This window comes from Quercus suber, unplaced genomic scaffold, assembly GCF_002906115.3.
Source record: "Quercus suber isolate HL8 unplaced genomic scaffold, Cork oak 2.0 scaffold_420, whole genome shotgun sequence".
Taxonomy (NCBI): domain Eukaryota; kingdom Viridiplantae; phylum Streptophyta; class Magnoliopsida; order Fagales; family Fagaceae; genus Quercus; species Quercus suber.
This window is the reverse complement of record NW_027069871.1, coordinates 523,553-595,429: the sequence shown is the minus strand read 5'-3', so window position 1 is coordinate 595,429 and position 71,877 is coordinate 523,553. Positions and strand designations below refer to the sequence as shown.

At 34.7% G+C, this 71,877-nt stretch overlaps 6 protein-coding genes, 1 non-coding gene and 2 pseudogenes across 7 annotated transcripts in view; 5 read left to right on the top strand and 4 right to left on the bottom strand.

The window, feature by feature from the left end:
• Window positions 1-917, top strand: part of LOC112025188 (protein ABCI7, chloroplastic) — a 7,424-nt gene extending 6,507 nt beyond the window's left edge. Inside the window, 1 exon segment of the mRNA XM_065761579.1 lies at window positions 329-917. Coding sequence (XP_065617651.1) covers window positions 329-644 — 316 coding nt within the window. The 3' untranslated portion in view covers window positions 645-917.
• Window positions 918-3,680: 2,763 nt separating this feature from the next.
• Window positions 3,681-6,996, top strand: LOC112005456 (small ribosomal subunit biogenesis GTPase RsgA 1, mitochondrial-like; annotated as a pseudogene).
• A 9,076-nt stretch (window positions 6,997-16,072) lies between these two features.
• On the bottom strand, window positions 16,073-17,164 carry LOC112005470 (signal peptidase complex subunit 1). The gene is made up of 2 exons (XM_065761583.1): window positions 17,005-17,164; window positions 16,073-16,527 (listed from the first exon to the last, which is right to left on the bottom strand). The coding sequence occupies exon 2, from the start codon at window positions 16,525-16,527 to the stop codon at window positions 16,246-16,248; it is 282 nt and encodes a 93-aa protein (XP_065617655.1). The 5' UTR covers window positions 17,005-17,164; the 3' UTR covers window positions 16,073-16,245.
• LOC112005472 (pentatricopeptide repeat-containing protein At5g46580, chloroplastic) lies at window positions 17,098-20,392 on the top strand. Its single transcript, XM_065761578.1, has 2 exons — window positions 17,098-17,330; window positions 18,240-20,392. Exons 1-2 carry the CDS (start codon window positions 17,098-17,100, stop codon window positions 20,170-20,172), a joined length of 2,166 nt encoding a protein of 721 aa, XP_065617650.1. The 3' UTR covers window positions 20,173-20,392.
• Window positions 20,393-20,846: 454 nt separating this feature from the next.
• On the bottom strand, window positions 20,847-30,842 carry LOC112005471 (protein phosphatase 2C 29). Its single transcript, XM_065761588.1, is given in 7 exon segments — window positions 20,847-21,531; window positions 24,864-25,128; window positions 26,154-26,210; window positions 26,212-26,268; window positions 28,650-29,541; window positions 29,583-30,249; window positions 30,252-30,842. Coding segments are annotated over 7 exon segments (2,436 nt in total). The 5' UTR covers window positions 30,625-30,842; the 3' UTR covers window positions 20,847-21,406.
• LOC112005477 (U6atac minor spliceosomal RNA) lies at window positions 23,293-23,423 on the top strand. Its single transcript, XR_002882233.1, has one exon. It is a non-coding gene; the product is annotated as a U6atac minor spliceosomal RNA (small nuclear RNA).
• A 15,155-nt stretch (window positions 30,843-45,997) lies between the features above and the next one.
• Window positions 45,998-54,021, bottom strand: LOC112005466 (uncharacterized). The gene is made up of 7 exons (XM_024037714.2): window positions 53,628-54,021; window positions 48,974-49,106; window positions 47,826-47,917; window positions 47,609-47,687; window positions 47,420-47,529; window positions 46,834-46,898; window positions 45,998-46,234 (listed from the first exon to the last, which is right to left on the bottom strand). Exons 1-7 carry the CDS (start codon window positions 53,790-53,792, stop codon window positions 46,141-46,143), a joined length of 738 nt encoding a protein of 245 aa, XP_023893482.1. The 5' UTR covers window positions 53,793-54,021; the 3' UTR covers window positions 45,998-46,140.
• Window positions 54,022-59,379: 5,358 nt separating this feature from the next.
• Window positions 59,380-63,862, top strand: LOC112005463 (glycine cleavage system H protein, mitochondrial). Its single transcript, XM_024037709.2, has 4 exons — window positions 59,380-59,614; window positions 59,828-59,916; window positions 62,986-63,156; window positions 63,452-63,862. The coding sequence occupies exons 1-4, from the start codon at window positions 59,506-59,508 to the stop codon at window positions 63,578-63,580; spliced, it is 498 nt and encodes a 165-aa protein (XP_023893477.1). The 5' UTR covers window positions 59,380-59,505; the 3' UTR covers window positions 63,581-63,862.
• Window positions 63,863-66,483: 2,621 nt separating this feature from the next.
• LOC136062489 (vinorine synthase-like) lies at window positions 66,484-67,784 on the bottom strand (annotated as a pseudogene).
• Between the last annotated feature and the right edge of the window lie 4,093 nt (window positions 67,785-71,877).

Genomic DNA, 71,877 nt, shown 5'->3' with positions numbered 1-71,877 from the left:
ATTTTTAGTTCATAACAAGTGACTGTTGTCAGGAGCTATTGCCCCTCATTGTCTACTAAAAGTCTAAAACCCTAAAGCTCTATGGGTTATCCTTTTTCTTTTTCTTTTTCTTTTTCTTTTTTCTTTTTTTTAAAATTGAAGTTGACACTAAAATAGCAGCTAATTATGTTACTGACTGGAGTAGCTTTGTGATTCAATTCATGTATGATCTAATGCTTTCATATCCAATTATCGGTTGCTTGCTGATAGATACAGGCTAATATGTGGAGTCAATAAAATTAGAGTTACGCATGCTATATATCAATTTTATTCTTGTTGTATCACGCAGATATGCACAACAAACAGATGCAGGACAATTAACAAGGAGCCTGCTCCTTGAACCTCGTGCAACTGTGAATATCAAACCCAATCTCCAAATAATTGCTGATGATGTCAAATGTTCCCATGGAGCTGCAATAAGTGACTTAGAAGAAAGCCAACTCTTCTACTTCTTGGCACGTGGCATTAACTTAGAGACAGCTAGAAAAGCTCTTCTCTTCTCGTTTGGAGCCGAGGTGGTAGAACGGCTGCCTAACCCTGTCAGAAAGGAAGTTGAGAGTCATATTAGAGAATTGCTGGATCCTACACTTAAAGGATCCTCATAATGAGAGATAATAGATGCTACGGTTATGTGTATCTAAATTTTGTAATGATTATTTGTTGCATTGTTTAAGAGACTAGTAATTGAAATTCTAGAAATTTTTGTCCTTTGATTTGTATGTATACTGCCTAATGCTCCATTTGGTTTCTAAGCAAGAGGAAGAGAGAAGAAAGAAAAAGAGTATTGTTTATTTATTCAGACGCACAGTAGTGTTTATTTATTTTTTAAAAGAAAAGTAATAATAATTTCATTCACTTGGTGGATATTGTAAAATCAATAGCAGAATGGCTGCCACTGTTTCGTTTGGGAACAGTTTATTTAATTTTTTGCTGAAAATTTTTTGTTGAAAATGTGCTAAAATATACTTATACCTTGAAAATTTTTGAAAAAGTGAGAAAATGCGAGAAAAGTAAGGTTTTAAAAAATTGTACATAAAATCTTAAAGCTAAATGCTGAAAATGATGCCAAATAGGTTCAGTATCTAGTTGCTAAAGAATCTGCCTCCTATTCCCAACCAAACTCTGATTGAAATGAAACATTTAGGAAAACTCAATCCCATTTTGGGATTTTGTGGTGTTAGAAGTTGGAACTTGTGATTTTGAACTCTGAAATTTATCGTTTGTTCATATATTAGGAATTTGGTACTTATTAATTTTGCATTTCAAAAGTAACTGGTGTCAAAATTTACTTTATCTTATTCTTTGACATATATTATGACTGGTTTTATTTTTTTTCGTTTTCTTTTAACAGAAGGTATACTCAATCTGATTATATGATTCAATCCACAAGACCCTATTATCAATATTATCTTTCCCAGGAGTCCGGTCATTTGCTTAAAAAAATAATCAAAGAGTCTGTACATTATATATGTCTAAAAAGGTCACAGGACAGAGCACCAAGTATGTTTACCACTTTAAAAACAGAGCAAGTTAAGAAGCCACAGGATTTGTTCTAATACATGCAAAGCAAACGATATGTTCAATGGCAACTGATCTGATCAAATCTCAGTATTAACAGCAAAAATTGAAGCTAAAATTACCAGGCTCATCACATGACATTAGGAACAATTCCTAAACTCTGTCAATCTCATTTGCTGCCTTACTTGCCTTCCACTTTCTCTCACTCCTTGAACGCGAATTCTCAACCTTCTCAATTTCTCCTTCAACCCAAAACACAATGGAAACAAAAATATGAGTCATGTTGGGAACAAAATAAAAATTTACGACATTTCCAAATTAGTATTAAAAAAATTATACTCCATCTCACATTGTGGTGGGCCTATACATGAGGTGATGGGCTATTTTAAGAATATTTTGAAATTTTTGTGAACTTTTGTTATTTCCCTAGTTTTATTCAATAATAATGACTGATTCATAAGTGGGAATTTTAGGCTATATTTGTTTTGGCTTCAAATTACTTCCGGAAATGCTTTTCCGTAAAACTTGAGTGTTTAGTTGAACCAGTAAATTCAGTCAACTAAAATGTTTTTCTCCTTTGACCGTAAAATAACCCAAAACACCCGTAAAATCATTTTCGTTCATATTTTCACTTCAAACCATTTCCACTCTCCTCACTCACTCTCATCACTCATGCTAAGCCCAAGCCGAAGGACGGAGAGAGCTATCGCCGGTGAAGCCTAGATCCAGTCCCCGACCCACGGCCCTGCCGGTCTGATCGCACCGCTCAGCTCCTCCGTTTTGATCAAACCCATATCCGATGAACCAAGCTAAACCCACCCCGATTCCACCACATCCAAGTTTGCGCCACTCAAACCCATCGCTGATCTGATCGCGCCGCTCAGCTCCTCCATTTTGATCAAACTCATCTCCGATGAACCCAGCTAAACCCACCCCGATTTCACCACATCACAGTCCCCGACCCACGGCCCTGTTGGTCTGATCACGCTGCTCAAACCCATCGCCAATCTGATCGCGCCGCCTCAGCTCCTCCGTCGTGCTCAAACCCATCTCCGATGAACCCAACTAAATCCATCTCTGATTGGTCTTGTGACTTCTGATTTTAATTGTGTTAAATGTTTTTATTTTGATTTTTGGTTTTGTTAAGTGTATATTTGAAATTTTTTGTAATAAAATTTGTTTGAATGCTGAGAAAATGTGAGCAACAAGTAGAAAATGTGTTTTCTATAGTATTTTCAAGAATACAAACAAACACCAGAAAATATTTTTCAAAACATTTTTTGAAATGCAACTAAACACTTAAAAATATTTTCATTTCCTGAAAATATTTTCACCTGAAAATTTTTACACTTGGAAAATATTTTACACTGAAACAAACACAGTCTTAAGCCCAATAATAACGAACGAATAACTTTATATTTCTTTACTAGATGTGAATTTTGACAAATTCAATATTAGATTGCATTTTCTTATTTTATCCTCCATACTTGCAAAATTTCAAGAAAATTAAAGATCAATAACTTGTCATTAATACCACCATGTACTTTTGGTGCGATGATCACTCTACTAGTATGAGTGTTTGTGAGATATCGGGGGCAAGCACCGGAGTTCAAGTTTCTAAAAGGGAGTTTCAAACACATATACACTTAAATTAAGTTATAATAAAAAAATTTATCTTGTAAAAAAAAAAAAAAAAAACTTGTAATCAATCAAATATTTAAATTTCAAGTTTTTAGTATTAAATTATGCATAAAAAATTAGTTTATGGATCAAATACTAGATAATATATAAGTTAAATGAAATTTGACATGCATGTTAAGAACATAAGGAACATGCAACCTAAAAGCATCAACAACAGAAAGGGAGAATGCCAAATGTAAGGGTATTTTAGCATTTAGGCCCAAAATGCTCACTCCATTAGAACTTGTAAAATGTAACTATTGCCAAAAAAAAAAAAAAAAAAAAAACACACACACACACACACAAACAAAATTGTGCTACAGTGCGATTCTAAAACAAAACAAAAATTGTTTTTTAATCAATTTGGTTCTTCTCTCTCCTCTCTCATTATTTCATAATTTTCATTATCTTTCTCTCTCTTTCTTTCTGCACTCTCTTCTTCAATGGCATGGAGGCAACAGCATGGAGGCTTAATCAACTTCTGTGGTGGAGGCATGGAGGTAGTGAGTTTGTTCATGGGTTTCTGGCGTTTGGGTTAGATTTGGGTGGCATTTGTGTAGTTTTTGGTTGGCGTTTGGGTGGTTGGATTTCGGTCCGGTGGTTGTGATTTTTTCCGATAGGTTTGATGGTGGGTTTCGATGTTTGCTGGGGTTGTTTGGTAGTTGGTTTTGGTGAAGATGATGATGACAATGAGGAAGAGTTGGTGAGAACAAATGGGTTTGGGATGAATAGAGACAGCGACGGGCAACGACAGAAGTAGGGGATGACGACTTGAAGACTGGGTTAGTGGCTATGTGGTAGTTGTTATGGTGACGAGATTGGCGTGTCTATAGGTTTGGTTGGGGTTTGGGATAAGTTTCTGTGTTGGGTTTTTTTTTTTTTTTTTTTTTAACTGTGTTGGGGTTTTGGGTCTTCACGGTGGTGATGGAGGTGATGAGAGAGAGAGAGAGGGGAAGAAAGACAAAAATTAGAGAGAGATATAAATATATTTTATTGTATAAATATATTATTTTAATGTATTGTATAAGAAAATAAAAGTTGGGATGCTAGGAGTATTGTAAAATGGTATGGTATAATTGATAAAGTAACTTTTTAGGATGGTAAAATATGATAGAATGGAAGAAACCATTGTGGATGCTCTAACAATTAAATTTTTAAAATTTGTAGCCATATTAATACTTTAATTAGGATTCGTAGCCATAAACAGGGGTGTCTAAACAAAACCGGAACCCGACCCACCTGCCCAAACCATCTGATCCGGCCGAGAACTGGTCGACCCGACGCTGGTGACCGGTAGGCGGTTAGTCTCTGCTCCCTGAACCTGAAAACGGCGGGTCGGTTAGCAGGTTTGAGGTTGAGAAACCGATATTTAATGGACCTGACCGTAGGGGCATGATTGAGAACGTGTTTCAGAGGAGCACGGATGGCCAATGTGGACCATTTCTTGGTGCTATTCTCATTGGAGCAGTCGCAGCTCGAGCCTTTTGCGCTCGCTAGGTTTCTTGTTGAGGCTAAGTCCACTGGAATTATGCTCACACTCGCATTGAACAAGTCGAAACTTATGGATGAAGAGGTTAGCTTTTTAAATAGCATAGTCTTAGTTTGTTTTTGTTCATTTCTGGTGTGAAAAATATAACAGTTGCATTGCATTTGAGTTTAGGTTTTAGCTTTGAATCGCGATTTAGAAGAGAAAATTTTATAAGTAATGCTGTCCTTGATGCTTCACTGAGTTTAGGCTTATATTTGCTCTTGGAGGTTTTTAATTATATATATATATATATATATATATATATATATTTTTTTTTAAATGCAAGTAGTTTGGCAAAAGTGCTAAATATAGTTCTTCAGTTGAAAACCTGTGAAATCTTGGTTGTATGATGGCAGCGGGGTGGGGTTGAATCAGGAGTGCCCCATTCCCTTCCCTTCTCCTCTTCGAGATGAGAGTAGGGCAGGTTGAAGTTATTCTGACATCCCTAATGAGAGGGAAAGGGGATGGGTAGTCGTGAGAGTGCTAAAAGTGGGAGACTACAAGTGTTTTGGAGATGATGGTATTAGTATACGTACAATATATGCAAATTTGGGGTGGGATGGGGTAACACAGGGTGGCCCGAGCAAAAGAAGGGGATAATTGGTTTGATCCTGTAGGTTTGATATCTTTCTGCTTCATATCTTCATTTTCTTAATATCTTTTCTTTGTGTTTGCATGTGATCTTGGTATATTTTCCACCTTTGTTAATGTACTTCTTTTAGAATCTGGGCAGCAAGTGGTTTGAGGAACAACGTATTGGGGAAGTTTCAACTCGAAGCGGCAGAGGGAAGCATACTACTTGCCATGTTTCTTTGCTTCCATTATCAGGAGGGGGTTATCTTGCTGATACTCTTGGGTTTAACCAGCCAAGTTTGATGAAAGTAACAAAACAATCCCTTGCACAAGATTTCCCTGAGGTCTGTGCTGTTTGTGAGATACTATGTACCTTATTTGACTCATTTACATTAGTTTCTTCTACTCTTGCGAATCAAATGGTGAACCTAATTTGACATTTGTATGTTTCAACTAATGGCTTCTCTTAACTACTCTCTTCAGATCCGGAAGATGCTCATTGACAATGAGCCCACAAAATGTTCATTCAATAATTGCTTGCATCTCGGTGAACCAGGGTGTGTTGTGAAAGGGGATTGGGAAAGATAGCCATACTATTTTCAACTTCTTGATGAAATCAAAATCAGGGAGGAATTCCAGTTGAGGACATTTGGAACCAAAAGAGAGGGTGATGTAAGGTATGTTCAAATTGTACATGGAGTGAGTTTAACAAGCATTTGTCATGTTGGTACCTGCTCAACTATTAGGTTTGATATCTATGGTGTAAAAAGCTCCTCTGGAGCATTTTGTAATGTTCATTGTGACAGCAAAATACTGGCCAGAGGCTCCACCATTATGATCATTGACATTTTATTTGACCATTAGTTTGTTCATCTCTTTTTTTTTTTTTTTTTTTTTGTCAACCAGTTGTATTGTATGGGACTTCATGTAGCCTTTTGGTTATTGTTTTTTGATAAGTTGCCTTTTGATTAGTTTATTGTACGTAGCATATCTATATGGTGTGAAAAACTCAACCCTAGAAAATTTTCTAGGTAATTAAACCTTTTGAGTTTATTCTTTAATTAGTTTTGTTAAGAATGGCGCATTATGCCTGCAACCTGATAATTATCAAAGTTTTTGTTAGTCCTAAAAAGTGTACAAATTTATTGTATTAATGTGAATTATCTATAATGGATTTTCTACCTATGAGCTATGGCTCAACTGGACTTCCTTCTCCCATAATAATGGGATGGAGGTTGAGATCGTTGGTTCAAGAAACATTGGGATTTGGGTGTGTGCATAACTTGCTACTATTAAAAAAAAAAGCACTAATGGATTTTCTATTATTTCTTTAGCCATCTCTCTGGTAAACTCCCGCCATAGTGTTAATTCGTCTTGTACTTGTATTTCTGCTTGGTTGTTATTGGTATGTTAATACTTTTCACAAAGTTTACTAGTTTCTTTAGTTATTCCAAATGAATCATCTTGTTTGCAGGTTCAAGGTTGGAGAAATGGGTGTTAAGCAAGCGAAACCACATTTGGAGCCTAAGAAGCATAGGCAAACATCTCGTAAGAGCATCAACCAGTCAATACTAAATAGGTTGGATGAGCTTGATGATGACGACAACTTAGATATGGAAAATGATCCGATTCTGAGGGCAACGAAGGAAAATCAGTAGGAAGTTAACTGCCGTACATCTTATACTGTAAATAATAAATTTCTTAACCCTTTTTCTCTTGGTGCTTAAACTGAATTTACCAGTACAGGCTAGTGAAAGACTAATTAGATTTCACTTTCTGATTAACTAGAGGCAAAATCTTTTTTGATGGCAGTTAATCAGATTTGACATGTAGAGCTAATCAACTAATGCAATGTTCACCTTTTCATGCTTGATCTTTAATGCAGATCTTGCATCGGTCCAGTTTGTTGTATATGCATCTTTAAAGCCTTCTATATTTTGATGAACCATTCATGAACAAGTCTTGTTTGCAAAATTCCAGGAGTCCAATGTTATGTTTTCCATGTCTCCATGGATTTTTAACCTTTTGTCTTTTGGGGATAACAATTGCTATAACAGATTGGGGGTTGGCATGGGCAAATGCCACTTTTTAACGTCACATGCAATTATTTAGCTTCTCCCCCTCTTTTTTTTTTTTTTTGGTAGGGTGATTGGGAAATTTATTATTGGCCCAAAATGCAAAAACAGTGCATGGATTTGGGTCAATTGCAAAAACACCCCTAGGGTTTCAATTCTTTCTTAAAACTCTTTAAAGTTTCCGTATCTGCCATATTGACATGAATCAATTGGTGAATCTTCTTTAATGTGGTCATTAAATGGTCATGTGAATTTTCTGTACCAAAAGAGAACAAAAGTTAGAAGAGAACAAAAGTTAGTCACATGTCAATTTGGCAGATATGAAAATCTTACGAAGTTATAAGGAAGAATTGAAATCCTAGAGAGTGTTTTTGCATTTTGCCCTTTCTTATTGTGTAACCATTGCATGTAATATCAATCTTACATGAAAGTATACCTCCCACAAGTGTGGAACCCCTTACCAGGCATGGGAATTTCGCATGTAACCCCTCAGTTGAGGGGGGCAATGTACAGTTATATCAAGATTTTTGGACATACTTGCCTTGGATGTGAACAAGGACTTTAGTATGGATCGATGAATTTCATTCCTGCATGTGGTTCTTTCACAGGAGTCTCCGGAATAAAAGAGAAAACTCTTATCATCTGCGGATTATTAAATTGTAAAATATACTCCCATTGTGTCTATATTGTGATATTAAATTGTAAAATATACTCCCATTGTGTCTATATTGTGAAAGTGTACGTATTCTGTTTGCATTGTGAAAGTTGGTGTAGATAACTAAATTTTTAGTTTGAAATAAATCGAACAAGTAAAATAGTTTGACAAATGCGAATTTGTATTGATGAATATGTGGTACAATTCTCTGTGATTACAAAAGAGTGATTCTTTGATTCGATCTCCTTGCAAGACTTATTGATTGGAATTGTAGTAATGTGATTTTGATTCGAATACAAAATATCCTTTAATTTGGTTGAGGAATGGATTGAAGATCTTTGAAAAGGAATTACAATGAATCTCTAGCTATGAGCTTGTTAGAAATTCTCTAGTCTTCACGTTCTTCGTGTATTCTTCTTCTTTGAAGGTTTGTGTTGGAAGCTCTTCAACGCTTTAGAGGCTTGAACGTAGAGTTTCGTTAATTTATGGTTTGTTAAGGTTTTTGGAGATTTTTAAGCTTGATTCCAGCAAACTTTAGGATCTAGGTAGATAGTTTGGATGATTCTACTTCGAATATTCTTTGATTTTGAGGTTGAAGTTCTTGAAGGCTTTGAGGCTTGATTCCTGCAGAGCTTCTGTACTTCTGAGTGTTTTTTAATCTTCTCTGATGTTGCTTGTGCTCTAGATGTCTTGGTCTGTGTAGAAATGCCTTAAGAAAGCTTTTATTTATAGGAGTTTGGGTGTGAAGTGAGTGACTCGTGACGGAGTCTGATTGGTGACACATGTCACAGCCTAATTAGAGGGGCTTTAAGACTTTTTCTCCAAGATACGTGACATCTTTTGATTGACCGAAATGTTTTGATTTTCAAGGTGACACATGTCAACACCCAATTTGACTGCTTGTGTCATCGCTTACATGTATCGGGCTACTTATGTCATTGCTTATACGCGCTGATGTGATTGGTTTTTGCATGCATTTTATGCCCCTATTTCAATGACACATGACAAATTTTTGTTGGTTTATGAGTAGTGATAGCAAAATCTAATAGCAGTATGTGACACTTTATAATTGACCGTATTTTGTGGACTTGATAAATGATGTGTCAGCTTGTGATAAGTCGAGAAATTTCCCGACCTATCAAATTTATGTTAGTTTCTAAGTAATGATAGCAAAACCTAATAGCATTACATAGCACTTTTTAATTGGCTGTATTTTGTAAACTTGATAATATAATGTGTCAGTTTATAATAGGTCGGAAATTTTCCCTCTCTACAATTAGTTTTCAGGGATGTTAAGCGACATTTGTGAAGCCAATTTTCTGTGCATATAGGACCTCAGGCTGCGATAAAGTCCTCAAATTGCTTTAACAGCTTAGCCAATAAAATCTCGAAAATTGTCCTGTTCATGGCTGGAAATCAAAACCTGTTATCCAAGGCTTGCAGGTGAAGCTCCTGGAATGTTCTGAAGCTGGCTGATGTATCATACTGTCATACATGTTGTTTTAATAATTTTAAACGCTTCGTACATAACAACACTAAGTTTAATCCCTTCAAAAGTTCCTCACCTTAGAAGATACAGTTCTCTTTATTTCAATTTAGTGCCTACCCTTTTAAAGTTGCTAATTCCAGGCCTCATTAATAGCTTAAGATACCAAAAGAAGGGGAGGAGATAAGCCCTCTACAATGATTATGACTTTATGCTCCATACATATTTTAGTGGTGAACAAGTGTAATGGTTATCTGCAGCCTTGGGTCCTGTGGAATCCAAGGAAGATAATGGACTGACTGATTCGAGGTAAGGAGAATGAGAGGAAGATCTGAATATGCTTATGACTGGTTTTCTTATTGATATTCATTACGAGCATCATCATTGGTGGTGGCAAAAATTTAGTAATTCGGCACCACAAAAAATACTTTATTTATTTTACTACCTTACTTCACAAAACATCCAACATCAGACATTCAACACAATAAGATAATATAAACAACACAATAATATAATATAAACAACACAATAATATAAACAACCTTGAAAAATATTGTTTTTTGTTTTTTGGTTTAACCTCAGTCCTCTTGTTCCTCACGGCAAAAATTTAGTAATTCGGCACCACAAAAAATACTTTATTTATTTTACTACCTTACTTCACAAAACACCCAACATCAGGCATTTAACACAATAAGATAATATAAACAACACAATAATATAATATAAACAACACAATAATATAAACAACCTAAAAAAATATTGTTTTTTGTTTTTTGGTTTAACCTCAGTCCTCTTGTTCCTCACTGCATCAAATGAAAGTACTAATAAAAATAGTATAAAATCAATTAGTATAAAATCAATCACAAAGCAATTAAAATAATGAGCAAAACTGTAAAAAATCACCAAGCAGCTATGAACTAGTTAAGGCAAGATGTGATAAACTGTTGAGGGGGGCAATGTACAGTTATATCAAGATTTTTGGACATACTTGCCTTGGATGTGAACAAGGACTTTAGTATGGATCGATGAATTTCATTCCTGCATGTGGTTCTTTCACAGGAGTCTCCGGAATAAAAGAGAAAACTCTTATCATCTGCGGATTATTAAATTGTAAAATATACTCCCATTGTGTCTATATTGTGAAAGTGTACGTATTCTGTTTGCATTGTGAAAGTTGGTGTAGATAACTAAATTTCTAGTTTGAAATAAATCGAACAAGTAAAATAGTTTGACAAATGCGAATTTGTATTGGTGAATATGTGGTACAATTCTCTGTGATTACAAAAGAGTGATCCTTTGATTCGATCTCCTTGCAAGACTTATTGATTGGAATTGTGGTAATGTGATTTTGATTCGAATACAAAATATCCTTTAATTTGGTTGAGGAATGGATTGAAGATCTTTGAAAAGGAATTATAATGAATCTCTAGCTATGAGCTTGTTAGAAATTCTCTAGTCTTCACGTTCTTCGTGTTCTTCGTGTGTTCTTCTTCTTTGAAGGTTTGTGTTGGAAGCTCTTCAACGCTTTAGAGGCTTGAACGTAGAGCTTCGTTGATTTATGGTTTGTTAAGGTTTTTGGAGATTTTTAAGCTTGATTCCAGCAAACTTTAGGATCTAGGCAGATAGTTTGGATGATTCTACTTCGAATATTCTTCGATTTTGAGGTTGAAGTTCTTGAAGGCTTTGAGGCTTGATTCCTGCAGAACTTCTGTACTTCTGAGTGTTTTTTAATCTTCTCTGATGTTGCTTGTGCTCTAGATGTCTTGGTCTGTGTAGAAATGCCTTAAGAAAACTTTTATTTATAGGAGTTTGGGGTGTGAAGTGAGTGACTTGTGGCGGAGTCTGATTGGTGACACATGTCACAGCCTAATTAGAGGGGCTTTAAGACTTTTTCTCCAAGATACGTGACATCTTTTGATTGACCGAAATGTTTTGATTTTCAAGGTGACGCATGTCAACACCCAATTTGATTGCTTGTGTCATCGCTTACATGTATCGGGCTACTTATGTCATTGCTTATACGCGCTGATGTGATTGGTTTTTGCATGCATTTTATGCCCCTATTTCAATGACACTTGACAAATTTTTGTTGGTTTATGAGTAGTGATAGCAAAATCTAATAGCAGTATGTGACACTTTGTAATTGACCGTATTTTGTGGACTTGATAAATGATGTGTCAGCTTGTGATAAGTCGAGAAATTTCCCGACCTATCAAATTTATGTTAGTTTCTAAGTAATGATAGCAATACCTAATAGCATTACATAGCACTTTTTAATTGGCTGTATTTTGTGAACTTGATAATATAATGTGTCAGTTTATAATAGGTCGGGAATTTTCCCTCTCTACAATTAGTTTTCAGGGATGTTAAGCGACATTTGTGAAGCCAATTTTCTGTGCATATAGGACCTCAGGCTGCGATAAAGTCCTCAAATTGCTTTAACAGCTTAGCCAATAAAATCTCAAAAATTGTCCTGTTCATGGCTGGAAATCAAAACCTGTTATCCAAGGCTTGCAGGTGAAGCTCCTGGAATGTTCTGAAGCTGGCTGATGTATCATACATGTTGTTTTAATAATTTTAAACGCTTCGTACATAACAACACTAAGTTTAATCCCTTCAAAAGTTCCTCACCTTAGAAGATACAGTTCTCTTTATTTCAATTTAGTGCCTACCCTTTTAAAGTTGCTAATTCCAGGCCTCATTAATAGCTTGAGATACCAAAAGAAGGGGAGGAGATAAGCCCTCTACAATGATTATGACTTTACGCTCCATACATATTTTAGTGGTGAACAAGTGTAATGGTTATCTGCAGCCTTGGGTCCTGTGGAATCCAAGGAAGATAATGGACTGACTGATTCGAGGTAAGGAGAATGAGAGGAAGATCTGAATAAGCTTATGACTGGTTTTCTTATTGATATTCATTACGAGCATCATCATTGGTGGTGGCAAAAATTTAGTAATTCGGCACCACAAAAAATACTTTATTTATTTTACTACCTTACTTCACAAAACATCCAACATCAGACATTCAACACAATAAGATAATATAAACAACACAATAATATAAGATAAACAACACAATAATATAAACAACCTTAAAAAATATTGTTTTTTGTTTTTTGGTTTAACCTCAGTCCTCTTGTTCCTCACGGCAAAAATTTAGTAATTCGGCACCACAAAAAATACTTTATTTATTTTACTACCTTACTTCACAAAACACCCAACATCAGACATTCAACACAATAAGATAATATAAACAACACAATAATATAATATAAACAACACAATAATATAAACAACCTAAAAAAATATTGTTTTTTGTTTTTTGGTTTAACCTCAGTCCTCTTGTTCCTCACTGCATCAAATGAAAGTACTAATAAAAATAGTATAAAATCAATTAGTATAAAATCAATCACAAAGCAATTAAAATAATGAGCAAAACTGTAAAAAATCACCAAGCAGCTATGAACTAGTTAAGGCAAGATGTGATAAACTCTGCTTGTTGATGTAGCTACCCCAAATGGAGGTTTCCAGTTGTACATTGAGGTAGAAGTGGAAATGAAGGTTCCAGATATTGATTAAACAAATAGAAGAAAAGATCACATATCATAATTCTTTAGTCCAAAGAATGTGCCACAACGTATAGAGCCATTAATGGGGCTTGAAGAAAATAACACTATGAATACTAAAATATATTTAAAACATGGTACCCATTTATGGAAAGCTTCCTTGAAAACCGATTATAGGTCCTACTATCAGATAAGTCATTAGTGATGAAGAAAAGGAAAAGACACAGTGAAATTCCCAAAGATAAGGACACTCACAGACACAGAGTACTCTTCAGCATTTTTTTGTAGTGCTATCCATTACGTGTTCTATGGAGTACATGAGTGAGTGAATTTTCTGTTTGAGTAGAAACCATTGAAACAAAAGAAAGATGGCAATTTTGTCTGTATCAATTCTGCCTATCTTTCTCCAACTCCAATTCATCATCCTCCTTACCCATCTTCGAATCCCAGCTCCATTCATCCAACATCCTCACCGAAGCTCTCTGTTCAATCAGTCATCGCCAACCCAGACACTATCGCTGACTCAATTCATCATCCTCCTCACCCATCTTCTAAGCCCAACTCCGTTCATCCATCATCTCAATATTTTCACTCAAATTCTTTTCTTTTTCTTCTCAAATTTTCTTTCTTCTCAATTTTTTCTTTACTATGTGAGGGTCTCTTCTTTTGCCGTGTGGGTGTGGGTGCGGTGGGTCATCAGCATTGTGGTCGTGGTCATGCCATGGGTGTGGTGGGTCAACGGTTTCGGGTCATGTCGTGGGTGTGGGTTGCCGTGGATTTTATTTTTGTGGTTGTGGTTGATTTTATTGGGTAGTTGTAGGCTGATTTTGGTGGTTGTGGTGGTGGGCTGTGTGAAGGGGTGGTTGGCCAGTGGTGGTGGTTGTGATTGTCGTTTATTATAGTAGATATATTATTTTATTGTAGTGGATATATTATTTTATTGTGTTGTTTATGTTATTTTATTGTATTGAAAGCTAAAATAAAACAACTAATGTTAGATGTTTTGCAAAGTAAGGTAAATGTAAAATAGATAATGTAGATTATGGCTCCACAAATGTGGATACTCTACTATGCCCAGTATTTATACAAGCTAGTCTAGAAGTTAGTGTAACTAATTTGAACGTAACAACTTCTAACCGTAACTAGTAACTAACTCCCAACCAATTGATTGTAACAAAACTCTTGACAATGCAAGTTATGTACAAACAGTTAGAATCAAAACTGACAATACACTCGGTTTCATTACACCAGAGTCATTCCTAAGCAAGGTGAGCAAAAAAGTGAAGAACCAACAAGCTCAGATTTAGAAAAGAAGAGCAAATTAACTTTAGCAAATTACTAGCTGCGTATATATTTTGTAATTCCCTTGGACCTAATGCCCTTACACTAGAATCAAATGCAACTGTTTAAATGTTTTCATAAAATGAGTGAACAGTATTAACATGACAGCACATTCCATGCTTGCTTTTTAACCACTGTGCCCACCCTGGGTAGGTTCCTGCTGCAATTAGATGAGAGGTTTTACTCATGGAACAGAAGGTCGAATCATTTCCATTTTTATAATTGTTGAATGGCTAGGGACAAAATGATCTGTCTTAGTTGTCTGCACGAAAAACATATTCCATCCCATTTACATGCCAAGCAGAGAGGAGTATGATAAGAAAAATGACATTGTCAATCCAGAGGAGTTTATGACAAACCCACCAACAACCACACAGCAAAATGTCTCCAAAGCTAGGTGTTCACATGGCTACTACCAGTGTCATTAATCTACAGATTATCTATCATTCTTCTACACCACATAGGGCAAGAATTTGCCACATGGGCATGGCAACCAGATTTAGAAGCTCAATAGACATCAGATGGTTCTCGACATATAAACTTGTGACATAATTAAACATCTGCAGTTATATGCAAGTTAACACAGCAAAAACCTAACTACTAGACAAGAGATCAAAACATAGCAATAATCCAATTCTTGGTGTCTCATAAAATGAATGCACTTCAAGGTTTCATCCAACAAATTAGCTATACTACTTACAATAAGAGCACCCAAAACTGATAGGCGTTGTCTCTAGGAGCACAACTATCTCTGCAACATTGAACAGCCCATGGGGGGCATACCTAGCACAAAAACATTTTAAGAAAATATTGCACCTTTGAAAAGCAAGAATCCATCATTTACCATACTTATCAATTTGATATGTTCAAATCATCCAATCTTGGCCAACTATATAAGGCAATGAAGAATGAGTAAACACAGCCACCAAGCATCTTTGGGTCATCATTGTTTACTTAAGGCTTCACTGCTTTTCTAAGTACCAAAAGGCACATACAGACATTCCACATCCTCCTATTAGATGCCTCATGATACCATCTTCTTACTAAATGACTCAATATCATTGAAAGCACAGCTTAAAGGGGGGCATTTCCTTTTGGAGAGTCAGACGCCCTATATAACACATGCATTTAGTGGGTCCTAAATCCATAACCTAACCCTTCACTATATTTGGCCATTTGCGTTAGAGCTCACTGGCAAGTTAAGACTCCCTATCAATAATTTACCAAGCTTCAATTTCAACAACAACAGAGCCTTAGTCCCCAATTTTGTGGGGTCGGCTATGCATCCTCAATAGATTAGTTACGTTTAGTCACATATGTTATTGATAACAAACCCCAACATCCAAAGTCCAAATTGAAAAATGAGTAGTCATATAAAATGTTATAACATGAAACCAACACAAATTAATTCAATAACAGCCCGTCATCATATTTCAACTACAATGGTGATCAAATCTTCAACACCAGCTTGAACATACGCATCACCATTCACATAGATATATCATCACTTGAGCAAATTTAAATTTTTCTTAGAAATTTGACTAAGGGGAAGGCAAAATAAAAAAGAGAAATAGTAGTAAATCAGCAAACATAAAAGACTAGCAAAGCTGATCAAAACCAAGAAAAGAAAATTCTTTCTACCCATTGTCTCAAGGTCCAAAATTCAGGGCAATCAAGTACACTGTATTATCCATATCAGGAAGGAAAAATAAACGCACAAAAACATCAATTTTCAACCCCTAGCAAATTTGCTTATACTAAGATAGATCAGTCGAACTGACCTACTTCTTAGCGGGTTTCTTCTTCAAACTCACAGCCTGCTGCTGTTGCGGCTTGGGATGCTTCTCGGCCATGCTGGGGTCCAACCACTTGAGTGGGTGGCGATTGAAAAAAGGCCAATTGGGGACTGTCACCAATGTGGTGAGAAACACACCGCCAGCGTATATTAGCATCATCATCTGGAAAGATCCCAATACATAGCCAGTCCCGAAAGAAACAGCAGCGAATGCCAATAGCAAAATCTGCATCAGCTGCTCCGCTAGCTTTTGCCCTTGCCAATCCATCTAAAACACAATCCACAAACAAGTTCGATTTTTCAATCAGAATTTATCAAACTTATGGAAACTTCAAACTTGACCCTAGATCATCAATCCAATCGATGAAACACCTAAAACTAAATAAAATTTTTAAGATAATGAATTGGAATTTGAAACCCTAGGTACCTGTTTGGTTACAGAGAAAAGGGAGGGAAAATAAAGTTGAAGCCTTTATGTTAAACATGGCTCCACTTTAGTCGATCAATTGTGGAAAACGTCAAATTGAGTTAATTTTTCATTTCAACAGAACCAAACAAAGGATATGTAAAGAAAGATCTAACCTTAAAGTTTATTTTCCCTCGATTTCCAATGAACCAAACAGAAGCTAAATTACTCAGAAATAGTGGGAATTTATGAGTTTGGTATTAGGAACAAGATTAACAAGACAAAGCCCTAATCTTTTTGCAATCCCAAAAAAAGAGAGAGAGAGAGAAAGAGACGTACCTGAGTGAGAATGTGAAGAAGAATACAATTGTGTGAATGAGGAAGAGAATGGAGTATTGTACAGTTTCGGAAACTACGTTTATAGTGTAATATATGGGGACTTGGTATCCTCAGGCTAAGGATGTACCATCAATCAAAAACGAGTTGAAACGCTTTTCTTTCTTTCTAGTCGAGTTTTTAAAACAACAAGCCAACAACAATCAAAGGGTCGGTTTACACGGACTAGAAGTCAAGGGACCCGAAACCGATTTCTTAAACCGAATTTTAAACTTAATTGACCCGCATCCGACCCGTATAGACAATCGGATCCGCCCATTGGCCTTCGGGTGGGTCGGGCCTAACGGGTTGATGGACAGCCCTACTTGGGTTTAAAAAAGAAAAATCTCAAACCCTAACATAGGCTTGGATTGATTCGAAAAACCCACTAAACTCCGATTTATTACCATACCTATGCAATTGGAAGGATGAACCCCACATAAACTGTATTGGGTATAGAACTAATTATAATTTTTATAGAGTTTTTTTGGCATTTCTTTCTCTAGTAGAGACACCTTGATCATTATTTGAATTAAATTAACCATAAATTATTTTTTTTTCAAATCGTGAAAAATTAGATTAACTTTTCAAGGTAGTTAGAGGATAAGTAAAGGCTTAAATGCTTCTTAGCTTTACTTGTATCAAAGTTCTACCTAATGGGATTACATCTAAGACTAAGACAAACGTTGGCATCTTAGTTGAGTTTCTTTGCCCTTCAAGTCTTTGAACAACTATTTTCTATTTTTAAAACTGAAAATAAGAAAATAAATAAATAAATAAGTTTGTGTAAAGAGTTTGAATGTAAGTTTGGATTTTTTTTGCTAAAATTTACTAATTAAAAGTTGACAAAAATGCAATTGTACCTAAAAATAGTGAGGCTTTAAAAATCAATATAGAAAATGAGTAACTAAGTTTAAATGCAAAAAGAAACAAGCTAATCAGAACTCAAATTATACTTAAAAAAAAAAAACAAAAACAAATTAAAAACCAGTACTCAAAAATATTTGTGTATAACAGTTTTTAGAGAACACCAAAATGATGTTTCTACCCACCCTACCAAACCTCCTTAAAAAATACTAGCCTCGAGGCTTCTTCTTCTTTCTTTCTTTTTTTAAGCGGTCCTATTTTGTAGAAAAAAAAAACTGTATTTTTTTTAATTTTATATATATAATTTTTGTTTTGAAAATCTAATTTATAAGTTACCCATCTCTCCTCTATCAACAACCACCCACCACTCACCAAAACCAGCTTTTGTCCAAGCCTAAGTCCACTTGGGTCAAACCCACCAAGCCCAAACGCTCTGTGCTCTCCCTTCAGAGGCACAAACGCTCTTCTTACTCATACAACCCTCAGGTCAGAGAGCTCAAGCTCTTTGCCCACAGGCTCAATGACTGTGACAACTCTGAAGCTGCTTTCTTGTCTGTTCTTCAAGAAATCCCACATCCACCCACTAGAGAAAATGCACTTTTGATACTCAACAGCTTGAGGCCATGGCAGAAAGCTCGCCTGTTCTTGAAATGGATCAAGACCCAGAATTTGTTTCCTTTGGAAACTATATTCTACAATGTCACAATGAAGTCTTTGAAGTATGGGAGGCAGTTTGAGCTCATAGAGGAGCTTGCACGTGAGATGATAAACAATCAGATTGAGCTTGATAATATCACATACTGCACCCTTATTACTTGTGCCAAAAAGTGTAACCATTTTGATAAAGCTGTGGAGTGGTTTGAGAGGATGTATAAAACAAGTTTGATGCCTGATGAGGTGACGTACTCTGCTATTCTAGATGTGTATGCCAGATTGGGCAAGGTTGAGGAAGTGTTGAATCTGTATGAGAGAGCAAGGGGTAGTGGGTGGAAACCTGACCCCATTGCATTCTCTGTGTTAGGGAGGATGTTTGGTGAAGCTGGGGACTATGATGGTATTAGGTATGTCTTGCAAGAGATGAAGTCTCTTGATGTGCAGCCTAATTTGGTTGTGTACAATACATTGTTAGAGGCAATGGGTAAGGCTGGAAAGCCTGGTTTAGCTAGGAGTTTATTCCAGGAAATGGTGGAATCAGGGTTAACCCCGAATGAGAAAACGTTAACTGTACTCGTTAAGATTTATGGCAAGGCTAGGTGGTCTCGAGACGCTTTGGAATTGTGGAAACAAATGAGTTCGAAAGGTTGGCCGATGGATTTGATATTGTATAATACGTTGTTGAATATGTGTGCAGACCTTGCATTGGAGGAAGAGGCTGAGAGGCTGTTTGAGGACATGAAGGGGTCGGAGCGGTGTAGGCCAGATAGTTGGAGCTATACGGCAATGCTTAATATATACGGGAGTGGAGGGAATGTTGACAAAGCAGTGGAGCTGTTTGAAGAAATGTCTGAGTCAGGTGTTAAGCTCAATGTGATGGGATGCACTTGTTTGATTCAGTGCTTAGGAAAGGCTAAGAGAATTGAAGACTTGATTAGAGTTTTTGGTGTTTCGATTAAAAGAGGGGTTAAGCCAGATGACAGGCTTTGTGGATGCTTGCTATCTGTTGTGTCCTTGTGTGAGGAAAGTGAAGATGTTGATAAGGTCCTTGCTTGTTTGCAGCAAGCTAACCCAAAGTTGTTTGCCTTTTTGAAATTGGCAACAGAGGAAAAAACTAGTTTTGAAACTGTCAAGGAAGAGTTTAGGGGCATTCTCAGTGAAACTGCAGTCGAAGCACGGAGACCCTTCTGTAATTGCTTGATTGATATTTGTCGAAACAGAAAGCTTCATGAGAGAGCTCATGAATTGCTTTACTTAGGAACCCTATATGGGTTATACCCAGGTTTACACAACAAGACTGTACATGAGTGGTGCTTGGATGTTCGGTCATTGTCTGTTGGTGCAGCTCATACTGCACTGGAAGAGTGGATGGGGACTCTTTCCAAAATTGTTCAGCACAGAGAGGAATTGCCAGAGATATTTTCGGCTCAAACAGGTTCAGGAACCCACAAATTCTCTCAAGGACTAGCCAATTCCTTTGCTTCTCATGTGAAGAAACTTGAAGCACCGTTTAGACAGAGTGAACAGAAGGTTGGTTGCTTTGTTGCAACTCGAGAAGATGTAGTATCTTGGGTGCAGTCAAGGCTTGCATCCTCTGCTGCTACAGCATAATTGATGAACCAAGTGTAATTACAGAGGCAATAGTTTTCACTTTTCATCATTGCTTTTTTCTTTTTCCTTTTTTGGTCTTTTAAATATCATGGCATAAATATGTTGATAGATGTCATTTGTATTTGTTCCATTAAATTGCAGACTTTATTCTGCTTTAGATTTTTGAAATGTAACATTGATCTTATCTTGATATAAAAAAAAAAAGGACTCTTTAATTGGCTTGGTTGCAGAGAGAATACCCTCAATAATTATTGTTCTTCAAGCTGCAGAGCAAAGTTGATTTGCTTTGGCACTAAGATTATGAAAAATGTATTTTTCTACACGTTTGGATGATAGTTTCCGTACAGGATCATTCCAGCTTTATTTGTAAAGATTAACACATTTTCTTTTTCTAGATTTATATTACCATCCAAGTAAATGGACCAAGATATGCAACTACTTCCTATGGCAGAGCACTTGGCTATTTGGTTTTCTTGGGATTAATTGCACTCATGAACGAAGTTACCTATACAGCTACTTGTTTCCCTTGTTGGTAGACTTGGGATTATTCTTCCTTTCCCGTTGCTCTTTCACAGCTGATTTATGAACATGCTTTCTTTTGGAAAAATTGTGCTCAAAAGTGATTCTGCATTCTATTTCTACGGCTAATTTCATAGGAAGAAGCTACGCAAGGATTTGAAATAAATTTCCAACTCTTTTAACCCGCAGTGGTGAAAATACCACTTCAAAATTACAGATGCTCATTTTGGACAAGGGAATGCTCAAGTTCAGTAAGTAAATTTGTAACCCCACCAATTTACAACCACATTTTCTTAGCTCTGAACAAAAAAGGGATGAGAAGCACAAATGAATGGAAAGGGCCTCCACCTATGCAAAATTTCTATTTTTTTCTTTTTAACCAAAAAAAAAAAGTCTAAAATCTTAAAAACAAGAAGATTTCTTTTCTTTTCCCTACAAGAGCATTTCCCTACAACCCCCATCTACAAATTCCCATTTTCATCCTCAAACCAATTTTTTTGGCATCTAGTTGAAACCTTGATTATCTAAGATTAGCCTTTTTGCCATTATCTGCCAGGGTCCCTCTATAAGCTGTATTCTTATGCTGTGCAACGAAAAATACTAATGAGACCCAAGAAAAATGGGTCATTTACTTCTGATACCGATTGCAAGTAGCTCGAGTTGAAAATTGAAACTGCTACTTCACTTGTATAAAGATCGCTTGTTTATGAAGGTTTCAGAGGTACTTTCCTGATGACTTCCAAATTCTTCCTTCAAGTGATACAACCATAACAGTAACATCATCGTGATACTTTCTGCGATCTCCTTGCGGGATGTCCAGTAATTCATGGAAGTCCATTCCTGCAAACAATACCACATCAAATTTGACATTTGCAAGCCCACAAAATAGAAGTAGACTAGGAATGGATTAAGTTGAAATTGATGGGACCAAATAAACACAAACTGAATGAAGTAACTATCCTAGTTTGAGCTGACGATTTATTTCATAAGAGATATTCCTCTCTCCATTTAAAGAATCCAACAGACTACCAAGATAGCTGCAGATGCTACTGTTTCCCCTCCATTCAAGAATAAAGTAAGTGGAGTCAAGCCCCAAGCTGGTAGAGGAGAAGAAAAATGAGACAGATAAAGATGTTTAGCTCTTATCTTATTTGGTAGCTACTATTTATGTGGGGAAAAAATAATTGGGTCCTGATATGGGTACATTTCCTAATCCATTTGTCTTAAAGAACCTCCAACATAAAACAGCACAAGAGAGACCAGTAACCACTAAAAGCATGTTTCCTAACTTACCAAAAAGAAAGTATATGTTTCCTTCAAAAGAGTTTCTTTTTCTTTTGCAAAAAAGTGAAGAGGGAAGGGGGGGGGGGGGGGGTTGAACTNTTTGTTTTGAAAATCTAATTTATAAGTTAATAAATTAATTTGAAATTTAATAGAAGAGTAGTCATATTTTTTAAGCAATATTTTAGTGGGAATTAAAGTAACATTTTTACCGAATTGTTCTTTAATTTTGTATCTACTTAAACATAGGTGTGTAGGGGCATTTTTGAACTAAAAAATAAAAAATCCAAACAAGAAAAACCCTTTAAATAATAGTATATATATATATATATATATTATTTATTTATTTATTTTCTTCCGCTGCAAGTGGAACGTCCACTTTGTGGAAGAAAGTGGAGCTTAATTCAGGTGCGTTAATGGCATGATGTGTGGCCAATGGTGGCAACTTGAGATTTGAAAGGTAGTAGCAAGATCAACTTGAATGTGATCTTGATTTAGTGATGTGGCAGCATCGTAAAGGTGACGTGGATGTTGGGTTTCTTGGCTGACAACTTTGGAGTTGATTGGGTGTGATTTCTTAATTGATTTTTATTTTATTTTTATAAACATGTTCTTAGTTGATGGTTGGGGGTTTCAATGTGATTGGCAAAAGTTAAGTGAGTAAAGGTGCTATAATTTAGCTTGAGTCTAGTATTTTAATGCATTGAATCCAATACAATAGGAACAAATATCAATTTTGAACACTTGTTTTATTCAGTGCTTTAGAGCACTAACAAAAGTAAACAGAGTTAGTTGGTTTTAGTCATTGTATATGATTTAAGGGTTTGGGTTGGTTTTGGTTATTGTATATGATTTAGGAGTCTGGGTCATTCTTGACTAGGCATGAGTTGGATCTCATATAGGAGTTCATGAGTTCGATTTGGGCAATGAGCCTCAATTTGGTTTTGGGGTGTTAGTTTTGGTTGGGGGTTCACTATAGGCATATGAGTTTGACTAGGCGATTTGTAATATAAAACTATAAAAAGTAAATTGGTTTTTGTTACGAATTATTCTCCCTATGTTGGAATAATAATTTTATTAATGTGTTATTCTTTTTTATTTATTTATAATTCTTGAAGTAATTTTATCTATAAAGATGGTACCCGCTATACTCAACTGCAATTCGTGTCTTGATCTGATAATAAAGACAATTATCAGGAGCGAACGCTATAAATTGAAATTTTTTCAAAAAAAAAAAAAAAAACTGCAATTCAAATCCCACATCGCAAACATCTAAGAAAGTTTGCTTCTTTATAACAATTGTATTTCGGTAGAGAGAATGTGTTCGTAGAAAGGAGAGATGGTTGGCATCTCCCCTGACAGGGACGGGAACGGCTTTCGAGCTTTCTTGTTACCTACACATCCGGTTAAGGCTTCCCACCCTTTGGGTGGATCTATAACCCAATTTTTTTTTATCTTTTTTCTTTTCGGGTCATAATTTTAGGGTGCCTTCAATTCGGATAAGGTGAAAAATATCCTCAAATCTATTTAAACTGAAAGGGAGATTTTTTTTTCTTAAGCCCTCTCTCTCTCTCTCATGGCTACTTCTCTGTCTTCAGTTCTGGATGTCCATTTTACAGTCCATCTCTCAGTCTCAGACGCAAAGAAACCCAATATTATCTTCAACTCTCCATTCAGACAATACACAACAACCAAAAGAGGATTTACCATTTTGTGTAACTCTTCCAAGTCTTCCCCAAAGCCCTCTCCAGAACCAACCCAGAAAAACCCAAAACCCACCACACACATGTATTGCTCAAAAAGGTTAAATGAATTATAATTTCACTTAATCTTTTCAGTAAATAAAGAAAATTTTACAAATAAAAATAAGAGGGAGCAGCTTAGGTACAGGCTGTATACTAAAGATTCTATCTTCAGAGATTTCAACCATCCTTCTATCTTTTTAACAATATTTTTACCGAACTTATAATTTTGTAGAGAAATGTTTTTACCAAACTTGACAAGTCCAAAACTCTCTTCTCCGTTCTAATGAAAAATAAAATAAAATAATAATAATAATAATAATAATAATAACAACAACATAAAAGTACTTTTACTTTTTTATGGTATGATTAAAAATACAGATCCTCAAATTAACAGATCAGAATGATGATTTTGACCCAGATAATATAAAATCACTTGCAGCATAAATATTTGTTCATCAAATTTGATCCTAGAATGTCAGGCACAATTTATGATGGTAGGCAATAGCCAATTAGCCCTGATGCCCACTCTGATATCCAAAGTGGTAAGAACTAAGACTGACAAGGTTTCCATTCCAAAAAAATAAAAACAAAGACTGCCACAGCTTGAAAACTTTATGCAAACATGCAACTACACATAAAAGTATCAACTTAATTTGCAAGTATTTCCAATAAGAGAATCGCAAGTTAGGGTTAAGGCGTAGTAGAGTTGTAAAAAGTCTTATGTTGATATCCCACAATTTTTCTAATCATGCTTGCATCATTTGAGAAACCAGTTCTACATAATACATAATATATATATATATATATATTTTTGTGTGTGTGTGTATGAATGAGTGTATATGTACACATTATGTATCCACACAGAGAGAGATACAGTTTACAAAGGCAAAATGATAATATCAAGATCAGTTTAGTTACTTCCCATGGAGAAGTATATGACCTGATCAGTGTCTTCCTAGACTAAAAGCTTAAGTTGGGATTACGGAGTAATTGAGTTGAGGTGAGTTGTAGTCTTATGCTGACATCACGCAATTTTTGTACTAATTCTTCCATCAATTCAGAAACGACATCTACAAATCATATACGGAGAACAGTGTCTGCATAATAAAAGACATGATATCAAACAGTAGGAGAATGACTATTTACCAGCTTTCTTGGCTGCGCGGAAAAGAAGCTCCTCTATCAAATGTTGTGCAGGATCTCCATCAGGGAACTTCTCCATGAAACTCTCAACTTGAGAAACCACTTCCTGATTACTCAGATACTGATACAGACCATCAGATGAGAGAACTAAGAACTGGTCTCTAGGACAGAGTCTATGATGGCGAAGAGAAGGCAAGCAGGATATGTAAGGTGCAGTGCCAATGTACTCGTTCCTAAACATTTCCAGCAGTGCATCATTCCATCTGGGCTGCACGAACATGGTCGTCGCATTATTATGTTAGTCTATATTCCTATAACATATGATGCATACCAAAAAAAACATCATACATGGAAAGCTTCATACAGTAGACAAATCACAAAAACATAATTATGATGACAGCACTTGTAAGTTAGTACGCTTATACCACAAGAAAAATAACTTCTAATTTAATTTAATTGTATCATGAAATGCATAATTTGTCATGGAGAATGCACACAATGGATACATGCATAAGTAAGCCTGACCTTGTAAAACTTAAAGCAATTAAATCCCATTAATCAATAAACAGACTAGAGGACAAGCTTGCTAAAGCTCGGTCACTCCATAAACAAAACAAGTTTGTTTCACACCACAGCCTATCAGAAGATGTGGAAAACATCATGCATGAATATCAAAACATATTCAGGAATTATTTCTGACGCACTTTTTTGCATTCATACATTTTTTTTTATCTTCCATGCTCCATCCCCATCTCCCCAAACCCCCACTCAAACCCACCTCCATGACAAGGAAAAAATGAATAGGTTCTTCATTCACATCATTCAAAGATATTTAACACCTTGTCTTATTAAGAAATGCAAATAAATGTCCAAAATGAAGTCCATCTTACTTTAAAATATATATATATATATATATATTTTAGAAAAGATTAAAAAAAAAAAAATTATTACATTACACAAAAACTAATACTAAAAAGATGTAAACCGTTTGCATGTACTCAATTGAAAGAGTTCACCCTTCAAGGCTTTTATTCAACCTACTCAAGAGAAAGGGCATGTGTGTGTGCCAATTAGCTGAATCTGTTTTAATTTTATTTCATACCAATAGTAGACTTATGGCCCATAAAATGATGAATATTCAGTCATCTTTAAAAAAAAAAAAAAAATCTGAGGAAGGACTAATCACTAACTGTTTGATGTTTCTGTGACAGTGTGATGAGTTCTTGTCCAGTAGAATTAGTTTAGAAGGAAAAATTCTCAAGAAAAATTATGAGGAAGAGCAATAAAGAGAACCTGTTTCAGAGATCCTGCCCCAAACGCTCTGGTGACCTTGAGACGACCTTTTACTCTTCATTATGACAATGCATTGTTTATCATCTGGGTGCTCATTCTTGATTCTTATGACTTCCTGCACATTGAAGACAGTACTTTTTAGCAAATCTGAGCAACTACACATCAATCACATGGCCAGGATGCTTAAGAAGACTAATACCAACCATAAGTACCAAAAAGGAAACAACTAAACAGTCATCATTAATAAGAGAAAAATATGAGTGTGCAAGTGCACACACGGTGTGACACAATTATCAAGTGTCTCAAAGCTCGTGAAGGAACCAAAGTAATGGCTTTCATTTCGCATGATATGAATGTACAAAGTATGGAAATCTGCAAAAAGCACAGGGCTGTCTCAATAATTGAAAACACTCCCATTACTAAAACAGTCATGTATTAGGTCTGTACGAATTAGTATTGAGAAAAAGATAGAAGATGCTGTAAAATTTATCCCCCAAAAACAGAACATATCTTAAAGACAACTCATGAAGCATTAAAATCAAAGCTCGATTGATGATTTCCTAAAATGGGGAAAAAGAAAATAGGGAGTGAAAATTAACAACACCCCCCCCCCCTTTTTTTATTCCTTTAAAAAAACAGAATAAGAATAAGAAAAGAGTAAAAATGCAGCATTAGTAGCTTGCATATTTGCCCACGTAAATATGTATCATTCTTCTGAAAAAATGTATCAGCTAGAAGGCAGATGCACTGAAAGAAGATTCAGGCGGTTCAGCACAGAATAGCATAAACTTAAAAAGGCATCAAGGTCTCTGAGTTCAGCAATTTTGATCTGATTGAAGCACAGAGAGGCAAACAAAGTTGTGCCAAACTAGAACTGATTCAACTCTTAAGCTAAGGTACAAGAAAAGCTCAATGAGATAGAAACTTCTCCATGATAAAGGCTGAGTCTCCAGGAAATGATCAGTTTTAAGCTATGCAATCCTGCTTGATCACTTCCTCAAAAGACATAGCTACAACCAAAAAGTCCTAAAACCATACAAAACAACATAAAGAAAGATCTAAAGAGAGTACAAGAAGTTCAGCAGATCTTAAGAAACTACCAAAATATGTACATCATAGAGAATTTGACAAGGAATAATTTGCATAAACAAAATGCATCAAGTGGACATCAAGAAAGGTAACATCTGAATCCAAGATGATTTGATATGAAAAAAATGAAAAAGAAACGATGAGGAAGCTTCTGCACATCTTCCTTGTTCACTTGTAAATAAAGGGTTTAGTGACAGCATGTGTCAAGACAAAAGACAAAATGGGAAGTAAAGAAGGCACAAAGGAAAAGGAAGCTTCCTCATATCACCACTAGAAGACAACTAATAAAACATCAAATACAAGTCATTAATCTATGAGTTCAATATCTTTTATTATTATTATTATTGATACGGATTTCACTGCCCTTTAAGATGACATTGGAAGTTTTAGGACTACAGACATGAACTATTCTTCACTTTCATATATTCGCTTTAAAGGCAATAGAAATTCTATATGGCACAAACCCAAAAGAAAGGTTCTAGGTGGCAATTTCTAAGGTTCAAATTGAAGGCCATCATAAGAGAATTATATATGATGAGAATCACAATGAATCCATTTCAACCATATGCACTGCAGGCAGTATTTTGCACAACTTAAACATTGTAAGCACCTTATCAGGTTGACCTTTCTTTTCTCTCTGAGTCTACGCATTGAGGGAATACAGCACAAAATCTTAGAATACCTACTATGCATATTACTAAGACAGTAGAATGCACAATTAAGTGAGAAAACAATTATTTGGCCATATTAATCATAGATGATAAAAATGGCAACACACAATTATAATTGCAAAAGATCTGAAATGGCAACAAATGCAGGTCAAAATTTTATTTCCTTTTTAAGCATCTAAATCTATATTTGCCAATAAGTTGAATTCAAAATAATAATAAAAAGAGATTGACCTCTTAGATACTCTATTTCCTATTCAGTAAACCATACCCCAAAAAACTCATAAATCACTAATGGGGATATGGAAAGTGGACCCATAATTCACAGACTCAACAAACTAATGGGACAAAGGCATGTGACTTCTGCCCAGATGGAAATCTTAGAAATTTTCTTATCCCAAATTTCCATCAATAGCTCTATCATATAACTCGTTCAAGCTATAAGTGCCATTCCAAATACAATCCTCTGTTCAAGGCAAAACAAGACAAGAGTCAATACATTACCAGTCTCTAAAGGTCACTGGGCACTAAGTTTGTTTGCCAATTTGGAAACAGAGCAAGTTATGAAGCCACATGATTCCTTCCAATACATGCGAATTAAACAATATGTTCATGGAGAATTTCAATAGCAACTGATCAAATCTCAGTATTAACAGCAAAAAATGAAGCTAAAATTTGAAGGAACATGTCATTAGGAACAATTACTAAACTAAAGATTTTTCCAAAATTCAAAACTTACCTCTTCAATGCTTGTGCTGTGATCAGTAGAAAGCTGCAATGCCGTCAATCTCATTGCTTGAGCCAGAGCCGGAGTCTCATTTGAGGCCTTAATTGCCTTTTCACCCACAGCTGAGGACTCCTCAGCAATACCCTCGATGCTTGACCCAATCATACTCGAACCAACCTCTTGCGGCTCATACTGCGCAACAATAGCCCTACTATCACCCACATTCATCACATACACATCTTCATCCCTCATCAACACAACCAACAAACACGAACCCATCAATGCAAGCTCTGGATTGGTATCAATAACCTTATCCGTCATATCCAAATACGCAAGCTCTGTAAGTTCAAGAGCCTGAGACAATGCCTTCAGAACCAATTCGTGATCCACAGGTCCCTCCTTCCGCTTCCTCCCACTCCTAGAGGACTTCTCCTCCACTCTATTCTCAACCTCAACCTTCTCTTTCTCCTCCAATCGAACACTCCACGGAAACAACCTCCCACCATGACCCTCCTTGTGCTTCGACAACCCCTGCTTCAATTTCGACAGCAGCAGCCACCGTCTACTCACAGCCGAACCCGCATTGCTCACTCTAAGCGCATCATCCACCGAAAACGCAAACCTATCCGACCCAGAAAGATCTAGGCCATCTTCCGCATCATCCTCAGCCAAAAATTCCCAAAGCCGCCTCCTCCTCACCTCTATCCCCTCCTCCGATTGAAACGTCACTTTCTTCGGCACTGCCACCGTTCCTGTTTCACCAGAAATTGGGTCTGATTCCAAATTCGAAACGAAATCATTCCCATTTCCAGAGTTCTCTTCACTTTCTAAAGCTACATTTACTGGGTGGTTGTTCTCGTTATTAATGTTGTTACTATAAGCATCATCATCATTATTAATTACACTAATATTAATGTTATCACTAGGTAGCTCAGGCTCTTGTTCTTGCTGCTTTGTTGTTGTTGTTGGTCAATTTCCCAAAACAAGCCTTGGAGTTGATTGTATACGGCACGATAGAGATTACCCATTAAGAATTCCGGGGCGTCGGGGCCGTTGAAGCCGTCATATATTCCGACGAACAACCACCCTTGCTCCTCCGAGACCACGACGTGGACCCGGTCCTCGCCGGCTTTGCCGAGCGCCCACTGAACGTTATCCGACTCATTTCTGGCCTCCGAATCGCCTGCATTCGCATTACCCGAACCGCCTTCCTTGCGGCCCACGAAATTGAGCACCGGCACAACCCACGGCCGCTTCTTCTCCCACGACAACGCCTTCCGAATCCCCGAAATGCCCTTCTTCTTCTTCCTTTTTACGTACATGCCGCCGAGCGGAGCCGAGAACGGAACGCCTCCGCTGTCGGCGGCGGCGGATGATGCGTCGAGCGGGCCGGAGAGAGCGCCGCGCTCGATTGGACCCGAGAGGAAGAACCCGCCCCGCTCCATGACCGGGTCCATGCCGCCGCCACGTGGCACGGGCTGGAGAGGGAGAGCGCTGAACGACGAGGTGCTCTCGAAGCCGTTGACGATACTACCCCTGACGCCGCCGCCGGAAGTAACACCGGTGGTGAGAACAGTGTCAGTGGCATCGTCGTAAATATTGTCAAGCTGAGGACTGTTCTGGGAGTTGAGCTGTTAGCACTAACCGAAGCTCCGGAAATGGCCCGAAAGGTAGTTGTAGCAGTAGCAGTAGCAGTAGAAGCAGCAGGAGGCTCGGGTAAACCGGGTCGGGTCTTGGAAGAAGCAGGAACGGCGTCGTTTGCGTGAGAAGGAGAGAAGCGGAGAGAACTGGAAGGAGAGAGAAAGCGATCGGAGTGAGTAGGAGAGAGAAAGCGAGCTGAAGATCGGACGTAGCAGAAAGAATGGCCTAGGGTTTCGTCCAACGGCTCAGAAGCCGCGAAAACCACCTCCGGGTTCGGGTTATCGGTTTGGTCCGCCTGGTTCCTTGCTTTGAAGCAGGAAAACAGGCTCGACACTCCGTTTCCCATCACATTTGACGAACTCTATCTCCACCGTTTGGCTCCCCAGAAAATGGAAAATTAAAAAAAAAAAAAGTATTATGAAAAATGTCCTACTCCGGCAAAGTCCAAAGGAAAAGCAACTAAGAAATTTTTTTAAAAATTAGTACTAGTGCAAGTACTAGTAGTAAAAAAAATAAACAGAGAGAGAGAAAAAGTGAGAGAGTGTTTGTTTATTTTATTGTTAGAAAGAGAGAAGACTGACTAACTGACCTGGTTTTGGCTTTTATAGAGAGAGAAACACTCACACACTTTCTCTCTCTACCAAAACAATTTTTTTTTAATTTAATTAGTTTAATTAATAAAATTCCTTATTGAAAAATTTAGAATTCAAAAAACTCTCTTTGTTGTTAAAAAAATTTTAAAATTCAAAATTCGCCAGCACTAAAAACCAAAATCGAGTCATTTGACTAAGCGGATGAAGCTAAAATTCTATGTTATTTATATTAAAAAAGAAAAAAAAAATTTGTTTGATTTTGATTTTGGTTGGTTTTTTTTGTTATTTACTGTAGTGGTTGGCTTTGTGGGTTGACGGTTAAACCTGGGGGACACGTGGATGCCAGGTTGGTTAAATGTGGGTCCATAATGGGCGGTAAGCAGAGAGAGAGAGAAATTTGATTAGTTTGACAAATATGGGGGTGGAGTTTTGTGTAAATGACGGGTCAGTCCTTGTGGGTTGCTTTTGGAAAAGTTGGTGGGACTGGGGCAGACCGGGCAGGAAAAAGAGTCAATGAAGAAAATCGAGGAGGATATATAGGGTTGTCTCATAGGGAATAGGGCTACTTTTGTCCTTTTCTTTTCGGACTTGACCCGAAGGCCCGTTTATATAGATAAGGTCCTATTGGCTATTTGTCACAATTTGTCAATTCACCATTTTGTCCTTCTATTTATAAATGTGTTTATATTATTGAAACTTCTTATTTTATTTATTGTTCAAAACAATGGCCCATAGAATTAGTTTCTCATTCAACCTTGCATTTCCTTAAAACTTATATAATCAAGCTAAATTATGGTTGATTGTTGTTTAAGGAGTGATAAAACACTTACATTCCTAATTTTTTTTTATTACTTATTTGCTTAAAGGCGCAATAAAAAAAATCATAACTTAGTTTTTTTTTTTTTCACCAAAAAAAAAAAAACTCATTTTCATAGAAGGCAAAGAAAAGGCAAAATTTTGGAAACTGATTTATTGTTGCCAGCCAGAATCAAAAGTCATAGTTCATACGTTACTCTCTCACTTTAATTTATCTTTCCTTATAAATTCTAGTAGACTGTAGATCCTATCTAAAGATTCTATTATGATAAACCTATAATAAAATTGTCAAATATCTGTTACTTTTCAAAAAATTTGTTCCAATCCACAATACAAGTAATGTCAAAAAATATTTAAAAAAAAAAAACAGATTTTCACAATCTAGCTCATAGATTAGTCTGCCGCATCCTATTTCTCCTTATAAACTCTAATGGACCCACTTACATGATTTTAACTTGGTAAAACTATTATAAAAATACTAGAGGTTACTTCTTCTTTTTTTCCAAAAATTTTGTTTCACCATAAATTAGAGAGAGGCCAAAAGCTCTTGAAAAAATTGAGTGTTTTCCCATAATCTAGCTCTTAGGTTAGTCTATTGCTTTCTATCTTTCCTTATAAATTCTCGTGGACCCAACTACATGATTCTATTTAGACAAAAATACCAGATGTTTGTCTATTTTCAAAAGTTTGATTTTACCCAACAATAAAGATCATCCAAAAGTACTAAACAAATTTGAGTGTTTTTACAATCTAGCTTATAGGCTAGTCACTTACCACATCCAAACTTTCCTAATAAGTTCTAGTGGACCTAAATCATAGTTCATACGTTACTCTCTCACTCCAATCTATCTTTCCTTATAAACTCTAATGGACTGAATTACATAATTCTATTTTGGTAAAACCATAATAAAATGTTCGTTTCTTTTCAAAATTTAGGTTTTACGCTACAATAAAAAAAAGATCAAAAGCTCTCAAAAACAATTGAGCGTTTTTCCACAATCTAGCTCATAGATTAGTCACTTACCGCATCCTAACATCCCTTATAAATTCTAGTGGACTAAACATGGTGTACTGAAAACATTGAAAGTTGATCTATTTCTCTAAAAAAAATTTCGTCCTACATAAACATAGGTTAAAATAATACAAGTAATGTCAAAAAATATTTAAAAAAAAAAAACAGATTTTCACAATCTAGCTCATAGATTAGTCTGCCGCATCCTATTTCTCCTTATAAACTCTAATGGACCCACTTACATGATTTTAACTTGGTAAAACTATTATAAAAATACTAGAGGTTACTTTTTTTTTTCTTCTTTTTTTCCAAAAATTTTGTTTCACCATAAATTAGAGAGAGGCCAAAAGCTCTTGAAAAAATTGAGTGTTTTCCCATAATCTAGCTCTTAGGGTAGTCTATTGCTTTCTATCTTTCCTTATAAATTCTCGTGGACCCAACTACATGATTCTATTTAGACAAATATGATAAAAATACCAGATGTTTGTCTATTTTCAAAAGTTTGATTTTACCCAACAATAAAGATCATCCAAAAGTACTAAACAAATTTGAGTGTTTTTACAATCTAGCTTATAGGCTAGTCACTTACCACATTCTAACTTTTCTAATAAGTTCTAGTGGACCTAAATCATAGTTCATACGTTACTCTCTCACTCCAATCTATCTTTCTTTATAAACTCTAATGGACTGAATTACATAATTCTATTTTGGTAAAACCATAATAAAATGTTCGTTTCTTTTCAAAATTTAGGTTTTACACTACAATAAAAAAAAAGATCAAAAGCTCTCAAAAACAATTGAGCGTTTTTCCACAATCTAGCTCATAGATTAGTCACTTACCGCATCCTAACATCCCTTATAAATTCTAGTGGACTAAACATGGTGTACTGAAAACATTGAAAGTTGATCTATTTCTCTAAAAAAAATTTCGTCCTACATAAACATAGGTTAAAATACCCATTTAAAAGCTAGGGCATCAGGAAATTCCTTCAAGACTCGCCAACTACAACTAATGAAGGATAATATGCATACTTAAAAATATTAGTGTTAAATTGGACTACATCTGTACTGTAAATGTTTAAACGATGGTTCTTTAATGTTTAAGGAATAATAAAACACTGATAAAAAATAAAAAATAAACAAAGTGTACCTTCTGATATTTTATTTTTTTCCATAATAAGAGACAATAAAACTTTGCTCATAAGTCATAGTTTATACCTTACTTTCTTGGTCCAATCTATCTTTCTTTATAAACTCTAGTGGATTGTGATTCTGTTTTGGTAAAATCGTAATAAAAATGCCAGATGTCCACTTTTCTTTTTAGAATTTACCCTACAATGAAAAGAGGTCAAGAGCTTGAAATATATATTTTTTTTTTCATAATCCAGCTCATAGGTTAGTCACTTACCACATCCTAACATTCCTTACAAATTCTAGTGGACCTAACACGATGGTTCTTTCTTATAAAAGGTGTATGGAAAACATTAAAAGTTTATTTCTTTGAAATTTTTCCTCCTACATTAACAAAGGTTAAAAGCTCTATTTAAAAACCAGGGCATCAGTAAATTCCCTCTGGACTCATCGACTACAATTAATGAAGAATAATGTCAATAAACATAGTTATTCTTGTGCTAAATAGGACTATATCTAATAAAACCTAGTGTTTTAAAACGTTTAACCTTTCGTTATAAGTACATCTAAAAAAATAACACTAGATACGATTCTTTTAACTTTTCTTTCTTTTCTCTATAAGGTGCTTTTGACCTTTTTCTTCTTTGGGTCCCAACTTGAAGACCCATATAGATCAAGCCATGTTTGTGAAAGATTATTAATTTACAATTTTTCCCTTAATTTATAAACCATTTGCATTATTGAAATATTTTTTTAACTTGAGATATTATTTCACAACCTAGTTCATAGATTAGTTTCCCACTCCACCTTAACTTTCCTTAAGTATTATAATGAAGCTAATTGATGGTTTTCTATTATTTACAAAGCAATAAAACACAAAGTGTAAACTAAATAAAATGCATAAATAGAAAAAAAAAATAGAGTGTACAATCTACCTCATAGATTAGTCACTTACCAAATCTTAACTTTCTTATTAATTAAAGTGGATCTAAAATGGTGGTTCTTAATTATAAAAAGTGTAATTGTTTAGTAGTTTCTAAGTTTCTTTTATTTGTCAACAACCAAAACCTAAGAACAAATTAAAATAAAGTGCTATCAAATGACATGTGTCGTAGGGTGCTTAGCACATTTCCCACCTGTAAGCGAATTCCCGAATTCATGATTCTTGTTTGAGACATGAATGTTGACTCTACTTAGATAAGGAAGTAAGGAACACCTGACTTTCCTTAACTTTAGCTTGATAATAAAATCAAATAGATATAGATGATGAATCACACTTTAAAATTCCCAATGACAGGTGGCGAATTCGAAAGATCAGGTGAATCACTCACAATTTTCATACACAGTGCTTGCATAGGATTCACAACATCTTGCACACATTTTCTCTCGAAGGGGATGCCACAACATTCCTTTTATAGCACGTCGTTGTTATGGGTAGTCAATTGACAATGAAAGGGTATTAGTTGCATCTAATATTTTACTTTGTTTATTTATTTATTTTTATCTCTCTCTCTTTTGTAAACTTCAGCTTTTCTTTTTCTAATGTTTGGGTTGCTTTTTCTAATGTTCCCAAGACCAAACAAGACTCCTCCTCCATCTGCTCATTTTGGTTTCAACAAAGGTGGGAGGTAACCAATGGTCTTATTGAATTTATGGTAAATTTGAAATTCGCTTCATTGTTGTTGTTGTTAGTATTTTGGCTACATTTTGAAATGATTTAGTGGATTTGGAAATTTATAACTATATTTTTTTGTGTGGTGGAGACTTTGATTTTGCATTTCGGCAATAGCAGTATTTAGGTTTGTTTGGATTTCACTAGACATTGTTAAAAATATTTCATGCCTATTCTAATATGAATTTTTTTTTTCTTTTTTGAGAAAATATTAGAATATTTTAATAAAAGGAATTTGTAAAATAGAGAGTGGAATGTAGGGTAGATTGCAAAAGCGGATTTATAAAAATTGGGGATGTGAATGATCTTAAAACATTGCCATTTTATATTGAAAAGGGAAAAAAAATTAAATAAAAACACAAAAAAGAAAGAAAAGCAAGGGTATTTATGTCATTAAACAAAACCAATAATGGGCCACGAATCCGAGACAGAAGAAGGAGGTTTGACTTTGACAGGCCCAAACCCAAAAAGCAATCACACATCTCCATCACTACCCCTCACGGATCCTGGTCGGGTATCTTTCACAGCGCACGTCACTTCGACATGAGCCACAGGATGAGACTTCTACCAAATATTCAACGGTCAGGATCCAAATATGCCAAGCAAGAGAGAGATATTTGTCTCTCTGCCCGACCCTATTCTAATTAGTCAAAGGGCTCGAATTCCTCTCCACCCTTTGGTTTTGTCCTAATCTAAAAAAAAACAAAAAGACTAATAAAACTTTAATAAAATATTTAATAAATAAATAAATAATTTCAAAATTATAATATTTCTTTCATAATTTAATAATCAAGGATTAGTTTTGGGAAGTCGTACTTTGGAACCTTTTCCCACTTATAGTCAAAAAATAAATTCCCACTTTAATTATTCTCAAGAAAAAAATTAAAAAAAAAAAAGAAATTAAAAAGTATTGAATTTGTTTTGTATAGTAGCAATTTAAAAAAAAAAGAAAGAAAATTTTTATGCATGTGAAGGCGGGAAAAAGGGGTCTCTTTTTGAGCGTCACTGCAAGTCAAAGAGTTTGTTGGTTGCGCGAATTCTTGGAGCTAAACGACAAGCAGCATGTAATGTCACGCGACTCGTGTGAACGCCCACATTCTTCTTCTCTTCGCTGTTACAAAAAAGAAAGAAAGAAAAAGGAGACTTATTAGCATAAACAAGTGAATAAAAACAAAAGTTCTTTACTTAGACCATGGCAGTTTGACAGCTTTTATTACACTGCTTATTAGTTTAGTCTCTCATGCTTTTTAAAAAAAAAAAAAAATTTTATGCATGTGAAGGCGGGAAAAAGGGGTCTCTTTTTGAGCGTCACTGCAAGTCAAAGAGTTTGTTGGTTGCGCGAATTCTTGGAGCTAAACGACAAGCAGCATGTAATGTCACGCGACTCGTGTGAACGCCCACATTCTTCTTCTCTTCGCTGTTACAAAAAAGAAAGAAAGAAAAAGGAGACTTATTAGCATAAACAAGTGAATAAAAACAAAAGTTCTTTACTTAGACCATGGCAGTTTGACAGCTTTTATTACACTGCTTATTAGTTTAGTCTCTCATGCTTTGCATGCAGGTCCTATCCGGTATTTTTTGTCATCAAATTAGATAAATATAAATTCCTTTCAAATTTTAGTTTTGAACCAATTTTGAATGATAATATTCAACTTGGTTTTTAACTTAGTTTTGATTTATATGGATTTTGTTTAGAGTGAATGCATTATAATTAGTAGGCGTGTTCACGGGTTGAATTTAGATTTTGACTTAATCTTGTTTAGGTTACCAAAAAAGAGACTCATAGTAGATCAAAAAGAAACAACGGGTCAGTTGTTTATTGTGGCAATAAGTTTTGGTCAAAATCGAAAGAAATAGTGAGATTTTGGCAAATTAAGTTAGGAATTGTGAGATTTTGGACAAACATGGCTTTTTTTTTGTCAAATTGGGTTGAGTCAAATTTTGGAAAAAAAGACCCACCATTGCTAGGTTTTGAAGGTAGAACGCCTGCTGTTGACTACCATAATTGTCAAATCGATCTATTCTTAGTTTGGGTATGATCAAACGACTTAGGTGGGTTGGATTCGATAGGTCTATTAACAACCCTAGTAATTAGGAGTGACGAATTGTGTTAACTAGTAGAACCATGGTTTAAGCTTAGGTTTTGAAGGTAGAACGCCTGCTGTTGACTACCATAATTGTCAAATCGATCGATTCTTAGTTTGGGTATGATCAAACGACTTAGGTGGGTTGGATTCGATAGGTCTATTAACAACCCTAGTAATTAGGAGTGATGAATTGTGTTAACTAGTAGAACCATGGTTTAAGCTTAGGGAGGTAAGATTGAAAAAAAAAAATTAATACAAAAAAAATTAATTGGTATTATAACAAAAAAACAATTATATGCAAATTATTGTCATTCACAAAGTAAATTTTAATTTTTTTTCATACCTAGAATAATATTTAGACTCATTATTATGATCATATTTCGCTATAATCTCAATTAACTACGAGTGTATATTTCATATCATTTAAAACAAAAAATAAAAATAATCAATTTCTTGTTAATAACAATCAAATTAAGAGATTAATTAAAAACATCAATTTTAGACATGTTATTTACTTACTTAAGATAAACCGAAAAAATAAATCAACATAAAAATGTTTAGAAAATAGCAATATACTTGCAAAAATGTATACGTTGCTCAATGCCTTTAATGCTTAAAAAATGATATAGAATTCAACCTTTCTTAGTTGTTAATATTTGGGTTTATAGAGAAAAAATAAAATTTGAAATTGTGAAGATTGTAAGGAGATCAAAGAGAAAAATTTTAGTGGAGTAGCTCATTTTAGAGCTATGTAAAGTAGGAATTTAGCGAAAGGTAAGGTTTTTATTATTATTATTATTATTAAGCTAACATTGTTACAAATTTTACAATATAAAACTTACAAACTACGTGATAATGAATGTGATTGTTTGACTTTAACTACCTAATAAATGAATATTTGATTTATTTTTTTAATTGGTGAAATATAAATTTGTAATCTTTATATAGTAAAATTTGTAATATTTTTAACATCACCCTTCTCCTTCTTATTATTATATGGGACCCACAATTTTAATACTTCACTTGTTGTAATAATGAAATGGTAAAAACTAACGTGTTACAAGTAAAAAAAAATTGAAATGGTAAGTTTTAAGTGGGACCCTTAGGAAAAACCAAACAATTGTGTAGACCTATACTAGTTTTTCTCCTAGAGTAGGTTATTGGTTTGTTGAATTTTTGTGAGGGGAAAATTACTTTCTAACTATTATTATAAAAGAAATTTTGGAGAGCTAGGAAGGGGAGTGGGGCAATTGATCTCCTCTTGCCTCCTTGACTTTGCCATTATTAACTAGTCATGTTCATGTTATGTCGAGGCAAATGTATTTTCTGTATCACATTTATAACATTAAAAGATTATTTAAAAAGATGTCGTTTTATGGAAGTCAATATATATTTTTTTAAAAGACAATGTTGTTAAAGTTTACTGACTAGAATGAAAAAAAAAAAATTAGTGGATTAAAGTGACAATTCACACTCCTATTATTATTATTATTATTATATGAACTCACTATTTTAATACTTCACTTGCTGTGAGAATGGAATGGTGAAACTGCCATGTGAAAAGTAAAGAAATTCCGGAATGGTAAGTTTTAAGTGGGACCCTTAGGAAAATCAAACAATTGTATAAACCTATACTAGTTTTTCTCTTAGAATAGGTTATTGGCTTGTTGAATATTTGTGAGGGGAAAATTACTTTCTATACTATTATAAATGAAATTTGTGGAGTTAGGAACGGGTGGGGGTAATTGCTCCCTTCTTGCCTTCTTTGGCTCCGCCATTATTAGCTAGTTGTATTCATGTTATGTTGAGGCAAAGATATTTTCTGTTTTACATTTATAACATTAAGAGATTATGTTGTTTTATGAGATTAAATAATTTTTTTAATAAAAAAGGGGACAAACGTAAATACTAAAATGACAATGCTCTCAAATTTTATTTATTTATTTGTTTTGTTTTGTTGAGAAACGGTGCTCTCAAAGTTAACAAACTAAAATGGAGAAAAAAAAAAAATCCTTAGCGTATTAAAATGACAATTCACTTATTATTATTATTATTATTATTCGCGGGGCTCACTATTTTAATACTTCATTTGCCGTGAAAATGGAATGGTGAAACTGACGTGTGACAAGTAAAGAAATTCTGCAATGTTAAGTTTAAGTAGGACCTTTAAGAAAAGTCAAACAATTTTATAGATTATAGACCTATACTAGTTTTTCTCTTAGAATAGGTTATTGGTTTGTTGAATATTTGTGATGGGAAAATTACTTTCTAGTTACTAGTTACTAGTTACTATGTTTCTCAAAAAAAAAAAAAAAAGTTACTAGTTACCACTATTAACGAAATTTTGAAAAGAAGAAAGGGGTAAGGGGGCAATTGCTCACCTCCCGCCCCTTTGGCTGTGTCATTATTAGCTAGTTGCGTTCATGTTATGTCAAGGCAAAGGCATTTTTCATATTTCATTTATAACCTAAAAAGATTATCTAAAACGATGTTATTTTATGAGAGTTAAAAAAAAAAAAAAAACAGAAACAGATGAAAATACTAAAATGACAGTGCTATCAAAGTTAATAGACTAAAATAAAAAAAATAAAAAAACTTAGTGAATAAAAATGACAATTTACTCTTATTATTAATATTATTATTATACAGGACCCACTATTTTAATACTTCATTGGCTGTGAGAATGGAATGGTGAAATTTTGAAGCGGTAAGTTTTAAGTCATGAGACCCTTAGGAAAAGTTCTAACTACTATATATTATAAACAAAATTTTGCGGAGCTAGGAAGGGGGACAGGGACAATTGCTCCCCTCTTGATCCCCTTGGCTTTGCTACTATTAGTTAGTCTGTTCATGTCATATTGAGGTAAAGTTATTTTCTGTTTCGCATTTATAAAATTAAAATGTTGTTTAAAATGACAGCGTTTTATGAGAGTTAATATATATGTATATATATTTATTTATTTATTTTAGTTTGTTAACTTTGATAGCACTATCATTTTATCACTTTCATCCTTTGCCGCTTAAATAAATAAATAAATAAATATGGTTTAAAATGACAATTCACTATATTTATCGGCAGAATTTCTCTATTTTTACCTTATAATTGATATTTTACTCACTTTTATCATTTAAAATTATATGTTACACCAAGACACTTAACAGTATAATTTGATGAACATTGAAAAAACAAATGTTAATTGGATAAAGTGCCACTATCTTTAGTCGCTTGTATCATTTAAAATTAACAAAATGAATTCACCTTATACTATTTATGTATGTAGTATTACTCCATTGACTCAATTTTACACGTTAGAGTACGCATTTTTGAGGTAACACTTGGGACTCACACTAATAAATCTCATCTATTTACCTCTTTCATCAACTTGTTTAGTCAAAAAAAATAAAAAAGGGGGCAGGTTGTGAACTTTAGCAGCCAGATATCAATGTTTTCAAATCGAAACCACTAGTCTTATAAAGGGACAAAAAATAAAATTTAAATTAATGGCTTGACTTGTCGATTTGCATGAACAATTTCTAGAATTATTTATACAAAGCACTCTACAATCTTTATAATAATAGAAAATGAGAATGCACACATAGAACACGGCTTTAGTATTAGTGGCTGAGGCACTTGTATTAAATGCAACTGTCGCAGCAGGGACCGTTCAAAGGGGCTCAGTTGGCTTGGGGTGGCACCACTATGTTTGGTTCTGCATATACCGTCTTGCCTTTTTTTGGCATGGCATGCATCATCAACATCAAGTGCTGCTCTTTAATAAGCGTGGCCGATTGAGTAATACAAACTTATAATTTAGCCATGTCAACAGTCTTAATTATTAGTTAGTTGTTTTCTTATTTTTATTTTTGCCTTGTAAAACTAGGCATGTCGGCTGTACAAAAATGCAGATCGAATCTTTTGGTTGTTTTCAACTGTGTCAAGCTATCCAATTGTTTTCAAGTATAGTGTTCCTATGTATTGGAATTGTCATGTGTGTCTATTTTAATTAATAGTCATGATTTCTTTGGGCTCAAGCCAAGTTCGGGTTTTTTATCATTAGATTTTATCGTTCATATATTTATGAATTTCATTGGACCTAGAAATGATACATTAGAAGACTCTTTTGGCTATTACAATATTAATATATTGATTGTTTCACTCCAATATCTTCCAAAAGAAAAAAAAAAAGAAAAAAAATTCTTAAGAGCCGTTTCTAGAATCTAAAAGAGAGTACTTAGGCTTTTCCAATAACTAAAAAATATATCATGCCTGAATCTAATTGAGATTCATGGTGGTGGAGGAACTGAATTGGGAAAAAACAGGATTCTAATTGTAAAATATCTAATAATGAAATCTCAATTTAGATTGATATTGTTTGATTTAACTTAACATACAAGTTTATGTGGGCTTTTTATTTTTATTTTTATTATTTATAAGTTAAAAGATTATTTTTACCATAGTTTGGGTGGAAAATTTTAAAGTTTCAAAATTTTAAAAATATAATTATATTTTCACACTGTTAATTTTTAAAATTGAATAAACCCCTTCTACTGAATAGACAATCGAACTTAAAAAAAAAAAAAATTTGAATAAACCCTCTTCTACTGAATAGACAATTGAACTTATTTTTTTATTCATTTGATCTGATCCACATAACCATCTTTCATTTTCATTGAAGTATGACAAAAAAAATTTATTTGTCTTTGGGAGTCTATATAAGACTATAACACTTAAATTTTTTTAAAAGAGTGGTCACTGTACTACGAAAATATATAATATTATTAATAATATCAAATATTGATAACGTAACTTGCAATTTTAATTTTAAGAGTAATTAGAGTGAGTAGGTGAACATGGGGTCTAGTGAAAAATGGAAAAAAAGAAAAAAAGAGCATTTGTTGCTGCCACATGGTTGACTTTACTAAAAGTTTACGTGCCGTCAAGGATTGGCAGTGCAACTACCACTGATAATCCTCTTTTACTATATATCCACTGAAAAATAAATACTAGATATTATGGAATAATAAATTATAATTCTGATCTTCTTGTTTATTCCAATCACAACTAGGTAAAGCCTTAACTGTTCAGAGGGTATAAGAGTTAGTTGAATTTCATTTTAGGTTGGTGGCCTAAAGTCCTCTGTCTTAGGATAAAGCTTTAAATCTTATTTCAATGCGAATAAGACATGTCCTCTAAGTCTTGGTCCTCATTGGAGTGTGTGATTATCAGAAACCAGACATCAGATAAATGATCTACATCAACCACCTATTACTAATTCCTCCAAGTTACCAAGTTTTTGTTGTTAAACATCCTCTACTAAATTTGAATCTGATGCATGAAAATGCATCTCTCATTAATTCAATAAATTATACATAATGGTGGTAGCCTATTGTGTGCGTTAAAATTAGTTGTGTAATTGTGAGTGATTGAATGATGAATGAACAAAAGCTTGAAATTAAGAGAGAGTTCGCAAAAAGATTTACTTGATTTAGCTTGACAATATATGTCTATGGTGTGAAAGCTCTCGATAGTTATATATTTTATTAAGCACTTGTGTTACAATGGATCTAATGTAGAGTTTTTATAATAGAGAGAACTTGATTAATTCTAAACTAAACTAAGATTAAGTTGCTTGTTCTACAAGTATATGAGCTTATAATTAGTTTGGGTTACTTGAGTCATAATATATCTAGCTAATGGTGTGCACCACATTTTAACATGACCAATGTTACCCCATTTTGTCTTTTGATTCAACTTTGAACCATCGGTAATTTGTTTTGTTACTGATATAGTAATGAAAAGTAGCGTAAGATTTCAAGTGATAGACAAATGATAGTGACACTCTTTGTCGTGTCTAAATCTTGATGTCTCATTTCTCTCTTTTCTCACCATCCATCTTCTATAGTAATAATAATAATGAAAATAAAAAAGAAAAAAAAAAAAAGAAAAAAAGAAGAAAGAAAGAAAGTAGAGAGATCCAGCTTCGTAGTCGTTAATAGGGAGTGAGGGACTTTTGAATGGGTTTACTGGGAAAAGTCCAATTTAAATAGCTTTGAATTATTGGTCCTTTTTGTACAACCTCACAAGACAAAGTGGTTTTCGTCTGGAAAGTGAGAGTGAGAGCTTAACCACGAAAACGAAATGGAAAAAGGAATTTTTTAAGTTCTTCCTTACAATACAATTTTATTTTGGGGGGTTCTAATTCAAAATGTTCTCATGTAATATTGTCAAACCACAAGCCTCCCCTGTCCACCTCTTTCTTCTGAAAAGAAAAACAAAAAAACAAAAGGGTTCGTCACCTAACTGACCCTTGCAATCACAATATAGATTTTGTCTGTTGGGTTTGGAGGGACCGGAGAGCAAAGTTTTGTGTTCTATTTTTAAGGTAATTTTCATGGGTCTCTTTGAGATGTAACCTTCAAAAAAAAAACCATATAAGAAAACTGACCCACTCTCTATTCATTGGGGTTGGCTATGGGCCCAAGACCACAAATTGAGGATAGGTTCAATTGGCAGCACCGATAAAAGAGTTAAATACAGTACAACATGAGGGAAATCAATCTATGTATGAATAAAATTAAAATCTAATAAGACCTCGATGCCCATGTGAGCTGATGGACATATTCTGACTCGTGCAAGTGTTTGATCAATCAGAAAAGCTAGCCTTACTATAGTTGAAAGATACTCGACTTGCCGACTCCCATTGCCCTATGCCATATGTTGAATTAATTAGACAGGAGTGAATGAGTGAGGACCATTGATTATCACCGATTTCTGTTCTTTTGGTTGGTGAAATTTTCCACTTGTGGATATTTTCTAGAGTGGAACTTTCGTCCAGTGCTTTTGTGCATAAAGAGAGTCACTAGGCCACTTCGTGACATTTTTTCGGACACATGTTATATTTGTCTCTTTCAATATTTCCATACACATTATTTTCTATTAGGATACCTTTTGTTTTTTTGAGATGTGGGCTACCCATCCATTGTGGGTGGGGTCCCTTTAACCCAAGGGCAAGGGACATTAAAATGGTTAAATGTATGTTAAGATTGCCTAGATGGGATGTGGTTAATATGTTGATTTGTCCAATATGGAGTCAATAATCTATTAGGATACTAGAACAAAGTTACAATAACCAGAAGATGTGCTCCAAATTGTTTACAATAAAATCTTTTTACAGTTACTGGAATAATATATACAAATTCCCCCTTCTCTCTCTCCCTCTAATTTTTTTTTTTTGGGTATTTTTTAAACCACTAAAAGCACAGCCACTTGTAATGGACCAGCTTGGCAAGACTGCAGTTGAAGTGAAATATTTGTCTTATAAATTTCCCCTAACCATTGAGAGAAAAAGACAAAATATCCTCATACGTAAACATGCATTATTGATAGGAAGGCAACTTTGTGAGCTTTGTTTTGGTCTATGGAGAAGAGATGGTGAATATTTGAAGGCTTTCCCCTTTAGGAATTTTAGGGCTTGCAAAATGCTGATATTAATTTATTAATGTAATAGCTCTCCTAGAATTCCTCTTTCCATCTTTTGCTTTCAATGTTTAGAAGCACACCAAAATTGATAACAAATTTCACACCTATCTAAAGTAACAAATTGTTAATGGTGGATAATAAAATAGTGTCAGTAGTGGACCTATATGAAAATCAACATATAAGAATCAATAATAGTCTGCTCCCTTAGCAGGTGTGAAATTTATTATGACTGTAGGCAAGATCCAACACAGTTTCATAGGTTTATTCGTCTGCCCACAACATTTACCAACAAGACCAACCCAAAAAAGAGCATAGTTTGAAAGGAAATAGATAGTGAAGTGTATAGGCAATTTAGATTAAATGATTTCTAAGGGGAAAAGACCAAAGAGAGCACAAAACAGAGTATAAAGTGGTTTCTTATTCTCTCTAGAAAATTTTAAACCACACAATGAGCACATTTTTAAAGATAATGTCCAGTTTGTGTAAGAATCTCTTAAGGCCTCCATGTATTATCCAAGGGGAAAAATCTTTAGATAATCCATAATCACATTGTCTACTTAAGAAAGAAAATTCCCCCAACGATGTACTACAAGTTTCTGTACTACTGTCGCACAAACAACCGAACATGGGAGATTAAAGATAAGCTCTGAATACTAGTTAACCCATTTTGATGTCTTCAAGCTTTAGAGTTTAGAAGACATTATTTTGAGAGGTTTGAACAAGCCAAAACATGTTTGCCATAAAACACAGTTTTAGCTGCAGCAACTGCATGTCCAAATTCAAGTTCAATTACTCTTAATTACACGCAAGGTCACATTCACCTTAAACACTCATCCTTGGATAATACCACACTCAAAATTTCATTACTGCCACTAGTAGGGATTTTTTTTTATAAGTAAACTGTTGCTAGTGGTTGATGAGGAGATACTTGGGAAAAATTAGAAACTTTCATGATATACTTAAGTTTGCAATTTGTCAGCTTGAATTCAATACTTCTGTGCAGTTCTGTTGATGCACATCATTACAGTATGTCCTTAATACATTGGGACGATCATATGTGGTGTGAAAGGCTCAAAATTGACCTGCTCGTATGTCTCTATCAAGACGATCTGCATTAAGTGTACCAGGCAGTTCTCTAAAATCTTCATTAAAAACTGAGTATGCACTGCAAATATTAAACCAGCAAATTATATGACATCCTTGACATATTAACTGAGTATTGGACAAATAAAAAATAAGATGTCCCTGAAATATTAAATTAGTGATAATGATGTTCAACAAGATGCTCATATTTCTTCTTGGAAAAGTATTAAAAAATTAGAAAAAGTAAAAAGATGATAAAAGAATTTATTCGTATGGACATACACACACATGAGAGAGAGAGAGAGAGAGAGAGAGAGAGAGAGAGGACAAGTAACTAACACAAACATCAAAAAACACCATGAGAAATATGAAATGGACTGGAGAGAGGAGAATCTCAAAGCATTGGACAAAGGTTTAGGACAAACATGGTGGTCAGAATTTATATTTTGAGTGTAATAGGTCAATTGAGCATTGATTTTCACTATTTTTATATCTTTTTTGAGTACATATCTTAAAAGGAAATAAATAAAGAGGCACACTTTATTTACATTACTCTTTGAAGTTATGGTGAATGTCATTCAAATGAATAATTTATACTTTTTATTATTTTTATAGTTTAAATTTCATTATTACCAGAAATTTTAAAATCAAGAGCAGATAATTGCCAGTATCAGTGTATACCTTACGTCACCAGGTTGCCTCTGTCCAAGATTCAGGATAATGATACCAAAACCTGTTCCAAGTATCTGAATGCATAGCAAAAAACAAGGGGTAGAAAAAGATACAAGAATTTTTCATATGAAGTCTTTAAAAGAACATGTCAATGCCCTAGTTTAGGTCATCTGTGTTCATTATCATCTGGCCTTGATTACTGATATGTGCCTGGCTATTTCTTCCATTATAAAAACAACATTGATGCCAATGTGGAGATCTCTTTATACTCATTTCTAAAGATGTCATATCACATAACACGGATGAGAAAATGATTTCCATAGATGCTCTCCATGTAGTAAGATTGTCACCTCTTTTGTGCTTAACCATAAATTTCTTTAACTATATATTTTTTTCATGGTAAAAAAGAAAAAAAGAAAAAAAAGAAAAACTTTCACAGAAGCTAATGGCTACATCCCCTCAAATGCACTCAAGACAAGCTTTCTCTACACAATTTAAGCTTTCAAAGGTCACATGAAAAAGGTATTTACTAAAAAATTGCAGATACTATGAATTAAAAAAAAAAACTGGATCCAACTGAAAGAAGGAAACTTACATATAGGGGTCCAAGATCCCATCTATGGGCAACTGGTGCCAAGATAAACCAAAAGATAATAATAACCCACATCTTTAGACTGAGAGTGAAAATTGCCATCAAAAGGATATCTAGCACAAAAGATCAAAGAAAGCTCAATCAGCAAATAATTTATTTTGAAGAGTGGACGTAAGCCAACTAGATGATTACCCGGAAGCTTCAACTTATTGTGTAGAAAAGAGTATAGTCTTCTTTTCCACCGGCTTGATGATTGTGGGAGCTGAAACTTCTATAAAAGTGAAAAGTAAGAGTAAAGGCAAACATTGAGAAACACGTATATAAAAGTGGCCTCAAAATTCATTTTTAAGGAAGCACTACCAATAAAAAAAAAAGGAGCATTTTAAAGTTAACTCTAATTTAGGGGTACCAGATCTTCTTCTTCTTCATCATCATCATCACCAAATCCATCGCGAAGATGTTTCACTGGTGGCTTAGGTTTGACAGCAACAATCAGGGAATCTAGAAAATGAATGAAAAAAAATGCCCATGTATCAAAAGCTAATCACCAAACAAGCCTAAATCTGAAAACTTCAAGGACCTAACAAAGAAATGATTTTCAACTATCATTGAACATATTCATATATGACTCCACTTCTAGTTCCAATTTACAAGTTATGTAAAGATGATGAAATTGGCTTAAAAGAATTAACAATTAGCTGGACCTAGATTCAGTGAAACCTAAAGTTTTGAAGATTTTCATTTTACAAGCAAATTAACATTATTAAGTTTTGTCCATCAAAACTCGTAATTTTGTTATTAAATGAAAAAGGCTAGCGAAACTACTTTCTTTCACAATTTCTGAGGTAACAAGTTGTGATTGGGAACATGCTTTCACATGGGATATCATTGACACTGCTTTTATTGTGCACCAGTCACAATATGCCACCTCAGCAAATTGTGAAATAAATTCTCTTCTATTGTATCAGAGTAGATAACAGCTCAGCACTTATTTATTTTCTTATGAATGGACATGGTCACATTTCTACCGCTAATGAGAATCCTAGCTAATACTGAACAGCTATAATACAAATTTTAAATCATCAATGCCAATTCATTCTTAACAGGCTTCATAGAAGTGAAAAAAATATGCATGGGACAGATGCTCAAAATACAAACATTACATTGTGGGTTACTTTCAACCTATTTCTCAATTAGTATATGACACATTGTAATTTCTTCATATTTGCAGGTATGCTAATTTCAATTACCTTTTCCACCTATATTGGGAAGCTAACCATGTGTTGCCTATAAAAGTATAATGTGATGAGATATTGACATTATTATGTCTTGTTTATTCGACCAACTTTAGATAAATATTAACACAATTTCCATAATTTACTACCTTCTCCAAAGCAGTAAAATGATCAACAAAAATATTGTGAAAATTCCATATGATTTTTGCACACTCAAGGATCCAAAGAATCTAAGGCAGCTTACATTTTATTTCAAAAAGGAAAAAATAACAGGGTATTAAATTATTAGGAAAGGTAACATTATTAAGACAAAGACCTATACCACCACTATTGAGTTGTAGGTAGACATCATCCCCATTTTGGCAGTCATGCAATACATTCCCTCGCAAAATAAGCCTCAAATTCTCAACTGGTAGATGATCATTCTCGGCAATCAATTTTCTCAAATGACATACCTAATAATGATAAACAATACAACACATTATAAGAATTTCCAATGACTAACATCTTCAAGATCTTTCAACAGAAATCCACGCAAACAAAGTTTTTGTCTTTCTGCAACTGTGTAGATGGAGTTAGATGAAATACACAACATTTAAAAAAAAAAAAAAAAAAAAAAAAACTCAGATATCATTCAATCAATTTTTTTTTTTTTTTTTGGGGGGGGGGGGGGTGGGGGGTTTAAGTAATAAACATTATTGAAAAAAGATGTATGAAAATACAGAGGAAATAAGGCACGCAGGCAGTGCGCTAAGAGGCAACAAAGAAATAAAAACTAAGTAACAATGAAAATACAAAAATCAAGTATATGTAAAGAAATGAAGTAAAAACACCCGAAGCATTTGCCCAATCAAGCAAAGTTTGAAAAAAGAGAAGCTTCAACTCATGAATTGATCTTCCATTTCCTTCAAAGGTATGTGCATTCATTTCCCTCCAAATGACCCAAAAGAAGACAATGAGGGATCATTCTCCAAAGCACCTTAGTTCTGAGTCTGTTAAACTTGCCTGAACAACTTGCTATAAGTTCCACAACACCCTGCAATATGACCCAATGAATCCCAAATAGTGAACACATCATATTTCACAACTCTTGAGCTACTAGGTAGTGTAGAAGCAAGAGATCAATGGTCTCCCCATTCCTCTTGCACATGCAATACCAATCCACCATCACCACTTTTCACCTCCTTAAATTATCAGAGGTTAATATTTTCCCCAATGCCACTGTCCAAATAAAGAAACTAACTCCATGGAAAAGAAATGGAGTTTGGAGGTGGTAAGGCCCTATAATAAGAACAAACATTGAAAACACCCTGAGGAGAGAGTTTCCAACACATTTTATCCACCCCATTCCTTCTCCAAGATCCAGAATATATATAAGGTCCAAAGGAGGCAACCGATTCTAACTCCCAATCTAGAACCAGTCAAATAAAACTGATATTCCAATAGTAGTTTGCCTTTGAGGATGATAACAATTCAGCCATTGAGGTGTCCTTGTTACTAGCAATATTGTAAACTTGTGGGAAGTTATTTTCCAAAGGAAGTCCCTCACATCAAGGATCACACCAAAATTTAATACAAGAACTGTCCCCCACCTTAGAGATGATAAAAGGATAAAAGTAATCCCACCCCTTCTTGATATATTTCCATAGACCAACCCCATAAGGCCCCTGCACACTAGAAGAACACCAACCCCCCATATCTACCATATTTTGCGTCTATTCGCCTTCTCCACAAGTCATTCCTTTCCATAGCATATCTCCAAAACCATTTATCCAACAAAGACTTATTAAATAGAACCAGATTACGCACACCCAAACCCCCATATTGAACTGGTATACAAACAGTCTTCCACTTGACTAGGTGATACTTAAACTCATCTTAATCCGCCCCACAGAAAATCCCTTTGTAATTTTTCAACATGTCTAGCAACACTCACCAGGATAGGAAATAGATATAAGTAGAGTGCAGGCACACTGGATAAGGTGCTCTTTAGTATAGTTGTTCGGCCCCCCTTTGAAAGATACAATCTTTCCACCCAGCCAACCGCTGCCCCATTTTCTCCAGCACACTAGCCATATAGCTTTCTCCGTGAAAGTAGCACCTAAGGGAAGATCTAGATAAGTCATAGGTAAAAATGCCACTCTACATCTTAAAACACCAGCCAAAGCTTTCAACATTGGGTGCATCTTCAAACAGAACTAGTTCAGATTTCCTCAAATTTATTTTTAAACTAGATATAATCTGAAACTAGACAAAAACTGCTTTCAAATGCCAAATTTGCTCTGGATCCTCTCCACAAAATAAAACAAAGTATAATCTGTGAAGAGGAGACGAGAGGTCTCTAACTGACCGACAGAATTTCCACCCACCGAAAAACCTGAAACAAAGTTGCCAATTTTAGCTCTCTCAAGCATCTAGCTAACGGCCTCCATAACAATAATGAACAAGGAAGGGGATAAAGATTCCCCATCTCAAACCTCGTGAACTATTAAAGAAACCACCCGGACTACCATTCACACTCAAATGTGGTCTTCAACAATCTGGATGTATTAATTTCACAACAACAAAGTAAAAGTATTTCTTTACATAATCTTATGTCCACTATAAACTTTGCAGAAGATGTTAAATCACTTATACCAAACACCCTATGTCAACTATAAAGATATATGTGGAAGTTTAATAAAATTATACAAGCACAGTAAAGGTTTTAAGAGAAGAATCTATCTAAATGAAGCTCTAACATGATCATATAACTTATATTTCGCATCCATCCCTACACTACAACCCACTTTTTATTTATCCAATACACACTGCACAGTCAAACATAGAAAAACTATGGGTGCTATCTATAATCATACCACAGTCAAATAAACTAATAAAGATGAATTATCATGGAAAATGAGAATGCATGTTAGAAACAATACCCCCACCCCCTCAAAAAGAAAAGAAAAGAAAAGACAGAAGCAGCTCTTAAACTTTTGTGAAAAATTATGTTCTTATAATTTGGAAAAACCTGCTGATTGTACCAAAAAAAAAATGTTTTCCTTGAGATACAAAAAACTCATACAACTGCTACTCTATGCATGATTATTTTATCTTTCAGGCTGCAGCCCCATGTACTTATTATCATATTCAATGGAGATTGGTATATGCAATAGAATTTAGTTCACTAGAGTGTATCGAACCAATACTACCCATAGAAAACAATGACACTATGGAGGTAGGCATTGGAAAGGTATCCCTCATGGATAAGGGTGAAAGGTATCCCTCATGGATAAGGGTGGCAGATACTAAGTATGGCAGTATGCAGCGGAGATGGTGCTCTAACAGCGTGCAGGGGTCATATAGGGTGTGCCTTCGGAAGAGTATCAGGAAGGGATGTGACACTTTTTATTGATTTGCTAGCTTTAAGGTGGGGGATGGCTCTTCTGTTATGTTCTGGCATGATCCGTGGTGTGGGGGACTTCCTCTAGAAGATAATTTCCCAGAACTTATGGTTTTGCTCGTAATCAGGGTGCTTCAATAGTGGAGCTGCTATCTTTTTCAGGGGAAAGTTACCACTGGAATGTCAGTTTTAATAGATCAGTGCAAGACTGGGAATCAGAGTCAGTTCCCTCCTTTATGGACGTGACTTATTCGACTTCATTGAATCCAGGTGGAGTGGAGTAGCTATATTGGAAACCTCCCTCATGGGGGATCTTTGAAGTTAACTCCTATTGTAAGGTGTGCATTCTACAACTCAGTCGTCTTTTCCTTGGAAGTCTTTGTGGAAACCCAAAGTTCCAACAAAGGTCAGCTTTTCCCTCTGGACCACAGCATTGGGGAAAATTATAACTAAAAATTTGTGAAAGTGCTGAGTCGTTGTGTTTGATTAGCTCTGCATGTGTAAGAGGGATGAGGAGACTATTTACCATTTACTTTTACACTGCCCTGTTGCTAGAGAGTTGTGGCACATGGTGCTCTCACTTTTTGAGGTTCATTGGTTATGCCCCGCAGTGTCAAGGAGCTTCTTGCTAGCTGGATGGGCAAATTCAGAAGTGTTAAGGAGCTTCTGACATTGCCCTTCAAGGTCTCTTGACATGGCCCACACACAATCATCCCAAACTTGCCAGTATTCATCAAAGAAAGAGTCCACTAAATGAGAGCTCATTCATCAAGAGATTCAAAACCTCTAAATAAGTTTGTAACCCTGCCCCAATCTCAAATGCGTAACTTCATTCCTAGAACATATGTACCAAAAGAAATTGAATAGACACCAATGATATAAGACCAGGGAACTAATGACAAGGACACACCAGGTAATCAGGGAAAAAAAACTTGGAGGATTGGCTCTAGCACATTGATCACAAAACAAATTTATAATAGATCCGGTGTACATGGGTGGCGCTCCTTTTGTATTTAATTAATGCAATACTTATTTATCAAAAAAAATAATGCACATAAGTCCACAAAATGGGGTACCAAACTTGCAACAGCTTTTGTTACATATCAGTCCTAATTCAGGGTGAATGTCATTCTTATAAGCATATCCTCTCTTTTCCTATTTCCTACTTGTTCAGCAGCAAATTGTAGAGCCTGTTAAGCTCTCTTGACATGGCACACAATCATCAATCAAAAACTATAAACAAGTTGATAAGATAACCCCGCGAATTTTGCACAACTAATGAAATAGAATTGACACCAATGACAAATGCTAGAACTTGACAAGGGACAAACTGGGTTATCAAGGAAAACCTAATTGGAGTATTGGGTCTCTAGCAAAATCATGATAGAACAAACTTATAGTAATACACATAAATAATTCAACAAAATGGGCACCCAAAAAAAAAAAAAAAACTTGCAACAACTATTTGTTATATAATACAATACAACTCCTAATATGTATAAAAAGTTTGCAAATTTGAGATTGAAAAACTTGAAACTGTGAAAGTTAATAAATAGAGATGGGAAAAAAAAAGGGGGGGAATGAAGCGTACTTTGATGGGAGAGGGGACGCGGAGGCGAGAGGGGCGAGCGGGGCCAATGGTTCGGAGGATGATTTCGACTGTATTGTTGTTGTTGTTATTGCTAATGTTATTGTGCAGTTCCACTACTCCTCCTTTGCTGACATTGACCTCTTCTTCTTCTACGATCTCTTCCATGTTACCAAGCTATGATTATATATATTACACTTTTCTTGATAATTTTTATATCATATGAATCCACTACTAACTTACCCAATTCAATTCCTACTACTCTCACAAATACAATTCCACAGATTGATTTCCTTTCCAGACTCTCTCTCTCTCTCTGCTTATTTATTTATAGGTTTTTTTTTTTTTTTAAAAAAGAAGAAAAAAATTCTTGAGTCTCGACTCTTGACGCTTTGCAGCGTGTAATGGACGAATAGTTGACAAATGGATTATATTTATTAGACGTGTCAAACAGATCGGGTCGGGTCACGAGTAGTTGGGTCAGGTCAGATTGACCCAAAAAGGGTCGGATTATGGGTCAACCTTTTTATTATTATTATTATTATTTTTTATTTCAGGGGAAAATTTTCAGGTTTAGTCAGGTTCGTTCCTTGAGTCGGGTCTAACCATGTCTAATTTTTACGATTTGAGGTTTTTTATATTTTTATTTAGACTAAATTGTAATTTACATGCGCTTAAAGTTTAGGATAATTTTGGTTTTATTTCTTAAGGTTTCAAAATTTGGTACCTAACTTCCTCAAAAAAGAAATAGTTCCTAACATTTTAATTGAGATCCCATCCATCTATGCTCATTTTAATGTGTTCATTAAGTAATACATGAGCTTAAAATGATGTAATTTGATATTCAAAATTATGTCATTTTCAGTTTTTGGAGCAACGTCAATGTACTTTTTATTCATAAAAGAAAATTAGTATACATTTTATTAATCAATATTAGTATTTAAAAAAAAAGTTTATCTTTTATTTTATTTTTGTAATTTTTCATTACTCTCTCTCTCTCTCTCTCACACACACACACATTTTTAAATACTTTTTCCCTATAATATCACGATCTCTAACTTCTCATAATTTTTGTAGATTTAATTTGAGTATTTGGTAATTCATAGCTAAATTTTCAAGCTCCAATTATAGTGATTGTTCTCGTCTTGGAATCTTGATCTACGTTTGGTTCCCTTGTAGACGTGAAAAAGACGCTAAATGAAAGATTTAGGATTATATCAAAATGTCTCGAAGTCACATAGGAAGCACATTACTAGCACTAGCTCTAAAGTTTACCTAAGTTAAAGACTCTTAAACCCTATCTTTATCAGTTTATCAATAAATTATATGTGCAACCTATTCTTCTTATATATATATATATATACACTATTCTCTCTTTTTTTTTTTTTTTTTTTTGGGTACTATTGTTACTTTCCTTTTTTTTTTTTTTTTGGGTACTATTATTACTTTCCTTTCTATTTCAACCACTTCAATCTTCTAAATATATTTCCAACATTTTGAAATAAGTCTCTCATTTTACTTTCCCTACATTGCTTAAGTTTGCTATTACAAATCATATTTTCACAAGGGAATAAAATTGTAACCGTCTCGAAACACTTGACAACTAAAGAATTCCGGATTAAACTTCCTCTCAAAACTTGATGCATGGTACAAAAAAGGACTCAACATGAAGATAGACTATTTCATGGTAGAGCTTTACTACTTTATGAATCCAATGATGTACATAGTAATACATAATTTAAAATCTCATTCAATCCAATAAGTGATGATAGCTTATTTTAAGTATCAGTTTGGATTGCACTGAAATACTATGCATTTGCGTTTCCCAGCAATAAGCGTTTTTTTTAGTGGGTTCCGTGCATTATTTATAGGACCCGCAAGTACTTTTTTCAGCAAAAACAACTTTAAAAATGGGTCTCATGGCACTGTTCACACATTTTAAAATTATTTTGCTACAGTGTTTTCAGTTTTCAACAATAAGTGGTATTCAAATAGACCCTAAATGATGTAACAGTATATTAAGTCATTTGTGAATTACTTATTGTAAAGTTGTGATTTACAACTATGTTTTATATTGACTTTATTCCATGGCAAAATGTGTTGTAATTACTTTAATCATTTCCTTGTATTTTGTGGGATTTAATTGTATTGGGTTTAGTATCAAGTTGGTGAAGACTCAAACTTTATTGAAGATTAGTGGATCTCACTGGTGTGTCGCTGGAAGCTAACCCGCGAAAGAGTCATGTGAGAAGCACATGACTGGAAGCTGAAGAGTCGTGTCAGGCTGTTGTTTTCACGAGTGTCTCGCGGGTAAGGCATTTCCGCGAGATAGTCGTGAAACATTCTGCCTAGAGGTTTTTTAAAAGTGACTTTCTTACCCTTCACCCATATTATATATACCCTCATTATCCATAAATTAGGTGAGGCTATTCAGAGAGAAAAACCCTAGAGAGGTTTTCTAAAACACACACACCCATCTTTTAAGATAAAGCTACTCATCCTTAGTGAGAAATAACTGTAACTTCTTCTCTGTCCCTCTCCCATTATCATACCTTGAGAGGAGATTTGTACCCAAACACAACCCACACCTATTCAGAGTGTATAGAGTGTTTTGGAGCTGTTAGAAAGCATTGGAAGAAGCCGATGATGGCAGATGCAACATGGAGCTTGTTGCGGGATCCGGAGAACTAAGACAAGACATGGTTCCGAGAAGCCTTGTTATAGTAGGAGCTTGGAGGGCTTAGATACATCGGGTAGATTAGGCTTGGAGGGTCTTTTGCTAACCTATGTATCCTAACTAATTGTCTAGTGGATCGATTTCCGCTTGGAGGGCGGCGGAGAGGTTTTTCGCCAAGTTCTTCGGTTTCCTCTTTGAAACACGTCTCGGTGTTATCTGTGTTTGCATCTCTCTTCCCTATTCTTGTTCATTTCATTTTTACTGCTGTGTTGCTTTAAATATGGATTAGAGTAGTTGTCTTGCTTATACACTTATGTTTACACTATTCCGCACTTATAAGTTAGTGTAAAATCAACCGAGTCGTAATTTTAATTTGGGGAGTCTAAATAGCTCTTGTGTTTTTCAACACATTTTCGAGCTTTCACTTATTCTTATTTAAATTCATGCAATAAATAACTTCTTAACAATATCTAACTTATAACAAGTTGATTTGGGATCTGTTGAACTAATAGTTTATGCATATGTATGTAGCCACAAAATCACCGACTTTCCTTTGCACGTGTTATGGTAGAGCGACTTGGTTGGTTGGAGGTGGGAAGTAGAAGGATAGAAAAGTGAGGGAATAGAAAAGATTTGTTTTTTCCTTATGTGTGTTTGGTTGGGAGGATAGAAAAGTGAAAGGATGGAGAATTCATTTGTTTGATTGAAAAGAAAAATGAAAGGATGAAAAATATAGTTTGTATAAATTTTCTTTCATACCCCTATAACATAATTTTTTTATATAATAGTTTATAAGAAGTAATTATTTTCTAATTATTATAAACTTGTAAATTAACACAACTATTAAAACATCTAGAATATATATATATATATATACACTGTTCACACATTTTAAAATTATTTTGTTATAGTGTTTTAAGTTTTCAACAACAAGTGGTATTCAAACAAACCCTAAATGATGTAACAGTATATTAAGTCATTTGTGAATTACTTATCCTTATTTAAATTCATGCAATAAATAACTTCTTAACAATATCTAACTTATAACAAGTTGATCTGGGATTTGTTGAACTAATAGTTTATGTATATGTATGTAGCCACAAAATCACTGACTTTCCTTTGCATGTGTTATGGTAGAGCGACTTGGTTGGTTGGAGGTGGGAAAGTAGAAGGATAGAAAAGTGAGGGAATAGAAAAGATTTGTTTTTTCCTTATGTGTGTTTAGTTGGGAGGATAAAAAAGTGAAAGGATGGAGAATTCATTTGTTTGATTGAGAAGAAAAATGAAAGGATGAAAAATATAGTTTGTATAAATTTACTTTCATATCCCTATAACTTAATTTTTTTCATATAATAGTTTATAAGAAGTAATTATTTTTTAATTATTATAAACTTGTAAATTAACACAACTATTAAAACATCTAGAATATATATATATATATATATGTGTGTGTGTGTGTGTGTGTGTGTGTGTATGCTTACCCAGTAAAGATGGAAAGCCTATCAAAAAAAAAAAAAGATGGAAAGTATGTAAATGAGTCATTTTCCATCTACTCCTCTTTACTCCTTTTTTTTTTCTCCAAATTTGGGAAATTGATTTTTGGTTCCCCTCTCAACCAAAAAACCCCATCCTTCCTATTTTCCTCTCCCCTTTTCCATCATCCCCCAAATCACCCCAACCAAACAGACATTAAATGAGATGAAGCATGCGTTTGGGAAGTAATGAAAAATTAAAATTATTTCACTATTTAGCTTATTTGTGTTACTATTTATGGGTCTCACTGCACTTTTTGTACTATTTATAGGACTCACTGTATTGTTTCAACTAATTTTTACCTTTATTTACAGTACTTTTAGTAATAAGTTTTTAATTTCAGCAAAATAAGAGGTATCCAAATAGACCCGAAGTACATAAATGGGTGTAAAAAGTGCCATAAATTTTTCAGTAACATCCTTTTTTATGAGGGATAGTAACACTCCAAGAGTGGACCCAAAAAAAAAAAAAAAAAGTTTACCTACGGACACCCAAATCTACACCTAATTTCACACACCAAATTTCACAATATATTTGAGTGTCAACTTGTGATTGGATTTTAGTACTTGCACACAAGACCACCATATGTACTGATGTACTTACTGGAGAAAAATTTCGGTGCTCCAAATACAAGGTACTTAAGGGGTTGTTTGGTTTTTAAAAAACCATTACTCATCACTCTTCACTCAATTTTTATCACTTATCACTCATCACTTATCACTGAAAATACCACAACTTCCTAAGGTGGCATGTTTGACACTTGTTTCTAATTTTGATAACTCAAAAAATTTTGTGTAGCTTTTACTTCTTATTTATTTATTTTTTCCTTCAACCCCCAATACTCAAACTCACTGAATCTAGTGAAAAGGAATGGAAAAAAAAGAAAAGAAAAAGAAACCAAACCCAATGTGAAAAGGAAAGAAAAGACGAAGAAGAAGAAGAAGAATACATCTAGTGAAAAGGAATGGAAAAAAAAGAAGAAGAAGAAGAAGACCAAACCGAATTTGACAATTCTTTGACTGTAGATCCCTCAAATATGTGTGTATTTATTAAAGTGCCATCATAACTCTATTTCTATATCTCAAAAATATCTAAAAGTTGTTTTTAGTTTCCATAATTCATCACTAAAAAATCAGAAGAGTTGAGTGATGGAAACAAAAACTGAAAACAAATCCAAACAAACCAAACAACCGTGGGACCCACGTTTTGAGTTATGAGTGATGAAAACAGAGTGATGGGTGATGGAAAATACTAAATTCAAACAGCCCCTAAACATGTTGTGAATTTGAGTGTGCAATTGGGTGTGTCTTTGCATTATAGCAAAAAATCGTACAAATGAAATGTAATTTTGTTTGATCTATGGGTACAGAAGTTTATTTTTTCTGGTGGGCGTGAGAAGAGGTAATTTCTTTGACTATAATCACAAAAAAATTAAGAAAGGGAAACAACAAAAAAAAAAAAGAAAAAAAAAAAGAAAAAAGAAAAAGAAAAAGAAAAGAAATAAAAGCACTGGCTCTCTGTATTCAGGTCTTAGGTTTGGATGAGGCTTTCGTTGCCCACCATTCATCCAAGATAACAAAACCAGGAAATATATGAACTTAACTCATTCATTCTTTGTTATCTACCTCTGCGCTTGAGATAACCAGAAACACAGATAATATAGAAGATAACATGGCTCTGAGAATGTGGGCTTCTTCCACAGCCAATGCACTCAGAATTTCTTGTGCCTCCAAAGCCCATCTCTCTCCTGCATTCTCTCTCTCCCGCTGCTTCTCTTCTGGTATTCTTTTCCTTCAACTTTAATGGGCTCTCTCTCTCTCTCTCTCTCTCTCTCTCTCTCTCTCTGTGGAATTGTAAGGAAAGTTTGGTTGTTCTGCGTTAAGCTTTCTTCAACCAACATAAGAAATGCTTCATTCTTTAGCTTGAATAGTTGTTGTTTGTATATAATGGGTTGTTCTTTGTAAAGCTGATTTCTGTAGGTTATATTGTGCAGTTTTGGATGGGTTGAAGTATGCTTCTTCACATGAGTGGGTGAAGCATGAAGGCCCGGTGGCTACAATTGGTATCACCGATCATGCTCAGGTATGAAACCCAAAAAAAAGAAGAAAAAAAAAAAGAGTCCTGTTGTTCAGGTTATTTATACCAATCTCATATTGATTTTGTGGTTTGTCCTTTGTCTTCAGAGTTATTGAGCCACCATAACTTTATGCTTGCTCTTATTAGAGTACTAGTAGAAGATTTGTTTTTTGATAGGAACTAGTAGAAGATTTATATATTAAGTACGAGCTTAAGTACAAACTTTTGGCTTGTTAAAGTTACTCATTTACCTAAATTATGTTGGATTTTTCTTCTTATTTCTTTATCACTTAAAATTTAGACATTGAAATTGTAATAAGGAATTAGAAGGGGCGTTTTTGTTTGTTTGTTTTTTTGTTAAAGAAATAGAGATTACAATGAGAGAGATTTTGTGCCTTCTTCTAATATTATTGCTGTTCTTTTTTTCTCTCTCCGTAAATATAAAAAAGCGAGCAAAGAAAAAGACATAAAAAATTAAAAAAAGATAAACAATAAAAATTAATTCTGTCCTTTTTGGTTAGTTGGAGACTTTTTAATTTTAAAAGGTTAAGTACAGATCTTTTACTTATAATTTCTTAATTAAATTCAAACAAATAATGGTATAAAATTTAACTATCTTTATAAAATATCATATTGTTTGTGTTGCTTCGTACAATGTAACCATGGGCTTGAATCTAATTGAAAAAATTAACATACAACACCAAAGAAGTTAGTATTTAATTTTCTTACTTTTTTGTTTTTTAGACTTTTATTTTGTGGCATAGACAAATTCAATCTCAAATATATAGATGGAGTTCAATCCTCACTTACACCAAAAATTGATTGGTGTTTTGGTCTGATGATAAAGAGTTATTATAAAGAACAGACGTCATAAGTTAAACTCTTTGAAAAAAAAAAAATCTCAAATAAAAAAAAAAAAAAAAATACTGTATATAGTAAGGTGCTTTGCATTTATGACTGTTGCACACATATTCACGTCCTTATCTTAGTCCATATTTCTCTAACTTTGAGTCTAATTTGAAGAAAAATGCCGGCCCCCATTCTTTAGGTCTAATTCCGGTTGATTATCTTCTTCTGCTAGGGAACCATGTTTCTCTAACCTTCTAATTTGATTGAAGTCTATTTATGGTTATGGTTGATTATGTTCTTATGGTGGGAGACATTTTTCATTACTTTAAACAACCCCCACCCCCCCCACCCCCCCTAAAAAAAAAAATTTACACACTACAAATTAGACTAAAAAATAACTAAGCTTGCTACAATTGGGCTTATCAGAGCTCTCCAGTAGAGCTCCAAAGAATCTGGTATATTAGCCGGAGATTAACAACCCATATGTAAAGAAACCTTAAGTTTTTTGTGCCTTAACAAACATGCCAGGATTGGTTGGGGTCAAACTGTAGCGGGCCTATCTCAGCCTTGAAGTTGGACTTCGGCCTTAATCAAGAACAGAACATTCACAATAAAGCCCAACACATATAACCCCTCACCCGAAGCCCTTTCCTTTTAATGCTATGTCTAGTTTGGGGATGAAAAAGTGGGAAACGGAAAATATAGGAGGATAAAAAACTCTTCTGCATAGTTAATAATAATAATAAAAAGAGTATAGAATAAGTTTGTATAAATTTATTTTCATTCCTATTATATAAAAATACAAGATTTTTTTAGTTATAAGAAGTATTTTTTATTCTTTTTAATTATTATAAACTTATAAACTAACAAAGCTAATAAAACATACAGCAGAAAAAGGACCTCACCAAAATCTCTCCCATTTTCACCTCCCTACCAAACATATTGCCTCCCCTATTTTCTCCTCTTTTTTCCATCCTCCCTTAAAAAAAACCCAAAAAGCCATATATCTTTCCCCTCCTAAAAAAAAAAATCATACTTTGACAGCATGAAACATTCATTTTTTCCCACCTCCCCCTAAGCAAATTAAATTATATGAAATATTTATTTTGGAAGTAATTCTATCAACACAATAACTTTCATAATAATTCAGTTGACAAATATTTATAAGTTCTCATTTGAAAATGAGTGACATAAGGCCCATAATGCACCCTAGGGGGAAAACAAATGCCACTCTAGAAGATAACTCACCCTCATTACGAGAGAATTTCATGTTGGACTTGTAAGGGACAGCATTGTATCCCTCTAGGCTCTAGCGAACACTTGTGTGCTTACATTGTTTTTCCCTCCATGTTATCACCTTGTTACATTTTCAATGATACAAATAACGACACTTATAGACATAATAAATTATATAATTTTCTTTCAGAACTTTTTAATGTTATAAATTGTAATTAGTGCAACATCATTTTTACATGGAATTACAAGTAATATCACTTTTATATACATCAATCACAACATGTGACCTTTGATAATTATAAAAAATGGAAAAATTGTATTGTCATTAGGCTTATTGATCATCTAGTTAATAAACCTCTCCAGACTAATCTATACTCGGTGGTAGTTAGTTCTAATCTTACTTAGGTTAATTGCTATCTTTCAAAAACTCCTGGCCACATGCTAAGTCAATGGGGAAATGAGCAGAACATATATATAAATAAAGTAGTCTGATCACGAGCAAAATCAATAGGCATGTGAACAGGATATGTATTTTAATTGAGTGTGATTAGATGATAATCTGTTAATCACTATACTATGAAGTTTTTTATTTTATTTTTTATTTTATTTTATTTTATAAATTTAAATTTAAATTTTTAAAATTTTAAATTAAAATTTTTTTAAATTTTTTTTTAAATTTTTTTAATTTTTTAATTTGAGAAAGCACTGTGAAGCAATTAAATAAAGAGAAAGAAAGTAAAAGAAATATATAAGAACAAAAAGGTTTATTTGGATGAAAGGATTAATTTAAGAAATGTACATTCTGATAAAAAAACACCAGGTGGTGTTAATTTTTTAATTTTTTTTTTTTTATAAAATTAGCTATTTCTTGGGCAGTTGGGCCTGATGATACGTAATCGATACGTATAGAAAAAGATTATAGAGAAAACATAGAATATTCAATGATAATTTAAAATTGAAACATGGAGCTTCAAATTCAATCATTTACAGGACCATCTTGGAGAGGTAGTGTTTGTGGAACTGCCAGAACCTGGGGCCTCAGTTTCACAAGGTGGCAGCTTTGGAGCCGTGGAAAGTGTCAAAGCAACCAGTGATGTCAATTCTCCAATCTCGGGTGAGGTTGTTGAGGTTAATTCAAAGCTGGCTGAATCACCTGGCTTGGTAATTCTTTCCCTTTACTTCATCCTTCATGATTTATTTATTTTTGATTGCTAACAAGACAATAAATTTTTGCAATCATTGCAATATATTATATGAGTTTGGCTTGTGTCCAATATTCCAGTACATTATATGGGACACAATATAAACATGTGCTCTATAGCTACTTGACTTTCTCTTCTTTTCCGTTGCAATCATAATTCCATGTTTTGTTTATTCACTACTTTCTTTGGAACTAAATGATGTTGAATTTCATTTGCCTGATTGTGTTTTTTTTTTTACACATTTTGTAATGAAGATTAATAAAAGTCCATATGAAGACGGATGGATGATCAAGCTGAAGCCAAACAATCCATCAGAATTAGAATCCTTGATGGGTTCAAAGGAATACACAAAATTCTGTGAGGAGGAAGATGCTGCACATTAGAATTTGTTGCCGCAACCATCTTAGACTAACTGCTTCTCAGCTGTTTAAGATCACTGTTATTTTTTATCCTGTGTCAATAGTCCCTGCTTTCCATTGGACCTTTTAGGTATCATCTATTAAAATAAAATAAAAAGTTATTGTCATCGATTTTGAAGTTGCTGGCTCCAAGTCAGTCTAATATGCCTACTATTCCCTCTCCCTCCCACTTTTGTAATTCGGTATCTTCCTGTGGATTCCTTCCTATTATAATTTATTTCATTTGCGTTTGTTGAAATTTTCTCATCAGCGAGGAGTTATATGATGTGTCTAAATATCTAATACGTGTAACTTCTCATTCACAATATGTAAGTCTTATAGATGGGACCCACATATTATGGGTGAGATGTTACATATATAAAAAAACATGGTATACTTTTTTTCTCTAAGTCCCTGGCTCTGCCACTGTTACCAAAAAAAGAAAAAAAAAGAAAAAAGAAAGAAAGAATATAGTAATGTCTGAGGGCATGTAAAAATAGAAGTAAAAAAGAGGTTAAATTGGAGGTAAAAGACAAGCAATTTCATACACTATCTATATTCTTTGGAATGACACCTCATTCTAATAACTTCACCAAATATAAAATTTCTCTTGGAAGCTTCTTGATTTTTAGAGAAAAGATTTTCATTCAATAAATTAAAGGGTAAAAATTAAGTATAATATTAGGTTTTTCAAATAAATTCAAATAAATAATTGCATTGAAGTTAATTGTCTTTTAAAAAGATAATAGTATTTGTGTCTTATTAGTTAATGCAATCATATGTTTGAATTTAATTGTTGAATATAATGTAAAACATGTAAAGGACTGCACTTAAGTTTTACTCTAAATTAAAAGATTTTTTTTCTTTTTTGATTTTGAAGTCTTGTATTTCCGTTAGTAAACATTGATTTGTGAATTATGATCAAAATTAAAAATAATTTTTTTTTTTTAATTGGGTGGATACAAGTTACATTAATCTATCACTTAGGTATTTTTTAAATTGTGCTTTTTAAAAATTAAATTTAAATTTTACATAAATATAAAAAAGCACAAAAAATACACTTATGCACACAATTAATTGTAGTAAATTTTATTTATTTATTTATTTATAAATTTCACTCAAATTTGTGAGAACCAGGGGGCGACTTTGGAAAATCGACTAAGGAGATTATACTTCTTGACTAGAAAGATTGTAAAATGGAGTCATCACTTCACTTTCTATAAGGGATGTTAAAGAAAATATGGAGTCATCACTTTACTTTCTATAAGGGAAGTTAAAGAAAATATAAAATTTAGAACATAAATATAATGAGGATTTCCTATTACATACAATGAAAACGACTAATTTAAGATTAGTTTCTTGACATCTAATGACCAATAAATTTTTACATTATTTCCATCATGCCACACATTAATAAATAAAATGAAAATTCATCATCTAAAAAAGTGAACATGTCACACTTTTTTTAAGAAAATAATTGGCAGTTCTTATATGTGGAAAATAAGAAGTTAAATGAAGAGACCATGCAAGGGAGCTTGAGGGTCTGGGGGGCAACGACAACAAGTGAAGCCAAGTTGGCCCCCGATATTCTTGATCACAGGCTGCCCTATCAGAATTAGAATTCCATTGGATTGTTCACTTATAATAAAAAATAAAAAAAAGTAAAAAGTTCATGTCTAGTTACTTACAATTACAATATTTTAAGACTCCAAGTTAATTATTCAAATATTCCTATTGTTCTGTCTCCCAATCCCGTAATTCTGCATCCGATGCAATTAAGATCTCTTCCCCTAATTAACATATACCATTAATAACAGGATCTTTTGTTTGGGTCTTAACATTCTGCGTGCTAAAATATTCTCATATAAATTCTTAAACCGTCTAAAATACCTATATTTTTTAGTTTTTTTTTTTTGAGAAAATAGTTAAATAATTTTAATTTAAATTAAAAAATACAAACTAGCTAAAAGAATAATTTAAGTTTTAGCCTTTTTATTTTAACTTCTCCATTCAACCTAAAACCTAAGACACTATCTTTATCTCATTTTTAAATATTAGTCCATATTACTTTCCTCTTTCTTAAAAAAAAAAAAAATACAATAGTTATTTATATCACTTCTAAACATTATAACACTAAATTAAAAATAAAAAAAAGAGTATTATTGCATTTGCAAAGCGCGTGTGATGAATCCAGTAGTAATATATTTTTGTTTCCTTTACTTTTGTTGAATTTTCAAAGATTTTGTTCATAGAAAGCTCTAATGTTGAAAAGATCAAGAATATCGACAGCAAGCTTTTCATAAAATGTATATAGTAGTCCTTTATAAGCTTTCTCGGTTCCTTGTCTCAAAATATCGAGAACAAGAGGGACAATCAGGCCAAGCACAAACACAAAGAGAATCGAGTCAACGGCAAGATAAAGAAGAAGACTGACAAAAGCTACAGTCGTTTATGTAAACAGCTCTTAAGCTGTATGTAGTTTTTCTATAACCTGTTTTTATTCTTATAATGGGCATGTGGTGTGCACTTTGCTTGCTAATACAGGTGTCTTAGTGTGATTAGTTGTTAATTAATAGATGGTCATTTTTTTCTGTTAGTTTGTTAATCTCCCTCTGTTGCTCTGTTTTAGTACCACGCCGTTTTCGACTGATCATGATTTTAAATTTTATTTAATTAAAAATAAAATAAAATAAGTAAAAAAAGGGTGTTGTTTCGAAGTGTTAACAGCAGAATTGAATGACTATTTAACAGAGGTCTAAATTGAGTGCCTTTCAAATTTAAAAGAGTGAAATGACTTGATATAAACTTAGAGGGTTGAAATGAAAAGCAGTAAAATTTAGAAAGTGTTTTTTGTATTCTGGCCTAAATTTAAATAGTTACTAGCGAAATCAAACATCAATGCTGGGGTTCACTGAAGCAAATTCTAGAAGCTCCTCATGTTGTTCAAATGTGGACATCTCTTCCTCATCCAAGGTCACCGTCAGTCGTACCCTGCAAAGAAATGGTATTACTCCAAGCTTGTTTATACTTGTGTTCCATACCGGCTTGCCCCACCCGAAATCGGTTTCATACAATGGAAATTTGGACCAACTTGAGCATTTGTATACCACCAATTCCTTCCTATTCCTGAAGATCTCTGCCCTCTCCTTGAGAGCATCCATTAGAGCCGCGAAACCTCCTTTCCCTTTGAACTTGTTTGCCTTGTTGTTGAGGAAGTCATTCTTTGTCTCCCTCATGCTTTGCACTAGCTTGTGTAGTTCTAGGTCGCTCTCTTCTTCAACAATCACCGCAAACGGCCACACGAAGTTTCCAAACACTGTGTCAGGCAAAGGCGGGTCCATTCTACCGCGGAGGTTCAATCCTTGAGACAACACGGTGGGCTTCAAAGACCCGGTTTTTGATTTGACAACCGCTGCCATCGCATTTCCAGAGTTTTGCTAGTACTAGTTCTACACGTGAAGGATAGTATTGCTCTCGTCCAATCATGCTTATAACTTTTACTCTAAGCTCTGCAATTTTAGAGGCACTGATCACGAACCTCCCGATTTTGAACTTATCGCCGGAAATTTTCACAGACGCTGACATTCCTGGAATCTCCTTAGGCGGCAAGAGAGAAAATCCAGTGAAATTGGGGAGAATAGGTTCACTCAAACCTCGACATGTCTCGGTCCAGCTCTTTAACAGCGTTAGTAGCGAAGCAATATCGATAATCTTTTGTGAAAGGGAAACACTAACAGTGGTGCCACCGCAGCTGAACTTGATAAGCCACATGGAACCCTTGGGCAATTCCAGGGTTTCAGGATCAGTGGTGGGAAGGAATTGATCAAGTGTCTCAAAGTTTGGTTTGCTAAGGAAGTCGGAAAGCGGACTATCACATCGGGCTTCGATGAAGAACCCACCATCGTCATTGTAGTCGATGGTGGAGGCATCAAGGAGGCGGCCAGCAAGGGGGTAGAAGCGGGTGAGGGTATCGGATATAGATTGCTGGAGGAGTTGGGATTTACGTGAGAATTCCAAATTGGGATTGGTGGTGGCTAGTGGCTGCACCTACATCGGTGGGGAAGAAGAAGGTCGTGTTGCCATGGATGGGCGGAGAGAGTTGGTCAAGAAGAGAGAGTTTAAAAGTTTTGAGGTTGTGAGGAGTAGGTGAAGAAGGTTTGATGCAAGTTCTAGAAACAATCTGAGTCATGTTTGCTTGCTTTTGATTTTGCTGTTCTTACAGCTAATTGAATTTGAAATGAGTATGAATGATGCAGTTCTTTCTTCCTTTATAGATAGAGGAAGCAATGCTTTTGGATTTTAGTACATAGGAAGATAGTTAGAGTGGGAATATTTTGCTTGTTCCTCATTTTCTTCAAATGCCCCAGTCTTGAGTCTCTTGACTCTTGTTTCAGTTTCAGTCGGGCATAAGGTACAAGAGCTACATGTTACAATATTACGTACAAAAACTAGTCAACAAAAACAAAATCATATTTCTAAGTTTGATTTTCTCCCAAGTTATAGGGCATAAAATTAAGTATTTTGTATCGCCACCAACAGAACAATATATAATTGTTGGAATATGCATGGGAACATACACATATATTTTTAGGTAAATTAGATTGCATTAAAAACTAAAGACTTCGGAACAAGTCGGTACAAGACACTGCCGAATTATTCATTACATCAGCATATTACCAATCAATTTATCACCTAAAATAACTACGGATGTTACTTTTACTATTTTTTTTATATTAATGAAAATAGAAGAAAACTATACTAGGTTAACACTTCATCAAAGATATCACCGCACATCTTTGATGAGATAATTACTTTACAAGTATAAATACTTGTAGAGTGTGAGGGGTAAGAGTTGAAGTTCAAATCTTCAGGAGGGAGCTTCACACACATATACACTTAGATTAGGTTAAAGTAGAATTTCTATATTGTATATATATATATATATATATATAAAACACTTCATCAAAGATTGGTAAGACATCCCATCAAAAAAGAAAAAGAAAAAAGAAGGTTAGACATTTCCAAGAGCCTTCTCAATAATTAATTCACATTATATTATTCATTTCATATGGAGAATTGGGGGCTGAATACTCCTATCTCATCCCCCTTATATTGTAAAATTATATATTTGTTTTATTAAGAAAATAGTGAGAAACCTTTTTTTTTTTAAGGTCAAAATGCAAAACCTACCCTTTAAATTTCACAATTTTTTATTTTAGTCCTTTAAATTTCAATCCTCCTCAATTTAGTCATTTGTTAACATTCCATCCATTCTTATCGTTAACTTGCCCTTAATTTAATATTTTATTTTCATTCGATTATTTATTTCTTAATTTTAAAAACATTAATTTAAAAAACTAGAAATTAAAATAACAAACGACTCGTCCCTCCCCATCTAAAGAACAAGAATAGAAACCCCACCCGCTCATTGCCTAACCCATTGAAAACTAAGACTAAAGAGGGAGAAAGAGAGATCTAGGTTAAGGAAAAAAGAAAAAAGGAAAAAGAAAAAGGTGACGTCATCCGTCTTGAAGGAAGGACAAGATCGGGGTCATCTAGTTGCTTTCGCTCTGGATTGTGAAGGTAGGGACCTTTTCGATGCTAGGGCGCTTCTGGACTTTAATCTTTAGATTTGCATCCATTGGCCCTGCTTCTGATGACGGCTGCTTCGCCAGCTCATCTACCCCCATATTCTGGCTTCTGGGGATCTATGTGAACTCTATTTGATCGTACTCTTGTGCCAGAAGTTTCGTCAACCTTAGGTATTTTTGCATCCTTTCCTCATTTACTTCAAAATCCCCTTTTATCTGACTTACAACGAGCTTGGAATTGCTCTAGAGAAGCAAGTTTTTGATTCCTAGTGCCTTCTCGACCCTCAATCATGTCAGTACTCCTTCGTATTTAGCTTCATTGTTGGTGGCCGAGAATGTTAGCTAGACTTCGTATCTGAGCGTCTCTCCCTTTAGGGTGATGACAATGACCCCTACTCTGCCCCTCTTTCGAATTGACGAACTGTCAGTTTGAATCGTCCACCTTTCTAGTTTGTTTGTATCTCCCTCTTCATCTGGGGCTGTAAATTCGGCGATGAAATCCGCCAATGCCTGAGCCTTGATAGCTGTCTTGAGGTGGTATTCAATGTTGAATTGGTTGAGCACAATGGCCCACTGGATCATCCTCCCTGCAGCCTCGGGCTTGTTCATCGACTTTTTTATAAGTTGGTCCATCATTACCAGGATAGGGTTCGCCTAGAAGTAAGGGCGCAACTTGCGTGAAGCTACAATCAAAGCAAATTCAATCTTCTCTATGCGTGGGTACTTGGCTTCTGCCCCCTTAGAAAGCCTGGCTGACATAGTAAACTGGGAGTTGTCTTCCATCCTCTTCTCGAATTAAGGCAGCATTCATAGCTGTAGTTGACACTGCTAAGTACAGATGCAAGTTTTCTCCCTCCTTAAACGGGCTTAAGAGAGGTGGATTGCTCAGGTAGTGCTTGAGTTCCTGGAAAGCTTTCTCACACTCGTCCGTCCAAATGAAGGCCTATTTTAGCGTCTTGAAGAAGGGCAGACATTTATCCATTGCCTTTGAGACGAATCTGTTGAGTGCTGCTATCTTGCCTGTGAGCTTCTGGACTTCCTTCACGGTCTTGGGGGATGCCATCTCTAGTATGGCTAGTACCTTCTTTGGGTTTGCTTCTATTCCTCTCTGGGACACCATGAACCTTAAAAACTTTCCTTACGCCACCCTAAATGCGCACTTGCTGGGGTTTAACTTCATTTGATATTGTTTGAAAGTTGTGAACGTCTCTTGGAGGTTGTCCAGATGAGCAGTCTCTTCTCTACTCTTGACGAGCATGTCGTCTACGTACACTTCCATGTTTCTCCTAATTTGTTTACTGAACATTTTGTTTACTAGCCTCTGGTAGGTTGCTCTTGCATTTTTCAACCCGAAGGGCATCACCTTGTAGCAGTAAAGCCCTTAGCTTGTGATAAAGGCAGTTTTCTCTTGGTCTTCTTTAGTTATTTTTATCTAGTTGTATCCTAAGAATGTGTCCATGAAGGTCAGGAGCTTGTGTCCCACTGTGAAATCCACTAGCTGATCTATCCTCGATAGGGGGAAGCTGTCCTTTGGGCAGGCCTTATTTAGGTATGTGAAGTCCACGCACATCGTCCATTTCCCATTTATCTTCTTTACAAGGACGATGTTGGCTAGCTAGTCTGAGTAGTAGACCTTGCGGATGAAACCTGCTGCTAGTAGTTTATTTACTTCGTCCATGATTGCCTGGTTCCGTTTCGGAGTGAACACCCGTCGTCTTTGTTGGATGGGCTTTTTCTCGGGGTCAACATTAACATGTGCTAGATAATCTCTAATGATATACCTGGCATGTCTTCATGGTTCCAGGCGAAGATGTCCAGGTTTTCCCTAAGGAATTAGACTAATTTCCTCCTCATGTCTGCACTCATAGTCGTCCCTACTCTTGTAGTCTTTGTTGTTTATTTGTCTACTAGCTCCACGTCTCCAAGGCTTCCACCTTCTCCTCGTCTTTCTCCTCGATCATCTACGTATGGTTTTTTTTTGCAGCCAACACTGCCTGGTAGCACTCTCTAGCCAATACTTGATCTCCTTTTACTTCACCTACCCCATTTTCTATTGGAAATTTTACTTTCAGGCAATAGGTGGACGTGGATGCCTTCTAGCGGTTAAGTGTGGGCCTCCCTATGATCACATTGTATGAAGAGGGACAATCTACCATGAGGAAGTCCAACTAACGAGTCAATTGTCGCGGAGAAGACCCCACTGTGACCGTTAATGTCACTATACCTTTGGGGTACACCCTGTCCCCACTGAAGCTGACAAGAGGGAACTCAAAAGGGTGCAGCCTTCTTAGATCTAACTTTAGCTGTTGAAAGGCGGATAGGTAGATGATGTATGTGGAGCTGCCGTTGTCTATGAGGATTCTCCTAGTATTGAACACTTTTGTCGTGAGCATTATGACCAAGGGGTCGTCATGAGGCTGCTTCACTCCTCTGCCGTCTTCTTTTGAGAAAAACATATCCCTGTCTGTCTGTCTTTGCTTTAGGGGTGTGATCCTGTGGATGCTGTTTACTTAGCTTTGGTGTGACTTCTTAAGGGATCTGAACGACCCACCTGTGATCATCTTTATTTCCCCAATCACACTTGGTGGACGTTGGGATGCGTAATCTTCGTCCCTCGATGAGGCTTCGTGCTTGTCCTTGTTTTCATACTTGGACTTACTAGGTTCTCCTTTCTTTACAAACCTCTGCAAT

Coding starts and splice junctions, on each gene's coding strand:
- LOC112005470 (XM_065761583.1), bottom strand. CDS start 16,527: ATGGATTGGCAAGGGCAAAAGCTAGCGGAGCAGCTGATGCAGATTTTG.
- LOC112005463 (XM_024037709.2), top strand. CDS start 59,506: ATGGCTCTGAGAATGTGGGCTTCTTCCACAGCCAATGCACTCAGAATT. Junction 59,615..59,827: donor CTCCCGCTGCTTCTCTTCTG/GTATTCTTTTCC, acceptor TATATTGTGCAG/TTTTGGATGGGTTGAAGTAT. Junction 63,157..63,451: donor TGGCTGAATCACCTGGCTTG/GTAATTCTTTCC, acceptor TTTGTAATGAAG/ATTAATAAAAGTCCATATGA.
- LOC112005472 (XM_065761578.1), top strand. CDS start 17,098: ATGGGGACTTGGTATCCTCAGGCTAAGGATGTACCATCAATCAAAAAC. Junction 17,331..18,239: donor ATCCGCCCATTGGCCTTCGG/GTGGGTCGGGCC, acceptor CTAATTTATAAG/TTACCCATCTCTCCTCTATC.
- LOC112005466 (XM_024037714.2), bottom strand. CDS start 53,792: ATGGAAGAGATCGTAGAAGAAGAAGAGGTCAATGTCAGCAAAGGAGGA. Junction 47,918..48,973: donor CCTACAACTCAATAGTGGTG/GTATAGGTCTTT, acceptor TTCATTTTCTAG/ATTCCCTGATTGTTGCTGTC. Junction 47,688..47,825: donor ATGAAGAAGAAGAAGATCTG/GTACCCCTAAAT, acceptor TCACTTTTATAG/AAGTTTCAGCTCCCACAATC.